Source organism: Humulus lupulus, chromosome 1 (assembly GCF_963169125.1).
Source record: "Humulus lupulus chromosome 1, drHumLupu1.1, whole genome shotgun sequence".
In the NCBI taxonomy this organism is placed as follows: Eukaryota; Viridiplantae; Streptophyta; class Magnoliopsida; order Rosales; family Cannabaceae; genus Humulus; species Humulus lupulus.
In genome coordinates this window covers 15028590-15100678 of record NC_084793.1, presented here as the reverse complement: position 1 = coordinate 15100678, position 72089 = coordinate 15028590, and the positions used below count along the sequence as shown (strand labels likewise).

The 72089-nt window shown below is 34.7% G+C and overlaps 4 protein-coding genes and 1 pseudogene across 8 annotated transcripts; 2 read left to right on the top strand and 3 right to left on the bottom strand.

Moving 5' to 3' along the window:
- Positions 1 to 33157: 33157 nt before the first annotated feature.
- On the bottom strand, positions 33158 to 36146 carry LOC133786249 (probably inactive leucine-rich repeat receptor-like protein kinase At5g48380). Its single transcript, XM_062225451.1, has 3 exons — positions 35808 to 36146; positions 34565 to 35554; positions 33158 to 34409 (listed from the first exon to the last, which is right to left on the bottom strand). Exons 2-3 carry the CDS (start codon positions 35417 to 35419, stop codon positions 33393 to 33395), a joined length of 1872 nt encoding a protein of 623 aa, XP_062081435.1. The 5' UTR covers positions 35420 to 35554; positions 35808 to 36146; the 3' UTR covers positions 33158 to 33392.
- Positions 36147 to 40492: 4346 nt separating this feature from the next.
- LOC133786259 (probably inactive leucine-rich repeat receptor-like protein kinase At5g48380) lies at positions 40493 to 41318 on the bottom strand. Its single transcript, XM_062225460.1, has one exon. It carries the CDS (start codon positions 41299 to 41301, stop codon positions 40546 to 40548), a length of 756 nt encoding a protein of 251 aa, XP_062081444.1. The 5' UTR covers positions 41302 to 41318; the 3' UTR covers positions 40493 to 40545.
- Positions 41319 to 44943: 3625 nt separating this feature from the next.
- LOC133785185 (probably inactive leucine-rich repeat receptor-like protein kinase At5g48380) lies at positions 44944 to 45822 on the bottom strand (annotated as a pseudogene).
- A 2894-nt stretch (positions 45823 to 48716) lies between these two features.
- LOC133786215 (FRIGIDA-like protein 3) lies at positions 48717 to 52968 on the top strand. Of its 5 annotated transcripts, XM_062225437.1 has the most exons (6): positions 48717 to 48894; positions 49189 to 49243; positions 49825 to 49928; positions 50470 to 51527; positions 52029 to 52201; positions 52331 to 52968. In XM_062225437.1, exons 4-6 carry the CDS (start codon positions 50480 to 50482, stop codon positions 52748 to 52750), a joined length of 1641 nt encoding a protein of 546 aa, XP_062081421.1. In that variant the 5' UTR covers positions 48717 to 48894; positions 49189 to 49243; positions 49825 to 49928; positions 50470 to 50479; the 3' UTR covers positions 52751 to 52968. The 5 variants fall into 5 exon arrangements, with proteins under 5 accessions (XP_062081421.1, XP_062081409.1, XP_062081426.1 ...); XM_062225425.1 differs by lacking the exon at positions 49825 to 49928 and having other exon boundaries at positions 50454 to 51527; XM_062225419.1 differs by lacking the exon at positions 49825 to 49928 and having other exon boundaries at positions 48718 to 48894.
- Positions 52969 to 54241: 1273 nt separating this feature from the next.
- LOC133786206 (S-adenosyl-L-methionine-dependent tRNA 4-demethylwyosine synthase-like) lies at positions 54242 to 56672 on the top strand. Its single transcript, XM_062225410.1, has one exon. The coding sequence runs from the start codon at positions 54449 to 54451 to the stop codon at positions 56393 to 56395; it is 1947 nt and encodes a 648-aa protein (XP_062081394.1). The 5' UTR covers positions 54242 to 54448; the 3' UTR covers positions 56396 to 56672.
- Positions 56673 to 72089: the final 15417 nt, after the last annotated feature.

Here is a 72089-nt window from a genome sequence, read left to right as displayed (position 1 = left end):
CGATCGTGGGCAGGGCAATACCCAGCTGGCACGTGTCCATATTCAAACGTGTGTGACGATGAAGTTCCCAAGAAAAGTAGTTCAAAATTTTCCTTCTCATAGGATTCGAACAAATACTTTTGAGGGGGCAAAATGTTATACCCAGATTTCGAGCCTTGAGAATTGTGATCTCGAAAGCTGGATTCGTCAGGTGTGAACTCGTAACGTCTGGAACACGTGTCCGCAACCTAGGCACCGAGCCTACAAGGAGGTGGCAACCTCGAAGATGGTAGCCTCGAAGTCCTCACAAGCTCAAAAGACAGACATCGGAGTACGTCTATTCTCGGGTGGCCTCGGATCAGGAGTTCCGAGCCTGACATAAGTATGAGCTCGAAACCACATGATCTCGGGGAAAATATTACAACTCGAAAGTCACTAAGAGACCTGAGTTGGCGCGGCACTGACGATGTAGATTGCTAACTTCAAACATCTTAATGAGTCACTTGGAGAGACGCAGTCTACATTTATTGTTGTAACTTCCCTATAATAAAGGGGTATTTATTATTCAGTTATACGCCCCCTGGTCTTCAGGGAACGTTTCCTTGTATATAGGAGTTACAGGCTTTTAAAGCCATTAAATTTATTGACATAAAGAATAACTTCCTAGAGACGTGTGGGAGAGTATTCTGAGACTTCCTCTATAAATAGAGAAGTCTTGTACCTTTGTAAAGGACCGAAATTTTGTAATCTTGTGAAAAACTCTGGAGAATTCATTCTTGAAGGATTTCCAGAAATCATCTTAAGTTCTAATAACAAAGACTCGTGGACTAGGTAGAGTTAACTGCTGAACCACGTAAAAAATCCTACTTGTTTTATTGTATTTTTCTGGCCATAACTATTTATTGTTTTCGTGCTCTATATTCACTGTTGGCGAAAAACGGCGTCAACATTAACCATATCTCTTCTATATAAAAAGTGTGTATTTAATGAGTTTTTTTGTTAATTTTTACGGATTATTACAAATACTTAATAGAATATAATTTTAAAATTAATTAAAAATAAATATTTATTAATTATATTAATATAAATTTATGTATTATAAAATATTATTATTATGATGATATTTAATAGAAGACTACATATTTAATAATTATATTAATATAAATTCAAATGTTATAAAATATCATTATTATAATAATACATAATTTTTATTTTTATTAAAAAATTTATCATTTATATTTAAAAAGAAAACATATTATTTTTTTATTACTTAATCTAATTTATATAAATATATATATTCATACTAAATTGAATAACCAAGTTATTATAAACATATTATTTTTTTTATTACTTAATCTAATTTATATAAATATATATATATATATTCATACTAAATTGAATAACCAAGTTATTATTCTACTTTCTAGAATAATTTTTTTGTTTCACTACTCTGAATGTTGATATGAGATGATTGATTAAGTATGATAATTTTCTAAGTTTTGATTAAATTTTGATATTAATTTAAAGTTCGAGATAAATTTAGACTTTATTAATTAGAATAAGAGTATATTATTTAAGACAATATAAGTATAAGTAGATATGTCACACATAATGGAAGAAATTATTTAGCATTTAAATTTGTTGGTTAAGATATTTGTGGAGGTGAGGATAATTAGATCATTAAATGTAATTTTCGTAACTCTAGGGTATTGTAACTTGGGATTCGGTTTCGACCTAGTTATGTTACGATTTTGGAAAAATAATATTTCTAATACATTGTAGATAATTGAATTAGCTTTCTAACGGTACCAAGAGTGTCCAAATTGGACTAATACATCTTTAGTAATGTTCATTTGACTACATATGGGTCTAAAATTACGAGATTTCTAAGAAGTGTAATTTTGAGAGATTTAAGCTAAGTTGGAACAACTTTGAATTGAATTCCTAGATTATAGCATGTAGAATTATGGAGGGAAGACTTGAATAGAATTTAAACAATTAAATTTGAGGAAGAATAGGCTAGGTGGCGTGTAGACTAGGAGCAAACAAACTAAGTGGAATTGACCTTTTTTCAAACATCAAAGCTTAGGCGCGTGGCATTAGAGGAGGAAAAGAGGGAATTTGTTACACAAATATAGGGTGGTTGAAGAATAGGGGAAGGAGAAGAGGCTTGGAGGAAGTTTCAAAATTTAAATAAATGTTGAGAAAAATGGGGAGAGAAACTAGGTGGGAGGTTATGCTTGGAAACTATAAATAGGTCCTTAAGTCTTTCATTTTACTCACCATCTTCGAACAAGCATGTGTGCATAAACACTCTCTTATTTCTTCATCTTCATTTCTTCTTTGGTTGAGATACACTACACCCCGAGCCCCTAACGTATTTTTGAAATCCTAGCTCACTATCCTATCCTCTCAAACCGGAAACACTACGCCTCTATAAACACATTTCTACATTGAAACCTTAGTTTCACAAAGCCGAAACCCTAAGGCCGTTGTCAGTCGAAACTTAGTTTGTGTTTAAGACTCCGGGAGCTAGCTTTATTCTTCAAGGTTCGTGGTTCATTCATAGTCTGGAATAGGGTATTGATTTACGAACTTGTGATTTATTAAGGTTTAGTGTTCATTTAAGGTATATGCTATTTAGACTCTAATGCTAGTTTATTTAAATTTTATGTTTTAAAATGGCACTTTAGGCGTGTGGTTCTAAGGATTTTAGCGCAATCATTCTCTTGTCTCTATTTTCAAGATAAGAAAATTAGGTAGATATTTATGTTAGAATATGTATCATATGTTTCTATGGCTAACGTTGCAGGCACATGAGGAATTTGTACGTGAGGTAGTGTAGCTCTAGTTTGCTTATTACGGTTATCTCTACCCTCATGAACAGCCTGTTTCGTTATTATGTATGTAAGAAAAATTGTTAGATATTTATGATAGAATATGTATGTATGATATGTTTGTATGTAATATGTATGACTAACGTTGCAGGGACAGAAGGGTTTTGTACGTGAGGTAATATGGCTCTCGTTTGCCTATTACGGTTATCTCTACCCTCATAAACTATCTATTTCATTATTATGTATGTAAGGATATCCTTGGTCTTTCTTAGGTTCACTTTGGATTAAGTTATGATATTAGTAAGGTTTATGTATGATTTTTTATGGCTATATTAAATAGGTATAGGTATGTGATATAAGACTTGTTAAGTAAAATTTTTGCTAGGTATTATGTGATTATTATGCTTATGTGTTTGTATGTATTTCTAGTTACTGTTTCTAGTGCGTAGCGAAAATTGCGGTAATGGTAGCTTGTATACAACAACAATTTTCATATAAACAACTTTATATGAGGATCCTTTAATATGCAATATGTTTAGCAACAAAATATGTATATGTAAAATTAATACGAAATGATTTACCTCTTGTAGCCTATCAAGAGTCCTTGAATCTTTTCGTATATAATTCGATCTTCCTATCCTCGCTAGAGTACTCACACCAAGATCTTCCAAGACGTTCTCTACACCTCAAGATGTGGGCGGACACATAGATAACAAGAGTCATATTTGTGAATCAAAAGTATTCTCAACGCATGAGACTCTTGATTATAGGCGAGAGAGAAATGTTTATCTTTTGTGAGAAAAATATGATAACTTTTTCCGATGCTTCAAAAAAATTATTTTCCTATTTTCTATCATATAGAATATATATGCATTATTATCATCATCATAATAATAATAATAATAATAATAATAATAATAAGATAACAGTCTTCATTTTAATAATAAAAAAATGATAATTAAAGATAAAGTCTTAGACTCAAATTTAATAACTTTTTCAAAATATTTTATTAATTAATTAAATAAAAGAAAAAACTAATAACTGATGGGCAGTCCAGGAAACCCTATGCGTGTAACACTTCCCTAAAATAAGGGATTTGATTTTCATACATATTTATTTTAATTAATTAATAATTATAAATTCAAATAATGTATCATCTTTTTAAGGAAAAGATAACAATTTAAATTTTAAAATTCAAATTTTGAATTTTCATTATCATTTTATTATTAATTAAATAAATATAATCATCAAAATCAATTTTGACTATCCATATTTATCATTTCCCACTTAAATAAAATAATTGATTAAAATCAATTTATTTTATTTCTATACAATTTTGAAAATTGCATTAATGCAATAATAAATTGTGCAACTTCAATTATCACGTAATTGTATATTTATCCCGAAGAATAAATATTCTCTCAAATAGTCCATTCACATTTTACCCTTGTATCAATTCTTACCTTGAATAGTGTTGATAGAGCCGCCCCGGGGACCTGTGGACCAATAATTTCAAGCTCCAATAAATAATAGATTATTAACCAAAATTCTTTAATTTTATAATCATATTTATTAATCTCATGATTACTCCACTATAAATATGAGACTACACTTGAGAATTAAAGACATATATTTACTGAGTACTTTATTGTAACCATAAAGTGTCCATTGATATAATCAATACATACAAATTAATCATCTATTGATGATTCATAATTAAGTGAGAATAAAATTACTGTTTTACCATTTTAATTATTTTTTATTCCTAGTGTACTATTGACTTTACTAGTGAATGTTAATTCATAATCTTATTATGAATTTTAGGTCAATAACCAACCCAATAGGGAACTATCATCCAATCTATAAGAAGGTATAGATTCCATATCTGTTAAGTTATGTCCACAACCATATACATCATTGAGTCCCCAAAACAATAGTTCTTAGCCTGATCATTTTGACAAACCGTAACGCATGAATCAAATGATCAAATGACATATATAGGAGTTCATAGTAACTTCAGGATTAAGATCAGTTTGTATTTGATCATCAATTGATGTGTTTTATAATACTACGAAACAGTATTTAAACAAGTATTATCAAATCACATCTGGTCCAGTTTTACATACTCTCAGTATGCAAAGCACCTCCACTAAAGTTTCCTAACACACTAGTAACCCAGATCTAGGTCACATGTATTCATAATACTAGTGGACCGTACTAGCAGTAATTAATCTAAAGATTCCACAACTTTATTTTATTGCGAACTATTTAAGTCCATTATCTCAATCTCGATCCTCTCATACCAATATGAGATTGAGACCACATAGATGAACTTGGGAATTTAATGATACTTAATTAATATTATTAACAATAATTCATTTCATTAAAACCATTGTTGACTACAATTGCTTTAATGACACTTTTCCCAACATGTATTTACTTATTGGGCTTAGAAGCTCACTTCTTATGTTTTTTATGTGCAAATAAAACTAGGTAGAATGTTAGACTGATGAGTGCAAGTTGACTACAATCAATAGTGTGTGTATCAGTGAGGATCGTATAGCTGATGGTGGTCAAAGGGAACGCACGATTTTTATTAGTTTTTATTTATTTTAAATAAGAGATTAAAAATATTGCTTTATTTTACATTATTTTATGCATTAAAGATTCTAAAGTATGTTTTCTTTTAACTGGGTATCCTATTGTATTGTTTATAATAAAAAAGGCAACATTTTTTTTCAACGCTTGAATTAATTATGTGATTTCATTGAGTAAATGCAGGCGTTACATTAAATAACAACAAATTATAAATGCATTATATAAAATTGTTGTGTGTGTACAAATAGTATGACTATGCAACTATATAAGAAATTAGAATATAATTTCTCTTCTATCTAGAATAAACAAGCTTATTTTTCAATTATTAATGTGTGTTTTGAATAATATCATGAATACATATATATATATATATTTATACTAGGTGCAAGCAACATGAAATGTACGTTTGCTTAGTTTTATTAAGTTTTTATGATTGTCATATAAATTTTAAATAAATAAACAATATTATATATAAAAGAATAACATAAACATATTAAAAGAAAAATTAACTAAAATATTGTTTATAATTAAAATAATATTAATATTAATACGATAACATTTTAGATCACAGACTACTCTACTTAAGGTACAAAACTGATAACTCTATAAAATAGAGTTATTTTACCAATTTTTATGTGCTAATTGTTGCTTAATTCTTGAGTTTTTAATCGATTTATTAAGTTTTTAAGTAATTTTGAATTTATTAGGTTTATTTTAATTTTATAGATTTTTGTGTATTTTTATTGTTATATTATTGTAAAATGTTATGGCTTAATTATTTAAAATTAATATTGTTAAGTTAGGAGTAAAAAGATGCAATTTTGAGCTTAAATGTTTAAGTAAATTAAATTTTAATTAATATTTTCATTGAACTTTTGTTATATATTTCATTATTGAAAATATTTAGTTTTAATTTAATTTATGTTTGTTTTATAGGGAATTTTTTGTATGTTATTTGCTCTTGAAAAGCAAGAAAAATGGTGAAAAAATGGCATTTCTGTAAAGGAAAAGCAAGGAAAGTGACATTTTCCTCCAGGCCCAAGTCAGGCCCAATGCCCCTGCCCCAACAGCTTCTCAGCCAACACGTGCTCCTGAAGCTCTCCTCCTCCTCAGCCAACGCCAGCTGTCCCAAGTATCTTCAATCTTCAGCCTTCATCAAGTCATCACGCCTCCCAGCTTCAGCATATAGCATCATAACCAGCTTGCCACCTCACGCCCAAATGAAGCTGCTCAAATCTTCATTCGGCCAGTTCTCCACCGAAGCCCAGTCCGCAAGGCCCAACAGGTCCCTGCCCAAGTTGCCAGCTTCGGCCCAGCCCCAATTCATCATTTAGCAGCTTCCCAATCCAGCTCACAGCTTCAGCATCTATAACAATCCCAGCTGCCCCATTTCGGCCCAATCAGGCCCACCACGCCTTGGCAGTTGAGCCAAGCTGCCAAATAGCCACCAAAATGCCAAAAATCATGTTTTTCATTCCTAATATTTTTCACTTAAATATCAATTCACTATTCCTTATTTTTCTTACCTAAATAAACATTCCTAATTCATTTTTTTACCCTAGCTTTTCACTAATATTTTACCCAACCAAACATTTCATCTTTCCAATATTCTTACACTTACTCTATTTATCCTACCACTTCCCAACACAATTAAATTAATCAATTTATTTATTTTAATTTGATTAATTTAATCTCCATATTTTTTCTATAAATAGAGTCTTGTAAGACCATTTTGGGAGCTCTTCTTCTTCATCTTTTTTTTTTCAACCTCTTCTACACTTCATATTTTTCTCTCTTCTTTTCACTATTTTCTCTACCATTTTCATCTTTTGAAGAGCATGTCAAGTATGTTATTTTGTAATTTTTATTTCAATCTAGTTATGAGCTTCTAATCTTTTTCAAAGGTTATTAAGATGATGATGAAGCAAAATGTAACTAGATAGTATTTTTTTTGTTGTATGTTGATTTCCCATTTGTACAACATTGTTTATGGATTTTTCTATCAAAGATATGCATTTTTCATCTATTATTGATTGTTAAAGAATATTACACTTAGTTCTTCATTATGCAAAAATATGATATTCTTTGATTAAATGTTTTTCATTAAATTGTTCACATCTAATTCTTAGAGCATAAGTATCATATTTTGCCTAAACATAATCTCTTTGATTTTTTGTAGTTTCATTAGGTTGTAACACAACTAATGCTTAGAAATTATATCTTATATAAGTGAAGAAAAATCCTACATTTTTTTAAAGTAACTTGTGCTTGAATAGAAAATATATTTTGAAAAAATATATAGTGTGATTTATTTCAACTATATCTCAACTTGGGAATCAATATACTTATAAATACTATTGAACTTGCATTTTGTGGATTCTAATATCTTAATAATCTTATTATACATATCTCATTTGAAAACCATTTTTCTATTTAATCTTAAATCTTTTTATTACTTGTCTTTTATTTTTCTAAAACAAAATATCATCAAATATTTGGAACTAGGTTAGAATATTCTTGCTTTGTTTGAAATAGTTTCTTTTGATGTTAGTCAACTCCCATGGGTTCGACCTCGTACTTACATGAACATTATATTCTGAAACGATTCGTGCACTTGCGAGTTTAAATATTTAAAACATACCCGTTTTGGGTCTAACAAAAACATTTATAATATTATTCAAATCACATATCAATAATCGGAGAAGAAGCTTATTTATTCTTAATAAAAGATAAATGTTATTATAATTTCTTATATAGTTACACAATCATACTACATGTACATACACAACACTTACATATAATGTATTTATAATGTTTGTTAATATATTTATATAAGTTAGATTAAGTGATAAAAAAAAATAACATCCTTTCTTTTAAAATAAAAATTAAGATTATATATTACATATTATTATAATAATGATATTTTATAATATTTGAATTTATATTAATATAATTGTTAAATATCTAGTTTTGTATTAAATATTATTATAATAATAATATTTTATAATAATTGAATTTATATTAATATAATTACTAAATATTTATTCTATTAAAAATTTATAAAAATTAGGATTATATATTATTATTATAATAATGATGTTTTATAATGTACGCCATAAATATCCACGGGCTATTAGCGAGCTGAGAAAGGGCATAATTATATTAGCCACGTGGATGCCATGTACTCGGAGCTGCTGTTACGAGGTCCTACCTCTTTAGCTCGAGGTAACCAAAGGCTTAATGAGATTACTAAGGAGTCGGGTCAGCAATATGGACACCATGAGCTGAGACTACATCAAGCTCGAGATACGAGCTTGAGTTGGCACCTCTGACCTCTTATAAAGTCAACCACGCAATGTAAACGTGCATATATCAGACATCATGTGTCTGATCCATCCCTGAATTCTCGAACACGCAGCATAAACGTGCGTGTTCAGGCACCCACGACTGGGTTGGCCCGTGCGACCCATTATCCCCCTTACCTATTGATTAGACCACACTTCATTGTCAGGTTTTAGGAATTAATCATGAATGTCACAGAAGTGACATGATGGGTAAGAAGGTCACGGGATGACCTCCCTTGCCAACCCCCAGGTGCCCTCTCCCTATAAATATGGAGACCCTGGGAGTTGCAAGGGGTTGGATTCTAATTTGTAAAGAAATACCCTGTAAAGAATATCAGAGAGATATCAATAATATTGGCTGGTGGACTAGAAGGATTTTAACCTTTGAACCACCTAAAAAAGTATTCGTGTTATCATTTTACTTTGAGATCATTCATCTATTACGGTTCATTATTTAGCACTAATCCCACTCTTTATTCTATTAATTATCTGTTGCCGAAGAATCGCGTCAACAGTTTGGTGCTTTCATTGAGAGCTGTTAGATTGGTGCTATCGCAAATACCCAACCATGGTAGTCACTCGCTCAAGACATGGTAACGAGGCGGACCAACGTGATGGGCAGGAGGCCCATCATGCCACCATGTCCGATGATCAGAACCTTGAGGTTCAGCAGCGGCCGGGCAAGCAGACAATAGGCCAAGACGACACTGGAAGTTCGGCTCCCCGACCGCCCAATCTGAACCCAGATTTCTACACGGCGGTAGAAATGGAAAATGCTCAGTTAAGGAGTCAGCTGGCGAAAGCTAACCAGCAGATTCAAGAGGTTTTGGCCCGACTACCCCCTCTTACAACTGACGCTAACGTCAGAAAGAGGCAAGGCGGTCCAGGCCCAGTCAGTCGGTCAGACCCCCAACATCAAATTCTATTCCCACATCGCACCACCGGGAAACCACTTTTGAGGAACTACCTAGGGCCGAGCAGCAGTACAGCCGATCGATCCGGACCTCAACTCCCAACTCACTTCTGCCTTTGAGCGCACCCAGGAGAGCTTGAGGAAGCTTGCAAAGGAGATCCGGGGAGAGCTCACAACGACATCCCACCCCGGCCAGCCATCCTGCACCCCGCTCAGACCGCCGAGCACAGAACGCTGAGGATGGTAGAGCAGAGCGGCCACGACCTAACTTGATTCGCCCTGACGGGACTAGGATCGCATCCCCGGTCAGGCATCCTCCTTCATCAATAAGATACTTGTCTCCTCCCCGGCCAGTCCGAGACATTCCGGCTCATGGGAGCAGTAGGATAAAACCTCCTTCCGTTGGACCTTCCCATCATAGCCAGGCGCCCAGAGAAGTCCCGGATCCTCATCCCCAGAGGCGAGCTCCAAGCTTCTCAAATGGGAGCTATTGGACCGGAAGCTGCTGAAGTGACCTCTCCGGCGGAGACCTGTGCCAATGCTTGAGCTTGGTGCAAAGTCCTCAGGCCGCCCCGAGGGGCGACCTCCGAGATCGTCTAAACTCTCAAAGGGGAGACCCGGTGGGAAACGACAGCTGTGCTCGCCAAAGGGAAGACCTGTCCGAAGCACGCGACAGCGGGAACGTCCCATATAACCTATCCCAGGATAGGAGGGACAATAACCCGCCAAATGCGTACAATGGATCCGGAGCTGTTGAACAGCCCCGGAACAACCAAGGAAGTCAGGACAAAACCCTTGAGCGTCTGGCTCAGATGGAGGAACTGATGAGGAAGCTCTTATCAGAAAAAGAAAAAGATGAGTATGATTCAGGGGATGAACTTGAGCTCTTCGCCCCCAGCATAGCAACAACGGCATATCCACCTGGTTTTCGTATGCCGCACTTGTCCAAATTCAATGGAGACGAGGATCCGTCAGATCATCTGGGTATGTTCAATACCTTGATGATGGCCCACAACATTGGTCCCGAGCTGAGGTGTTTAATATTTCCGTCCACCTTGACTAGGTCGGCCAGACAATGGTTCAAATAGAGTAAGAAGCAATCAATCAGCTCGTGGAAAACTTTCTCTGCTGACTTCAAGAGAGCATTCCGAGCTTCCCAGGCTGCCCGCGTCAAGGCCGATACTCTGGCAAACGTAAGGCAGCAACCCGACGATCCTCTGAAGGCTTACCTGAGCAGATTCGCGAACGTCGCTGCTCGGGCTAGAGACGCAGATGACAGCTCCAAGCTCATGGCTTTGAGGACTAGGATCCTCGTCGAAGGAGGACTCTAGGAAGAGATACAGAGGAAGGGAGTCAGCACCGTAAATGAATTCCTAAATAGGGCCCTGGGATGAATAAACCTGGAGGAGGCGCGAGCATCAGCCGCGGGAACCAACCAGGCCCCCGAGCAGCCCGCTGGAGTGGGAACGGACGTCGTGGTAGTGACCTAAACCGTTACACAGAATAACCAGTTTGGTGGAGGCAAGAGAAAGGGGAGCAGCGAGGGCAACCAGCATGGCCCAAAGAAGAACAAGTCCGTAGAAAAATTTAAGCCGGTCTACGCGACTTATACCGAGCTCACTCACTCTAGGTAGAACATCTTCCTAGCAAATTCTGCTTGCCTCCCATGGAAGAAGCCGGAACCGTTGAAGCACCAGATGGGTAAGCGAGACCCTTCCAAGTTTTTTCGGTTCCACAACGACATTGACCACAATACTGATGATTGCAGGCACCTGAAGGATGAGATCGAGACTCTCATCAGAGCCAGACCCTTGGCTCAGTATGCGCGGAATAGAGTTCCCGCTGGTCATCCAGCTCCGGAAGTCCCGATAAGTCAGCCTGGGTCTCGAGTAGATCAGGACGTCCCTCCTCCTGTGATAGGAGGAGAGATCTCCACAATCTCTGGAGGTCCCCATCTGGCTGGCACGAGCAGAGGTGCCCAAAAGAGATACGTCAACGAACTTAAGGCTCATAATGGGGTGGAATTCGTCCCTGAGCAGCATCTACCAAAGCAGCAATGATTGGAGAGGCAACCAATCATATTTACTGAAGAAGATGTCAGCCACATCCAGTTCCCTCATAACAACCCTCTGGTCATAGTCGTTCAGCTCGCTAATCGGAGGGTTAGGAGAGTGCTGGTCGATAATGGGAGCTCGGTAAACCTACTGTTCCGGTCTACGCTGGAGAAGATGGGTTTGTCTGTCACCGAGCTGAAAGCCACCTCCATGATGCTATACGGATTCTCTAGAGAAGGATCGAAGGCAATAGGAATGATCGAGCTGGTGATCACCTTGGGAGAGGGACCTCGGACAGTCTCGAAACTCCTCGAGTTTGTGGTCATCGATTATCCCACTGCGTACAATGTCATTTTGGGTCGACCTACACTAATAGCGTTTGAAGCCATTATCTCCATCCGCCACCTCGCGTTAAAATTCCCCTCTTCCACGGGGATATGCACGGTCCGTGGCGATCAACTTGCAGCCAGGGAATGCTACAACATTTCTATGAAGGGAAAATTAAAACCCAGGCAGTTAACGATGATCGTCTAGGGCGGAAATGAGGAATCTCAGGAACTTGTGCCTAATCCTGAGATTGAAAAACCTCAGAATGCCGAAGGGGAAAATATCATCTTAAGTGATGATATCGACCCCATAATAGGCGAGGATAAATCCGAGCTCCAAGCTATCGAAGAGCTTGAGGAGGTAAATATCGATCCACAAAATCCCTCGCAGATGGTAAAGCTCGAGAAGAATCTATGTGACGAAAGGAAGGCAGAGCTGATTAACTTCCTGTAGGAGAACCTAGACGTGTTCGCATGGTCTCACGAGGACATGGTGGGGATCAGTCTGAGCGTAATCATGCAAACCCTCCACTTGGATAAAAGTGTGCCTGCGAAATCCCAAAAATAGAGGCGCCTAGGAACAACCCGAGCTAAAGCCCTAGAAGAGGAAGTAGCCTGGCTCTTAAAGTGCGGCTTTATCCGCAAAGCCAAGTTCCCGGTCTGGGTCGCCAATCCTGTGTTAGTCCTGAAGCCCAACAAAAAATGGCAAACTTGCATCAACTTCTCCGATCTGAACAAAGCCTGCCCCAAAGATTGCTTCCCCTTGTCGAGGATCGACCAATTGGTAGACGCCACGGCGGGGCACGAGCTCATGTCGGGCTATAATCAGATCGCTATGAACCCAACATACCAGGAACACACTAGCTTCATGACCCCAACTAATGTTTATTGTTACAAGGTCATGCCCTTCGGGCTGAAGAACGCTGGAGCTACATACCAGAGGTTGGTAAATAGGATGTTTGCCAACCAGAGGTTGGTAAATAGGATGTTTGCCAACCAGAGGTTGGTAAATAGGATGTTTGCCAACCAGATCGGGAAGAACATGGAAGTGTACGTTGACGACATGCTGGTCAAGCCAAAAACTGTCGATAACCATGTTTCTGACCTGGAGGAATGCTTTAAGATACTAAGAGAGTACGACATGAGGCTTAGCCTGCAGAAGTGCACTTTCGGGGTCGCATCAGGGAAATTCCTAGGTTTCACTGTCAATACCAGAGGGAACGAGGCAAACCCCGATAAGATCAGGTCGCTGCTCGAGATGCCCTCACCTCAGTCGCGAAAGGACGTTCAAGGTCTGACAGGAAGGTTGGCGGCCCTTAATCGGTTTATTTCTAAATCTACAGACAAGTCTCTGCCATTCTACAACCTGCTCCAGGGGAATAAGAAGTTCGAATGGACCGAGGAGTGCAAACGTGCCTTCCTCGACCTGAAAGCACATTTAGCCGAGCCGCCCGTATTGTCCAAACCAACGGCAGGAGACCCTCTTTTCCTTTACCTAGCAGTCACGGAAGATGCATCTACTGCCGTATTTGTCCGAGAAGAAGACCGGTCTCAGAAGCCAGTCTATTACATCAGCAAGAGGCTTCTCGGAGCTGAGTCCCGATATCCGTTGATGGAAAAGATGGCTTTCTGTCTCATTACGGCCTCCCGAAAGCTCAGGTCGTATTTCTAGTCCCACTCAGTACATGTCATAACCAATCAACCTTTAAGGCAGGTTTTGCAAAAATCTGAAGCATCGGGACGTCTGTTGAAGTGGGCTATTGAGCTCAGCCAGTTCGAGATTTTGTACATACCGCAAACTGCAATAAAAAGCCAGGTCCTGGCTGATTTTGTGGCAAAATGCACAGGATTCCGAGAAGATCCTGTGGAAGATTCAACCCAGACCGCCATAGCCCAGGCCTCCTTAGTCCAGACCTCATGGAAGGTCTTCGTAGATGGCTCGTCTAACGAGAACGGCTCCAGGGTTGGAATCATCTTGATATCCCTAGAAGGATATCGATTCCACTCGGTGTTGAGATTCGAATTCAAAGTGTCCAACAACGAGGCTGAATACGAAGCTTTACTGGCCGGGCTAGGGGTGGCCCAGGAGCTGAAGGCCAGCTCCGTTCAGTGTTACAGCGATTCCTAGCTCGTGGTAAACCAAGTGCTAGGTGAATACCAAGCACGAGGAACCAAGATGGCTGCTTACCTGGCCAAGGTAAAGAGTGAGCTGTCTGCATTCGAGTGTGGCTCAATTGAGCAGATACCTCGGGAGCAGAATGCCAACGCGGACGCCCTGGCAAAGCTCGCTACCTCTAGAGAGTTTGGGGTTAGTGCCGGTAGAATTCTTGGAAAAACCAAGTATAGAGGAATTCGGGGCGGAAGTCGAGATGATCAACGTCAGACCGACCTGAATGACCCCCATCCTCGAATATCTCACAGCAGGAAAGTTACCTGAAGAGTGAAATGACACAAGGCGGGTACTTTACCAAGCTCCAAGGTACACAGTGGTAGATGGGATATTATACCGGCGTGGACACTCTCTACCTCTCCTACGGTGTGTTCTGCCAGGCGAAGTGAAGACCATTTTGCAGGAAGTGCACAAGGGTTTTTGCGGAGATCACACTGGGGGGCAAAGCTTGGCCCTGAAGATCTTAAGGCAAGGATATTACTGGCCCACTCTGTCAAAGGACTCGATCTCCTACGTCAAAAAATGTGACAAGTGCCAGCGATTCGCCACAGTTGCTCGAGCTCCCCCAGTCGAGCTGAAGATGATCTCGTCCCCGTGGCCATTCGCGGTCTGGAGGATTGACCTGGTTGGTGCCCTCCCTACTGGAAAGGGAGGAGTTCGTTACACGGTGGTAGCAATCGACTACTTCACCAAGTGGGCAGAAGCAGAGCCCCTGGCGACAATCACTTCAAAAGAGTCCTCGACTTCGTGGTCAAAAGCATTATCTGCCGATTCAGGCTACCAAAGAAGATCGTATCGGATAATGGAACGTAGTTCGACAGCGACCTCTTCACCGAATTCTGTGAGAGGCACGGCATTGTAAAAAGCTTCTCCTCCGTGGCCTATCCCCAGGCGAATGGGCAGGTCGAGGCCGTCAATAAGACGCTAAAGGCAAGCCTTAAGAAAATACTGGATGAAGCCAAGGGAGTCTAGCCAGAACAGCTCCCCCAGGTTCTGTGGGCATACCAGACCTCACATCGAATGCCGATGGGTCATACTCCTTTCTCCCTGGCTTTCGGGAGTGAAGCAGTCCTTCCTGTCGAAGTAAAGGTAGCCTCGCATAGAGTCTAGACATTTGACCAGGACCGCAATCACGAGTTGCTCTGCCCATCCCTCGACCTGATTGATGAAAGACGAAAAGATTCACAGCTACAGCTCGTGCATTATCAACAAAAGATCACTCGTTATTTCAACTCAAAAGTAAGAAAATGCGCCTTTAGCGTTGGCAACCTGGTCCTCAGAAGAGTCTTCTTAGCCAGTAAGGATCCCAAAGATGGAGTATTGGGACCGAAATGGGAAGGGCCCTACCAAATAACGGAGGTCATAAAAGAGGGAACCTACAAGTTAGCTCGACTTAATGGAGAAGCAGTCCCACGAACTTGGAACGCTATCCATTTGAAGAAATATTATCAATGATACCTTTTGTAAGGCTTAATCAGAATAGTCGTCTTTTGTATATAAAGTAATGAGAATTAAATCTTTTTACATTATTGTGTATATTTGTGGATGTAAATTCAAGTAACCACGAAAGACCCTTCCCTAGTTACTTGGGGGGCATATGCCCTGGATATAACCAGGTCGTCCAAAAAACTTAGAAGTTAATTCAAATCGATTGATCGATGTTTTTCTTAAAAAGCACGAGATATCAATAAAGGATTAACGCAAACTAAGTTGTATCCTGGATATAACCAGGTCGTCCTAAAAACTTAGAAGTTAATTCAAATTGATTGATCGATGTTTTTCTTAAAAAGCACGAGATATTGATAAAGGATTGACGCGAACTAAGTTTTCAAATTAACGTCCTGGATATAACCAGGTCCTAAAACTTAGAAGTTAGTTCAAATTGATTGATCGATGTTTTTCTTAAAAAGCACGAGATATTGATAAAGGATTGATGCGAACTAAGTTTTCAAATTAACGTCTTGGATATAACCAGGTCCTAAAACTTAGAAGTTAGTTCAAATCGATTGATCGATGTTTTTCTTAAAAAGCACGAGATATTGATAAAGGATTGACGCGAACTAAGTTTTCAAATTAATGTCTTGGATACAATCATGACTTAACTCTTAGAAGTTGGTTCAAGTTGGTTAACAGATGTTTTTCTTAGAAAAGCATAAGATGTCAATCACAACACCAACAGAGACTAAGATTATTACCAAATGCATAGAAGAGAAATAAGATAGTGGTAAAAATATGTAAATCAATTAAAATAAAGTTGAAGAAATCAATTGTCTCGAGGTTAAAAAACCTCATAACATAAAGTTACAAAAAAAATAATAAACGACAAAAGAGAAGGAGAAAAATCCTAAGCCCCGCCAGGCCGCTCTGTTGAAGTCACCCCCTCGTCGTCCTGCTCGGTTGCAGTCGGAGTCTCCTCGGTCTCAGAAGGCGCCTCTTGTTGGAGGAGAGCTTTGAACTTCCCCAGGAAGGACTCCCACGCTTCTGTCCCCAAGAAGGAAAAGTCACCATCCGGGTTGAAGGCCCAGCAATGGTACTCCATGGTCTCCATGGAGGCATTGGAGGTCACCTTCTCCGCCACAAGGGCAGCCTTAGTTTCTTCAAGTTCCACCTTCGCGGTGTCCAGGGCAACCTTGGTGGACTCGGCCTCCAGCAGCTTAGGTCGAGATGCATCCAGCTCAGCCTACATGATCGCCAGGGCGCCTTTGGCGTCCTGCTCCTGTTTCCGGGCAGACGCAAGGGTGGCCAGGGCAGTCTGATGCTCGTTCCTCATCTCCTCGAGCCTGGCCCTGGATCGAGATATGCTCCGGTGAAGAGCCAAAACTGCCTGCAAGAAAGAAAAAATGTGTAAGGCAGGTGACTTAGAAATAAAGCAAATGAAAAGAAACAAATGGTAGAGCTTACTTACCGTGAGGGTCATTCCCATTGAAGACTCCATCACGTTCTCAGGACTCCTCGTCTCGATCTCCCGCAGGTCCCTTGGGGTGGCATTGTAATAATGGTCCACTGTGTAGCTCGTAGATTCGTAGACCGTCCCCCGAAATACATCGGGGATTTTCTCCAAGGCTCGAGGGTTGACCGGGACGCGCACCTCGGGGGTCGTAGTTGACAAGGTCCCAGTGGGCGCCTCCTTTTCCCGAGCAGAAACGGGAGGTCGCGTGGGAGGTGGAGCCATCTTCTCTGCAGCAGGAGGGGGTGGAGGCACCTTTTCAATGGCAGAGGGGCATAGGTTTTTCCCCTTAGCCAGGGACTCGGAGGATGTCCCAACATCCTTCTTCGTCATCCGCAGCCTCTTCACCAAGGGCCCAGAGGGAGGATTTCCCCCCTGGAACATGGACCGCAAGTTGTCATCCCCGGCCTGCGACATCTCCTCGGCTAAAACAAAGACAGCAAAGTATTAATATACATGTAAAAATACTTTGATAAAAAAAAAAGCTAGTACATAGAAAAAGGTCCTACCCTCCGAACTAGAAGAGGAATCTATTGTCACGACCTCTGGCCCCGGAGCTTCTACGGGAGAGTCTAAGGTAATGACCTCATGGGTGAGAAGAGGTTCTGGATCAGGATTTGCCTCAGGGCTAGACTCCTCTACGTACTGCCTAAGACCCGGAGCCACTACACCCTCCAGAAAGGAGGGCCACGACCTAAGATTGGTCCCATACTCCTCAAAGAAGGCCGACCTAAAGGCTAGGGTGTTGTCTATTACTACAGTTCCCCTAGGGCGGCCCATGTCATTACGCAACACGAGCTGGTCAACACACTACAGTAAAGTGATGTTGCGGTCTGGGTCCGTTCGGTGGCGGTGAACAAGTTGGCTGGGGTTAAACCTAGCAAGCCTTAAGTCTGCGGTGGCCCTGTCTAAGTCCCTAAATAAGTAAGGGTTACCTTGACCAGAGGGGCCGGCTGCTTCCCCGGACTAGATCCTCGCCGCATTGACTTCCTGGGCGACCTCCAGAGCCCGCTTCTGGCGTACAAGGGGCACCTCGTCCTCGTCCTCATCCACGGCCTCCTCCTCGGGGATGGGCGGCATCTCGTGAGCGGCGGGGATGACCTGCAGCCTCCTCAAGGCCAGAGTCTGGCCAGGGGAGATTAACTTACACACTAGCATCGTCTCGTCAGACACGAGCTGGCGGTAATGTTTTTCACTTGGGGGAAGCCCCGCCAAGGTTTCGTACTGACCCCCAAGGGTCACCGACTTAGACGTCCTCGCGAAAATCGCTGCACGATAGTTTTCAGGTCAGCAATGAATGAAAAGAGACGAATCAGCAACCAGATTACGAGCTAAAAGTTAGAAGAAACTTACGAGGACGGTTGAAGTAGTGGAATTCACAGTTGTGAAACCCCTTTGACATGAAGAACTGATCCTTGAAGTCATTGGGGTAGCTGGGCAGCTCGATGACCGCAACCGAATTTGGAAAGCGGGTCAGATAGTAGAACCCGTCGCCTCGCCCCCGCTGCTCCGGGCTGGCTTTGAGGCAAAAGAAATAAAGGATGTCCGTCGGCGTGGGGACCTCCCATTCCTGCTTCAGGAATAGATACTTCAACCCCGCTAACAGGCGATATGAGTTAGGGGGGAGCTGGAAGGGAGCCAACTTCACATAATTTAAAAAATCCACGAAGTACTGGTCCAGTGGGAGGAAGGCCCCAGCCTTGAGATGCTCGTCGCTCCAGGTGGCGTATTCCTCGTCGAGCGGCGAATAGCTCAAACAAACCCACATTATAATGTGGTCTCAACAATTTATCACCGACATGCATACAAATATACAATTATACCCTCAATGGGCCAAATTACCATCACACCCCTGTAACTAAAATGTGAACCCACATGCACGCATATAACATCATATTATAATATAATTCACATATACATGCATTTATCAAAGCCTTCCAGGTGCTAGTGAGACTATAGATATGACCTAGCACCAAGCCTTTTCATTCTTTCTTCAAGCATTAATCAGAGCCTTCCAGGTGCTAGTGAGACTATAGAGTGATAAACACTTAGGTTGGGGTTATAAGCTTAATAAATACTTGGGAAGTAAGGTTATAGTGTATTTCGGTTTCGAGGTATAGTTCGGTCATAGAAGCATTCAAGGTATTCCTTATTCTTGTTCCTTTCTGTATTGTTCTTATAGTTTTTCTACTCAAATCCTAACTCGTATTCTCTATTCTTGGTTAGGCATCTAAGATCTTGAACGTAAGATTCTTATTGGTAAGTATCTTTTCGATGGTATAGTTCATTCTTTTCTTTAGTATACTCACCTCTCTATTATGGTTTTTAGGAGTGTTCCTGTGATGCCCCAAATTTCCTAATAAGGTTTATGACCTTGATTAGGAGGCCGGGAGGGCCATAATTGATTTATTATGCTATTTAATGATAATATGCATGTTTAGGTGTATTAAATATGCATGTGAACCCATTTGTGATTAATTGGGTGATTTTCATATTTTGGCCATTTCGGGTATTTTTGGTATATATGTGAAATGAGTGTGGTGCTTTGTTATTATCTGGTTATGCCAGGGTTACCCAACACAAGATGATCCTAGGAGGTAAGCTAGTGCGAAAGTCACAACGGGATTTAAGCTTGACTCGGAGTAAGTCAAGGGGTATTTAGAGCATTACCGGGTTATTGGGTAATGGGAATTAATATTTGGTGATAAATTTTGAGTTAGTAAGATCAGGGGGAAATTATGGAAGTTTTGACTATAATGTCCCCGGGGGTGTTTTCGAGACCCCGAGCATTAAGTTTTTATTAGAAGCTACTTAAGCTTGAAGTAACCTTTTAAGAAAATAAAAAGAACGTTCTGTACGTTCTCTCTCCCTAAAGTTCCCTTTTCGTTCCCGATCGCATTTTCGAAGGTATCTTGAGTTCTAGGACTCGGAATCAAGCGAGGATCGAGGCATAGCAATCCTAAGGAGAATTAGAAGCTTATTAGCCGGAGGATTTAGTTGGAAACAACTCAATCGGAGGTAATTCAAGTTTAAGTTTTAAGTTTTTGAAAGTTTTTAAGCTTGAATTGGACTTTGTGAATCGTTGAGATTTTAGTTTGTTTGAACCTCGGGTTTTGGTGGTTTTGGACCATTGGGGGTTTGGGAACTTTGATTTGATGATTTGGGAATGTTTAGACATGTTTTTGGGAGGTTTTAAAAGGTTAAAATGAAGGAAAAATGGCTGCCCCGAAGTTGGGCCGCGGCCCTTGCTCGATGAAGCAGGTGCCTTCTCTGTCTTGCTGGGCGCCGCGGCCCTTGGGTTGGGCGCCGCGGCGCTTGCTTCTGGTGGTGCTGGGGGCCGCGGCTCAGGGTGCCAGGGATGCGGCTCAGGCAGGCTTTTGAGCCCGTTTGGGTGTTTTGACCCCGGGAACATGGTTTTAGGCCTCGGGATCATTCCTACTACCCGGATTAGTGAGGATTGATGTCTTGGAGGCTAAGTTTTAGTTCAAGGGTTGGTTTTAGAACTTGAACTCATTGGATCATCATTTGTGGTTGTGACTAGGTTAACACTAGAGGCTTGGATCAAGATCGTGCTTGTGGCTCATTTGTTGGTAACCTGTGCTTGGACCAAAGGTAAGAAAACTGCACCCCATATGTGACATGCATGGCTATGATTGATGCATGTTGGATGTTGAATGTGAACATTGATAGCATGATGAATGCTTGGCAATCTTGCCCATTTGCATATGATTGTTATTGAGGCATGTTGGATGATTAAGTGTGATGCATGTGATGCACGAGAAACATGTGATTAGGGCATGCCATGAATGATGAATATGAGATTGGTCAGAGCTTGAGTCTCTGTGTTTGTGCATGATTATAATTATGCTAGCAACTGTTTAGTAAGCATGCTGAATGCCCTATTCTTGGATAATTGGTATATGATACACATTGGTAGCATTGCTTACTCATGCATGGCACTGACTAATTAGTCAGGTTTGGCAAAGGTGTTAGCATCAACTGTGAAGCCGTGACTCACTAGTCAGGTTCGGCAGTGGTGCTGGGCACTGGTCACGCACTGACTAATTAGTCAGGTTTGGCAAAGGTGTTAGCATCAACTGTGAAGCCGTGACTCACTAGTTAGGTTCGGCAGTGGTGCTGGGCACTGGTCACATTGCGCTAACTCACTAGTCATGACAACCCTAATGTGTAGTGCAAGCTTTGTCGATTGGACCTAATCGACCCTCTGCATCGAATGACTCAAAGAGCATTAATGCAGGACCGACCTCAAGTTCGATGAATATAAACAAGCATTTATCTAGCCAAGGGCTAGCCATGTAGAGCCATTGCGGGAAATGGGCACTGGGCCCCTAGTGACTTGGTTGTCAGTCACTCAGTATGGTTTACTAGAACCTCAAGTGATATGCACTCATCTGATCAGAGCTATGAGCTCTGCATGATCATTTTGATCATCATATGCATGGCTTGGGCACTGAGGCCCCAGTGACTTGCTTGTTGGTCACTCAGTATGGTTTATCGGAACCTATAGTGTTACGACACTTATCTGATTAGGATTGACTTGATAGTCCTCCAATCAGAAGGCCAGGACTTCTTGTCCTGGATACCCCAGCATCTGTTTGAATACATTTGCATGCTGAGTAGAGCTATGAATGCTAGGCATGCCAGATATGACTTGAAATCATGATATGACTGTTTATGAGCATATGAGTTTTCTTGCTGGGCTTCGGCTCACGGGTGCTGTGTGGTGCAGGTAAAGGCAAAAGAAAGCTGGACCATCCTTGAGTTGGAGAGCTTAGGTGATGACGTGTACATATGCAGCTGCTCGACCAATACCTGGGCAAGGTTTGAAAGTGGAACTAGGGCTGAACCCTGTTTTGCCGCTTAAAACGGCCTGTTGTAAACACTTTCTAAAATTATATTCTTGGGATCCCAATGTATACAGTAAAAGTTCTAGTGAAACGTTATATCTTAACCAAAGTTTTTAACCCCTAAACCGCTAATCACACTTAGTTACACGTTTATGGCCAAACAACTCGATTAGCGAGTTTAGCACTGTTTGCAATGTGCACTGTAGCGGTCCCTGGAGTTGGGGCGTTACAGTTCCAAAATCCCGACTTTGTTCTCATCATCCCGGTATTTTGGTAAGGAAAATAGGATAGTTTTATATGCTTATATGTTATGTTGATATGTTATGATAAGTTATGCTATAGTATGTTATGTTATGTTTTCTTATGTTTCATGGTTATGATTAACCCTACCTCAGATATTAGACAGGGGACGTAGATGGGTTATCATAAATCTACCATGTGATCTAACCTACCTTAGATATTAGAAAGGGAACGTAGATGGTTTATCACATGTTTTAATGGCCATTAATAGTATAGTCTTATATGATGTACGTCTTTATAGATATATGTTATATGTTTATAGCTTATAGTTATGTGTATGATTATGTTTCATGCTTGTAGTAGATTTTTCTTGCTAGGCATTAGACTCATTCCTTTATGTTTATATGTGTAGGAAAATAGTTATGGCGACGGAAAGATTTTTGGTAGCTTAGGGATGTGTATTGAGGCAGGATGGAATCGGTGGATTGCGCGTTCGATTCGAGGATGAAGTTTTTAAGTCTTTTAGTTATGATTTCTATGTATTATTTTTTTTCCGCACTTAATTTTGTAACCAATTCATTTAAGTTGTGTTTTGCTTTATTTTCAAAACAATGGGATCCCATATCCTAAGTGAAATATTTATGTATTTAAACTTTTTCTTTACATAATAAAGTTATGGTGTTTTCATATGTACGTTTTCTTAAGATTAGTATAGTAGTTATTAATGGTCCAAGATCTAGAATAGTTGGGTCGTTACAGTTGGTATCAGAGAAACGGTCCATTCGCATGAAGTTTTCCTCGATACACACACTCAAAGCTCCGAATCTAACCACCAATGCAAGTGTTTATATTTTAGTTGTTTTGATTATGTGTTTAGTTAACGTTTTAACCCTTATGTTTTCAGTTAAGAATATTTGTAAATTCGTTTATTTTTCGTTATTTATTTTATTTATTATCTTTGAATTTATGATTGTACATAGTGAAAACTTTTTTTCCAAATAAATATCATTGTTATTTTTGAATGACATGTATGAGTTTGATTTTTTTTACAATCATAATAAATAATAAATTTAATAAATAATGACCAAGTTCGGTGAGGGTGGATACAAATCAATGGACCGGGTTCTATATTGAGAGTTTAGGGGGCCATAGTAGTGGGAACGATTTTACTGATCCCAGCCCTCCCTCAATATGGCTAACTTTGGAACAACGATGAGTTTCGAGCCTGAGAATTAAGTCATATAGGATGATTAGAAACAGACTTAGTAAATTATAAAGATGGCTTATTTTTATAAGTTTAGAAACACACCCTAATTATAAAGAAGGCTCACATATTTTTTTCATAAGAAGTCATAATTAATAGGTCCGAGTTATGTTTGCTTAGATTAAGTTTTGCCTTAGAGCCTATTAGGGTAAACTCTAACATGTTCTCAACTGTTAAAACTTTTGGTAAAGATGTCGCTCAGAAGATCTGCTCGCAACAACGCCAATGCCTTAAGCGTCGCTCCTGAAACTTATGAAGCCCCTCCAGTTCGCAGAAGGGAAAAGTGTGCAACCAATGCTGCTGCTAAAGAAAGAGCGCCACCGCCGCCGGTTGACAACAATGCAGAAATTGCAAGACTACGACAACAAGTGGATGAATTACTACAGCAACAGCAACAACAAACTCAGCCTCCACCTCAGCCGCAACCACATCCTCAGCAGATGGCTCAAGTACCCCATCAAGTAGGTCTTTATGGGGCATGGCCAATGGCGAACTATGCGCCATACCCAGCTCAGCACATGGAGCCAATCTACGAGCGGTTTTGTAAGCAACACGCTCCAAACTTTGAAGGGACAACAGACCCCTTTGAAGCAGAAGAATGGCTCAGAAATGTAGAGTCAATCCTAGCGCATATGAATCTCGGCAACGTGGACCACATATCCTACGTTTCGTCTATGCTTAAGAAGGATGATAGAATATGGTGGGACTTAGTTTAGCGGACTAACGATGTCGCCACCATGATATGGACAAGATTTGTGGAGCTGTTCCACAAGAAGTATTACAACTCTGCAGTCATCGCTACAAGGGTCGAGGAGTTCGCTAGTTTGAAGCAGGGCAACTTAACGGTAGTAGAATATGCTCAGTAGTTCAACAGATTAGCCAAGTTTGCACCAGAGTTGGTTCCAACTGACTTTATGAGGGTGACCAAGTTTGTTAGAGGACTTAGACCAAAGATTGAATTAGGGGTTAAGCTAGCAAACCCAGGAAATACTACCTATGCCAATGTTCTAGAAACGGCAATAGAAGTAGAAAGGCTTCAGGCGAATGTTAGTAAGGAGAAGGCTAGTAGGCCTGAGCCTAAACAGCAGGATCAACCTCAAAATGGTCGGAACAACCACAACAACAGCTGTCAGCATAGAAATAGTAATAGTCATGGTCAGAAGAGAAGGCATCCAGATGATAAGCAGCCCAATGGTGATAAAAGAGCACAAACAAACAATGGAGGCAATAAGTCGGGTTATGTAGAATACCCCCAATGCTCTAAGGGCCAAAAGAAGCATCTTGGAGAATGTCATGCAAACATCAAGGGATGCTTCAACTGTGGTTAGGAAAGTCATCAAAAGAAGGAATGTCCACAACTCAAGCAGAAGGAGGTCAACATGAGGCAACGCAGGTGGTTAGAGCTAGTGAAGGATTACGACTGCAAAATCATATACCACCCGGGGAAGGCAAATGTAGTTGCCGATGTGCTAAGTAGGAAGAGTTATGGAAGTTTAGCAGCACTAGCCAGATTGGGAAAGCCGCTACAGCAGGAGCTGATTAGAGCCCAGAATAGAAATAGTTGTCGGTAAGTTGGCTAATTTGTCTATCCAGTCAAATCTGCTAGAAGATATCCGGATTGGGCAAGGGCATGACGACACACTAGCGACACATATGGATGCAGTCAGAGAAGGCAAGGCCACAGATTTCTCAATATCAAGTCAAGGATTATTGAGATATAAGGATCGGGTATGCGTGCCAAATGATCAAAGGATTAAGATGGCGATTCTAGAAGAAGCGTACAGTGTTAGGAAAATATGTATTTTGCCTCAATGGAAATAATAATAAATTACAACTCTATGCAATATATTACAAATAAATAATGATTGATTAAAAAGAGTTACAACTCTATAACTGAAAATACAAATAAACTAAAGAACAAGAAGAAGAGAAGAATAATAGAATAGTGAAAATACAACTCATAGCAAAATATTACAAATAAAGTAAAAGTGTTTGAAATAAAGAAAAGAAGATTACAACTCAAAACAAGAAATACACATGAACGAAAGAGAAGAATATGAAGATGAAGAGAAATAGAGTAGAAAGAAAGAACAAACAAACTAAATAGAAACAACTCTCACTCACACTACCAAAGTGAAGAGTGTTGGGGATCACCAACTTGAACAAGGTTTGAAACCTTTGTCCAAAAGCTTATTTCCCCCTAACTCAAGCACTAAGGGATCTCTCACAGATTATAGGAAATGCTTTTGGGAATTATCAAGCCTCAAGGTGTTTCTAGCCAAGTGCTCTAATGGATAGAAATGTTGTGTCTTACAAGTGAACTATAGGCTCCTATTTATAGAGTTTAGAGACACCCTTTGAGTTTCAAATTACACCAATCATCATGGTTGTTACCAATGTTTAATTGGATTAATATGGAATTAAAAATGAGATTTTGGAGTTATTTGAGTTTTTTGAGTCGTTCAACAAATATTGAAAAAACTGAAAAAATGGTCAGTTTTTAGCCTATGGCCGCGGCCAGAGACATTAGTGGCCGCAGCCCTCTAGCCTCTGTCCCACAGGCCGCGGCCACCGACCATTTTCAGCACTAAAAATTGTGATATTTTTCCAAACGGTTCCAAACCCTCCCAAATGATTTTGTAACTCCCAAAACACATTATTGGGGTTAAAATCATATCTCTAACAGCCATATCACATATGGCTTTATGAAATTCATCTCAATATTGTGTAACAACAAATTTACACAATAAAAGGTAATATTTGGAAGTTACAAATTTGTAACACCAAATATGTTACATTATTTGGATATATCTCATATATCTGAATATTGTAACTCTCTATTATATGTTACAATGTGTGACACTCTTTGTCACATTTATTTAATCTAAAACATTATATTATAATATAATATAATATTACATTATATTATAAAATAATATAACACACAGTACCCCGTACTCAGTTCACCCAGAGTCGACCAAGATGACTCATGACATCAAGGCAATCTATTGGTGGCCAGGGATGAAGAAGGACATAGCGGAGTTTGTGTCTAAGTGTCTAGTATGCCAGCAAGTGAAAGCAGAGCATCAGCGGCCTGCAGGCTTATTGCAACCACTTAGCATTCCAAAATGGAAATGTGAAGATATAGCCATAGATTTCGTGATGGGTTTGCCACGAACAAGTAAGCATCATGATTCGGCTTGGATAGTAATAGATAGATTAACCAAGTCAGCTCATTTCCTTCCTATTAAGACTTCATACACAGCAGATCAATACAAAAACGTTTAAGTCCAAGAAATAGTACGACTGCATAGAATCTCTAAGACAATAATATTTGATGGAGGATCGGTGTTTACATCGAGATCTTGGAGTGAGTATTTGCCGCTGATAGAATTCTTCTACAACAATAGCTACCAGTCAACAATCAAGATGGCACCCTACAAGCTACTTTATGGAAGAAGGGTCGATCTCTGTTGCATTAGGACAAGGTAGGAGAAAGGCAACTACTTGGAACTAAAGCTGTTAGAGGAGCTCAGGATGTAGTAGCGCTGATTAGAAAGCGTATGCTCGCTGCTCAAAGCCGTTAGAAAAGTTATGCGGATGCCAAGCGGAGTGATGTGGAATTCAAAGTCGGAGATCAAGTTTTCTTAAGAATATCTCCTATGAAAGGTGTGAAGCAGTTCGGGAAGAAAGGCAAACTTAGTCCCCAATTTATAGGTCCTTTTGAGATATTGGACAAAGTGGGAGCAGTTGCGTAGAGACTAGCCCTACCGCCAGCCCTAGAAGATAGCCACAGCGTGTTCCACATTTCGATGCTATGCAAGTATGTGTCAGACCCATCTCACGTCCCCAAATACGATACGATAGTACTCCAGAAAGACTTGAGTTATGAGGAACGACCGGTTAGCATCCTAGATAGTGGGATGAAGCAGTTACGGTCCAAGAGTATTCCTATAGTCAAAGTCCTATGGAGTAATAGTTATGAACATGAGGCAACGTGGGAGTTGGAGGAGGGCATGCAAGGCCGGTATCCAAAATTATTTGGTAAGTAAATTTCGAGGACGGAATTCTTTTTAGTAGGGGAGAATTGTAGAGTCCAAGAACTTTACTTAGCTAGTTAGATAGTAGTAGTAATAGTAATAGCTAGTAGTAGTTGTAGTATGTTTATGACTGTGGATTTTGGATAAAGCCGGGACTTAGTTGGAAACTCCTAGAAATAGTTATGGATTTTATAAGTTTAACCGATAGTTTAAGAATATTAATTATAACATAAGATTTGATTAATATAGCTGGTTATTAATATGATAATTATTATAACCTAAGGTTTAGATAGAGCTAATAAGAATATGACACTTGTCATGAGCATGGTTATTCCTAAGGTTTAGATAGAGCCAATAGGAATATGACACTTGTCATATGTATGATTATTAAGGAATTACTATTTTAATGATAAAATAAGGGAAATATAAGACTTAGTCTTCACCAGAATTTGTTAGGAGCATCATTTGTCACAATTTTATTTATTTGTGGATTAGGTTGTTATTTAGATAATTAAATAGATTTTTCGTAACTTTAGGGTACTGTAACTTCTGGCCTATTTTTAACCCAGTTATGCTATGAATTTCGAAAAATAGTATTTCTAGAAAGTTGTAGCTAATTGAATTATCTTTCTAACGATATAAAGAGAGTCTAAATCGGAGTCCTACAACTCTAGATATGTTGATTTTACTGCAGGTGAGTTTAGAGTTACGAGATTTAGGGAGTTAGAAGTTAGGATTCTATTTGTTTTTATTATTTTTGTTTTAAAAATCAAGCTTTGACTCCTTGAACCTCTCTCTCTCTAAACAATTTGACCAAGTCCTAAGCCTTTGGCTAAAGGATATTCAAATATTTTCAATTAAATTCATTATTTTTATTCAAAGCCAAAAATAAGATTTTTATTCCTAAAACTCTATAAATATGACCTAGCACCAAGCCTTTTCATTCATTCTTCAAGCATTAATCAGAGCCTTCCAGATTCTAGTGAGACTATAGAGTGATAAACACTTGGGTTGGGGTTATAAGCTTAATAAACACTTGGGAAGTAAGGTTATAATGTATTTCGGTTTCGAGGTATAGTTCGGTCATAGAAGCATTCAAGGTATTCCTTATTCTAGTTCCTTTTTGTATTGTTCTTATAGTTTTTCTACTCAAATCCTAACTCGTATTCTCTATTCTTGGTTAGGCATCTAAGATCTTGAACGTAAGATTCTTATTGGTAAGTATCTTTTCGATGGTGTAGTTCATTCTTTTCATCCATTTTCTTTAGTATACTCACCTCTCTATTATGGTTTTTAGGAGTGTTCCAAAATCCCGACTTTGTTCTCATTATCCCGGTATTTTGGTAAGGAAAATAGGATAGTTTTATATGCTTATATGTTATGTTGATATGTTATGATAAGTTATGCTATAGTATGTTATGTTATGTTTTCTTATGTTTCATGGTTATGATTTACCCTACCTCAGATATTAGACAGGGGACGTAGATGAGTTATCATAAACCTACCATGTGATCTAACCTACCTCAGATATTAGAAAGGGGACGTAGATGGTTTATCACATGTTTTAATGGCCATTAATAGTATAGTCTTATATGATGTACGTCTTTATAGATATATGTTATATGTTTATAGCTTATACTTATGTGTATGATTATGTTTCATGCTTGTAGTAAATTTTCCTTGTTGGGCATTAGGCTCATTCCTTTATGTTTATATGTGCAGGAAAATAGTTATGGCGGCGGAAAGATTCTTGGTAGCTTGGGGATGTGTATTGAGGCAGGATGGAATCGGTGGATTGCGCGTTCAATTCGAGGATGAAGTTTTTAAGTCTTTTAGTTATGATTTCTATGTATTATTTTTTTTTCCGCACTTAATTTTGTAACCAATTCATTTAAATTATGTTTTGCTTTATTTTCAAAACAATGGGATCCCATATCCTAAGTGAAATATTTATGTATTTAAACATTTTCTTTACATAATAAAGTTATGGTGTTTTCATATGTACGTTTTCTTAAGATTAGTATAGTAGTTATTAATGGTCCAAGGTCTAGAATAGTTGGGTCGTTACATCTTCTAAACCGCACCAAACCAAACCGTGTACTCCCATGGAATTAAGATTGAATTGAAATATGGCCAACGTTGTGATATGATTAGATTAGATAATAACGATACTTATCTTATCAATAATCAATATCGTTCTAGTCCATTGTAACAAAATACATTTGATCTTATCTACTTGGTCAAATGCCTTGGATAAGACATCACACCCCAAATGTGTAAGTAGATCATATTGTAGATTACCAATTTAGTGAAAATCCAATGCACTGATTTAATCTTAGGACTCGTTCTTTTAAACATATAATTATAATTATAATCCACTGTGACCTAGTCACTATAATTGTAACTATTTATATATTCAGGATTTTATAAATGTTTGTATTATTCAAATAATCATATAATAAAACAAGCAAGCAACACAGTTGTCAAACTAAATAATTTTTACTTCTTTTATTGACAATATAAAATCATGTTACATGTTCGTCATTGTTTTATAAGGGCATAAAGCCAACAGTGGAAAGTTGATGAAATTAAATGCCCTATCTTTAATCCATTGAATTATTATTTAATAAATTTGTTCTTGAGTTTTTCTAGGTTCTTGAGTTTTTCTAGCTTCTTGAAGTTAATTGCATTTTAGTTTAGTTAATTACTTTCTGCAACTTGATTTTCATTAGACCAATTAGAAATAATAGTTAATTTTTGGTACTTAGTAAACACTCATTGTGTGTTCGACACTCTATTTTCATTATATTACTTGTTTAACAATTGCGTATTGGATTTTTCACAACAATCATTTTGGTCAAAGCTGAGATTACTTTAATAATGTCTGATTAATTCTGGTTGATTTTCTAAAATTAAGATCCCAAATTTTGTAGGATATTTGGGCATTAATGCACTTGATTTCACACATATTTTCAACCATTCATAAAGCCTATAAAAGGAGGTAGGCTTCTACTCTCATTCTAAAAGCACTCATAGTAGGAGCTACTATTTTAAAATTTTGAAGAAACATGATTAAATTCCCCTCCATCACCTCATTTAAATACATTCTTCATTTTGGAGCTCTTTTTTTTTACCTTTTATACTCTATTATCTAAAATACATCACTAAAACTCTACTTTCTCTATTTTACATCAAAATTTTACAGTACACTATATATCAATTTCTCTAGATATTTCTTTATATTATTTAAATATTATATCCTAAAATACTTTTATTAATTAAAATAATAAAATGAATAAAAAACTAATAGATTTGGAGAGAAAAAGAAAGAAAAGGGAATAAAAAAATAGGAAAAATATTAAAAGGAGCTTTACAAATTCTATAAGTGTAGAGAAGAAAACAAAAAAATTAGAGGAGCTCCAAAATGAAGAATATGTTTAAAGGGACTGATGGAGGTGAATTTAATCAAGTTTCTTCAATTTTTTTAAAGTAGTAGCTCATCACACACAAAAGTCTTAGTCTTTTTCTTTCTTCACTCTTTGTAGTTTTTCAGTAATAGAGTGAAGTTTTTGTTTCGAGTTCGCCAGAGTAGATGTTGCGGTGCCTTCATTTTGCTCAATAATCGTTGTATCCTGAAGAGTGGTTGCTCATGTATCTTGTGGAGTGGTTGCTCACGTATCCTCTAGCACCATTCAGGTAGAGGGAGCAAATCTACTTTAAGGAAAATATATTTTGTGTGCCTCGACTTTGTTCTATTCAATTTATTATAATTTGTAATTTCATATTTATGTTCTTCAATTAAATGTATTTTGTTTATCATTTTTTCGTTCTTTTCCAGACTATTATTTCTAACATGCTTTATAATGTTTTTATAAAAATAAATTAGATATCAATAAATAAATAGTTTAATATATATTTTTTATCATATAAATGAAATATATCCCATAGAAAATGGTATAAAACTTATATCGAGAAAATTTTAAATAACAAATTTTATGAAAAATATTAACAACTAATAAAATAAATATATGCGAAATAAAAAACCATTTCAAAAAATAAATAATTATATAAAATATATATGGATGAAATGAATTCATAATTTTATTTCATCACCAATTAAATAATTGTATAAAATATATATGGATAAAAAAATTAAAAAATAACATATTTTTAAAAATGAATAAATAAGAAACAAAATACAAAAAACTAAATAATAGAAAATCAACCAGAGTATATATAATAAGGGAAACAGAGCATTGTTGCAAGGGTTACTTGATACTCTAGCATATGGCTTATGGTTGTTGATGCAATTTAATAATGAGTTTATATATTTTAATTTCAATTAAAATATATAACATTTAATATTTATTTACATCAATATTGTTACAGGTTGGTATACACCCTGTTTTAGCTTTTTTTTTTTTTGCTGTTTTGTTTCTAATAACATATTCATTATATTGTTTAGTTTGTCCTAACACTCCCCAAAGCCTATTATTTTACCCTTGTCATATTTATACCATAATGAGTAATTTAATGAATAATGAGAGATTCTGTGAAGCAATTTCCTTTCGTCCCTAACCCACCAGATATAAAAAGGAGTAATTATTACTAAAAAGTCAATTTAAGGGACTCCAAGTTCCCAGTGAATTCCTCTTTTTTCTTTAAATATGACTGCATAACTATGTCTTTTTAAAAGCAAACCATTAAAAAAAATACAATTTATCAAATACCCAGATTGAATTCAATTTAATTAAATTTGGGTATTTGAATTGTTGGTGCATTAAAATCCATGAGGAATGAATCCAAGTAAATTGTTGGTGCAGCTAGATTTCATTACTTCTCCAATAATAAAGCATTTCTACCATTTCTATAGTGTAAATGACAGCAGCACCTAAAATTCTGTAACCATATGCAGCTAGCTTTAAATTCTATATTTATTATTATTATTATTTGATTTTTGTTTTGTTTTGTTTAAATCCATGAGTTTAAGTTTTTTTTTTAATATATATATGTATGTATGTATATATTTATAACAAGTACACCAACGGTTGCAACTAAATGTAGACATAATGCACTATGACACTTAAAAAGAGTTGAGTTAGTACATAAATGTAATCATTAATAACAATTTAGTATTATAACCATAAATATCCATATGTATGTAAGAGAGAATTTGATGATTATCTACCACATTCAATTTATCATATAAGACATTATGTTCTAGACAGAGAGGACAAATGAAAACAAAAACACAGGACAACAAACAATGACTCAACATAAAGCTTAGCTGCCTTGCACAAACTTAAAGGTGAACCTTTTCCTTTTCTTACTTTAAGGACAAGCTTCAACTTTGTGCTAAAGAGATTGCTTTGCTTTCTTTCATCAAAAAATCTAATAAGCTTGAACATTGTCATCCAGTAGTCTCACATGCATAATAGATACAATAAAAGAATGCTTAATGCATATGCTTATGGTTTGGAGTTTATACAATTCTTAAGAGGCAGTAACACAAAGCTATTATAATCTCTAAACCGAGGGAATTCAAACTCAATGGAGGGAGAGACATAGGCGATGATATGACAAAAGAAGAAAGATTGAATTATTTTAGAGGGTCATCACATGATGGAGACATATATAACTTTCATAGTTTTGTAAAATAATACTAGACTTTTACATCAAACAGACACTAGTACAAAGTAACAGTACCTAAAGAAGCCAAGATATGATATAGTAACCACTAACAATACTGCAGCCAAAATAATTACATGAGTACTTGTGATGCTCATTACTCTACATCTTTTTCATACCTTTTTCAATTACCATTCAGATCTTCTCGAGCAACAATGAGTTCCTCTAGTACACCAGCATCACTGTTTTCGGTTTGTATTAATATATCATTCTCAGCAGTGAAATGATAATTCTCTCCTATGGCTCTTAGAAGCTGGTATACTTCAAACATAGTAGGTCTCTCCTTTGCAGTTTCCACTACACAGCTACACGCAACTTTAAGGAACTGAAAAAGCTCGCCATCTACGCCTTTCCCAAGTAAGGATTCATCTATAGCACTGTGCAGTTCGGAGTTTCCAGACAGCTGTGTTGTCCATTCCACTAAATTTCCCTTGAAGGTTTCTGGAGCTTTAGCAACATGGGTCGGTCTCTCACCTGTCACCAACTCCAGAAGAACAACTCCAAAGCTGTACACATCTCCTTTTGGGGTGGCCACTAGAGTTCTTGCATACTCAGGAGCAACATAGCCTAGATCTCCAAATTCTCCATTCACGAAAGTACTCAAATGTGTATCAATCGGGTTCATGAGTCTAGCAAGACCAAAATCAGATATTTTTGGCTCAAACTCTCCGTCCAACAGTATGCATTTGGAGCTTATGTTTCGATGAATAATACGGGGATTGCAGTTATGATGGAGCCATGCCAATCCTCTGGCTGCCCCTATTCCAATTTTGAGCCTTGTTGGCCACTCCAAAGGCTTATCGCCTTCTGCCAAGAAATGTAGCCTATCATGGAGGGTGCCATTCACCATTAGCTTGTAGACCAGAAGCCTCTCCTTCTTTGCCATGCAAAAGCCTAAAAGTGGGACTAAGTTACGGTTTCTTACACTCCCTAGAGTGGCCATCTCAGATAAAAACTCTTTTTCAGAGTGCAGAGATTCCTGCAACCTCTTGACCATTAATGAACTGCCGTCCTCAAGCTCTGCTTTAAACATCGTTCCAGTTCTTCCAGATCCTATAACATTGTCCTTGCTGAAATTGTTTGTAGACTTCATGAGATCACTCAGTCTCATTTTTGAAACTGACTTCTCAAACATGGAAACCTGAATATAAGTAAGAAAGACCAATCAATGAAACTCTACTCTTACTAATTAAAACTCAGAAATATGAAATATGCACACACACACACACATATATATTATATGATACGCAATTATGCATAACTATTTCAGTGGATAGATGGAGTGGATTAGCTTGCCTTGATGGCTTTAGTTCCCTTTAAGCTCCTTGCCCATTTGTTTCCTTCAGGGTCCTCTTCCTTCTTCCTCACAGCCACTCTACGGAAGAAGAAGGCTAAACCAACCCCAACAGCCAGTGCTGCAAAAGTCACACCACCAACAGCTGATGCCACGATAATTACAGTCCGAGACTTCTTTGGACTTGCTTCACAAGGATCCAAAAGTTCCCCACAGAGTCCCGGATTGTTTGCATAGCTCTGTGCTGTAATTAATTTGCTTTGAAAAGTGGGCACTTGCCCAGTGAGAAGATTGTTGGTAGCACTAAATTCTTTAAGCCGAGAGAGCTGGCCAAGTTCTAAAGGAATCTGACCGGTGAGCCGATTATGATCAAGTTTGAGAACATTCAAATAAGTACAATTAGAGAGCAGTTGGGGTATAGGCCCTGAGAAATTGTTGGATGAGAGATCAAGAGTTGTCACAAACCCAATGAGTTTGGAGATATCAGTGGGAATAGGACCATAAAGCTTGTTATTTGAAAGATCTAAGCCTGTTAAGCTCTTGCAATTTTCAATTCCTCTAGGAAACGGACCCTTGAGTCCCATGTCCGAAAGCCGGATATTTAGAACTTTACTCTCATCAGGGTGCCAGCACTCTACTCCGGTAAACTTACAGATGAAGCCTTCAGTACGATTGTTAAAATTCCATGTGGAGTTCAAATAACCAAACGGGTCTTCTAGTGAATCCTTTATAATCTTCAAGCAATTAATATCATTCTGATCACCATGGCAGAAGCTAGAGCGAAGCACCAACCATAAAAGAATAAAAGCAAAACTGCCAAGAACTCTACTACTCAGCAGCATATTCTTGGGATACATAGCCACCACAATCCCCAAACAGATTTAGCTTAGTTCCAACTTAATGCAAGAGCTCAAGAAAATTACACAAAGAAGAAAAATCAAGGCTGGAAAAAACCCAATTCGAGGCTAGCCAATGATCTCACGAAACAAGGACTGCAACAAATTAAAAAGCAATAAGGAGAAATAACATAATAGATTATTAAGGACATATAAAGCACATCAAACAACAATTGATTGTTTTATCTCTAAAACCTGGAAATTTACACTATGCACTACACAACCTGGTATAAACACGGCGAAATTCTTAAAAAAAAAATAGTTGACTCAAGTAAGAACAAAGATAAAGGTGTAAATATTCACAAAATCCAGCTACAAATGACAGAAGTGAAAGAATTCAAAGATCCACCTGAAAATCCACAATCCAGACTCATAAACCTGACTGAAAAAACCCTCTAAAGGGTTCTTGAATCACAGCTGGGAGTTGGGTTCTTTGCAGAAGAAAATGAAACTCCATCGGTTCAGAGAAAAGCAAGTCCGCGTCTAAGTCTACACCTTAAAGTCATGACCAAATTCGCAAACTTTCTCCCCAAAAAACAATAGAAAATAGCAAGAATGTGAATGGGAAAATCACTTTGGTGGAAAAATCTTAGATTGGTCTGAAGGAGAGATGGTAAGAGATGATTATGATGGTGATATTAGAGAGGCTTTAACGGGTCAAACAAGCCGGCCATTTTTGTCAAGCTCAGAGACGACTTAAACTGATGAAACACAAGACTTTCTTTATTTTATATTATTTTATTTTTATTTTTCAAAATCTTTGTATACTCTCATTAGAGTGCCTGGCTTGTTTTTTTTTTTTTTCATTAATTGTAATTTAAAAAAAAAAAAAATATGAAAATTTTCGTTATTCGTTTGTTATTGCTATAGCTTTTAATTTTAAATTTTCAATATGATTACTTTGTTTTAAGGTTTTTTTATATATAAATATATATTATGTATATAATATATATGATATATCACATCTTGTTCCATAAAAGAAAAAACGCGTTTTGACCTTTTCTAATTTTCTATTGATTTTTTGAGGCTTACGCTGTTAAACTATTTTTATCTTTGTGTGATTAGTGAATAATAAGATATTTGAAACATTATTTTAATTTATTAAGCCGAAAATAAGGTTCTAATTTTTTCCCTATATTGGTACGACATTATCCCGATATTTTACTGAAAATCTGTGTTCAGCACACAAAATTATTTTCATTTTTTAAATAACTTGCAACAAATTTATTATAACTATAATAAATCTCGTAAAAAAACTACATTCATAATATATTCACTTATAACATTAACATATTGTTGAACTTTTTCGTTTTTTTTTTCAAGAAAAAAAGAAATATCAACATAAATTGACAAACTTTCATATGAATTAGCTTCATAAGAAAAAAAAAACAAGGTAAATTACAAATAGAGATGGCTTCTTTTGTTATTGGGAAATGGGGATGTTTCGTTTTTCATATCATATTCTTTATTTTATTTAGTTTGTTCTGAAAGCCTATTATTTTACCCTTATAACACTTACATTATAAAGGAAACTTCACTAAATGATCCTACTACTTTCATGATTACTAACCATAAACCTAAATTATTGTTTCTCACAAATATGACCCAGAACTCACCTAAAATGACCCAAATACCGTTGAGGACTTAACACATTAGAAATGAATATTTCGAATTTGCTTTCTTTCTCTTCCATTATTATTATTATTTATAAGTTACGGGGGTGCTATATAAAAATTTATATGTGTTTTTCAAACTATTATAGGTTTAAAAACTATTAGAAAAATGATTTTTTTTTTATTGAAATGACGAACTAAAATGTAGACTCTACGATTTAGGTTTTTTTATTTTTCAAACCTTTTTTTAATCATTTTCTAACATTTTTTTAACTTATTTATAACATTTTTCTAACCCGGCTCTAACATTTTTCTAACTTATTTCTAATCTTAATCTAACATTTTTCTAATTTGGTTATGACATTTTTCTAACCTGATTGTAACTTTTTCTAACTCATTTTAATCTTTCTCTAACCTGGTTCTAACAATTTTCTAATTCTAACCATTTTCTAACACTAATTTTCTACTACGGTTAGCAAAATGTTAGAAGATAGTTATATAGCTATATATTAGAAATGAATTAGAAATAAGTTCGAAAAAAGTTAGAACTGGATTATAAAATAGTTATAAATGGGTTAGAAAAATGTTAAAAATGGGTTTGAAAAAGTTCATCATTTTAGTCCAAAATTAATTTTCTTTTCGTAAGTTTTTCAGCCCAGAACACTCTAGTAATTTATAAATAACAATAGCACTTACTCACATTATCAATTGTGTCACAATCGATTAAAGGTTTTGTTACAAGGTGTATTTTTGTCAAAAAAAGGTTATATTTGAGAGAAACAAAAAAATGGTACATGCTTAGTAAAAGCATATTTAATGAAGTGCTAAAAATTATGTAATAAATGTTACATTTCTTATTTCCCTCTTTGTCACTAATTAATATATTTTATATTAGTTGAAAGTTTTTTATTTTTTTATTCATTTTTTTAATTATTTTTTTATATATATTTTCAATAAAAATAAATGATTTTGTTAAATTTTTGAGTTAATTTGTACTTTATGCATTGGAACATAATTATAAAAACTGAGATAAATATAACATTTACTCTTTTTTTTAGCCAAATTTGGTACAAAATTTACACCATCTAGTAGAGATGGTCTAATATGAGTATCAATAAAAGATCAACTCCAATAGAAAATGTAAATATTGTACTATGTTTGACACACAAAATCAATAAGTGACATATTTGACACAACTTTCATTTAATATTTATTTAGAATATGAAGAAATAAAAATTCTTTTATATTTTATCATTATCAACTAAAGAAATAAAAGAAAGTAAAAAATCTATATTTACATTTAATGCTAACACTAAAAATAATAATAAATGACATAAAAATAAATACAAAAGTAATTAATTATCTTGTGTGTCAAATTTGACACAACTTTTAATAAGTGTCAAATTTGACACGGCTTTTGACACATCATTGCAACAACTTTTTTAAGTGAGCTATTTTAGCACTTATCATTAATTTGGTAAGATGTTTTCTCACACAATGAGAGAGAGAGAAGCCTTTTGTGAAGTAATTTCCTTTCATATTTAATAACATCTAATAACATCACAATCATAAAATAAGAAAACACCTCCACACTAGCAATTCTTTTGATTAATGTCATATTGGATGACCAATTGGTTTCATTATTTATGTATTTATTTTATCAAACATAGTTACATATCTTATTTTTTTTATTTATTTTGTAATACACTTTCTTTATAATATTTAACTAAAACTCATAAAAATATTTTCCATCAGCTCCTTTATACATATATTTATAATAGGTATGCACAAACTCTAATTAATTTATATTTACATTTACATAACATTTACATATCATTTATATAATATTTTAATGTTATTATTTTTCTTTATAAGCTTTCTCTCTCCATTTAGTATATATTTATTATTTTTCAATTATTTTATTTTACTTTAAGTAATAAAATATGTTTAAAGATATAATATTTAAATGATGTAGGGAAATATATAAAAAAGCTGATGTATAGTATAATGTAAAATTTAGAGATAAAATATAAAAATGTGTATTTTAATGAATTATTTTAAAAAATGGAGTGGAACACTAATTGGAAGTGCTCTTAGTAATTGATGACTTTCATTAGTATTGGAAAATACCTTAACGCAAGAGATATAAAATGGAGTAATTATTACTTAAAAGACGATTTGAGGGACTCCAAGTTCCCATTGATTTCCTTTTCTTTAACTTATTTAGATAATATTCTTTTTTCTTTTCTCTTTTTTTTTTCTTTGGCAAGAAGCATCATGAGTTTTTACAAAATACAATATATTTTTTTTAAATGAAAACAATTGATCAAATACCCAGAATGAATTCAATTTAATTAAATTTGGGTATTTGAATTGTTGGTGCATTGAAATTGGTATTTCTAATGCAACATCCATAAGAAATGAATCCATAGTAATAAATTGTTGGTGCAGCTAGATTCCATTAATTCTACTCCAATAATGAAGCATTTCTCCCAGTCAATAATGAAAATGACAGCAGCGCCTAAAATTTTGTAACCATAAGCAGCTCATTTTCAACTCTTTTTTATATAGGGTCATTACACTACGGGTGCACACGGATTAAGTGTATCGGGTTTTGCGGGTTTTGAGTAGGGAAATAGGTTACTGAACCAGATCTTAATTTTTCGTTGTGGGTAATTTTGGGTTTAAGGTCTAGTGGGGTCAGGTTTTAGGTGAAATTGCGCCGAAAATGGCATCGGTAAAAAAATTTCAAAAATACCAATTTTTTTTACACTTTCTTAATTTATTTTTTACTTTTCACATTTATATTTCTTAACTTTGTTGTTAGTTTGGTTAAATTAATTTTTTACCAATTGGGCCTTGATAAATTTTTTTGAAAGGATAGGGGGTTATGGTTTTTTTGTCATCAAATTTGAATTAAAATTAAAATATTTTTTTATTTACCAAACTCGAATCCGACTCAAACATTCTCAACTTCTTGTTTAATCTGACCCGAAATTAACGGAATTTGTCAAAAAAACAGATTTTCAGGTTGTGGATCAAGCGAATTTTGTGAATTTTGTGGATTAAATGTTCACCCCTGCATTTCAGGGGCGAGAAATGTATAACTTTCATAGTTTTGTAAATTAATACTAGAATTCTACATCAAACCGACACTAGTAGACAGTAACAATACCTAATATGTAATAGTAACCACCAACAAAACAATACAGCAGCCAAAATAATTACATAATGAGTAATTGTGATGCTCATTATTCCATCTTTTTTCATACCATTCAGTTCTTCTCGAGCAACAAGTTCGTCTAGTACACCAGCATCACCGTTTTGGGTTTGCTTTAAAAGATGGCATTTCTCTCCTATGGCTCTATGTCATCATCCAGTTCAGACAGATACAATAAAGCTTGATCAACTAACTATCTAGCCTCCAAAATCCCCATTCACCAAAGTACTAAAATGTTGATCAATCAATCGGATTCATGAGTCTTGCAAGACCAATAAAACAACCAGTGCTGCAAAAGTCACACCACCAACAGCTGATGCCACGATAATTACAGTCCGAGACTTCTTTGGACTTGCTTCACAAGGTTCCAAAACAACCCCACAGAGTCCCGGATTGTTTGCATAGCTCTGTGCTGTAATTAATTTGCTTTGAAAAATGGGCACTGGCCCAGTGAGAAGATTGTTGGTAGCACTAAATTCTTTAAGCCGAGAGAGCTGGCCAAGTTCTAAAGGAATCTGACCGGTGAGCCGATTATGATCAAGTTTGAGAACATTCAAATAAGTACAATTAGAGAGCTGTTGGGGTATAGGCCCTGAGAAATTGTTGGATGAGAGATCAAGAGTTGTCACAAACCCAATGAGTTTGGAGATATCAGTGGGAATAGGACCATAAAGCTTGTTATTTGAAAGATCTAAGCCTGTTAAGCTCTTGCAATTTTCAATTCCTCTAGGAAACGGACCCTTGAGTCCCATGTCCGAAAGCCGAATATTTTGAACTTTACTCTCATCAGGGTGCCAGCACTCTACCCCGGTAAACTGACAGATAAAGCCTTCAGCATAATTGTTGAAATTCCATGAGTTCAAATAACCAAACGGGTCTTCTAGTGAATCCTCCTTTATACTCTTCAAGCAATTAATATCATTCTGATCACCATGGCAGGAGCTAGAACGAAGCATCAACCATAAAAGAATAAATGCAAAACCGTCAAGAGCTCTACTACTCAGCAGCATATTCTTGGGATACAGAGTCACCACAATCCCAAAACAGATACAGCTTAGTTCCAACTTAATGCAAGAGCTTGACTTGTCAAACTAACCGGCCAATTTTGTCAAGCTCGGAGACGACTTGGACTGATGAATGGAGCACGAGACTTACTTTGGAAAATAAGGTATTGGGGCAAGGTATTGGGGCATGGAGCAAAACCATCCTTAATATTATGTGAAAGTGAATGACGCTTGATTATGTGAAAGTAAATAAATGTACATGTTTTTAATTTGGTAGCATCTATTTAATATCACATATTACTAAATATACTCTTTAACAAATTAATATTTTATTCCAAATATTTTAATATTATGGTATATGTATATTAGTTTTGTTTAATTAGTTTTTATTTTAAAGTTATTTTGATTTTTTTTCGTTTTTTATGAGTTGTTGAATGATATACCATACCACAAAATATATATACTGAGTTGAAAAATAATATACCATCAAAACTTATAAAATTATTACTCATAAATATATATACTATGCTAACAAAAGCATATACTATCATTAAAATGTATATACCATGATATAAAATTATATACTATAACTATGTATAATAAAATAAAAATTAAATATCACAAAAAAAAATTATATATCATACCACAAAAAATATATACACTAATTGAAAAATAATATATCAACAACCTATAAAAAACTTAAAAAATCAATATAACTTTAAAATAAAAACTAATTAAACAAAATTAATATACATATATCACTATATTAAAGTCATATAGTCCTAAATAAATAAATAAATTATAAAAAAAAGAATAATTTAGGTAATCAACAATGTAAAATGATCATTTATCTATAATTTTAAAAATGAGGGCATTAGCTTCTTGATGACTTTATTTTGGGCAATTTCTTATAATTTCTCTAACGTGTATTCGCACGGAGAGTCCCTTCAGTGCCCAGCCCAAAACCGTAAGCCACTAAATGGGCTCAAAATAGATCTAGGCCCATGCCTGCCTCTCTGGGCCTAACCAACAAATAATATTTGATTTAGAAAGAGATTAAATCAAATCAAATCAATAATATTATACTTTATCAATTAGTCACGAGTGTATATAAAAAAAATAGTAACTAGAAAGATGATAACATATTATATATATAAAAAGGTAAAGCAAAAATTATAACAAAAATATTTGAGTGGTATGAAAGTATATATATTTTAGGGGAATTTTTCAGTGCACCCTAATATTTTTTAGCTAGAAAATTATTTTCGACCATTCTTTTTATTTATTTAGAATATTTTATAGATTTTTAAAAAATTCTGCCGTGTCGAAAACTAGTTTCAAAACATGTTGTACATTATATTTGAATAATGTAGGAATTTGCTCTGATTTTTAGGAATTATTCGACCACAGACTCATCTGGCACACGCCCAGATCAAACTGACGATGACGTAAATCAGCAAACAGATTAGTAAGAAACCAGCAATAATCAAAGAAAAATAAAAAGAAATGAGGCAAGAGAATTTATCCTGGTTCTGGTCCTAAGATCAATTCGATCTTAGGCCGTACATCCAGCTGAGCATCATCATCTCCAATCCACTATATCAATCTTGAGTTTGTACACTTTACAATGGTAGAAAAGAGCCTAGGAAAAACACAGCAGCCCCTCAAGAACAATCTCAGTTCTTCCTGCAGAGAACCCAAGTTCTTAGTCTCAAAGAACTTATCACTATCTCTCTGTTTCACTGCTTCTCACTCTAGGATTCACTCTTTTCTTATTGTAATTCTCTCTCTCCAAACTCTCTCTTCCGTATACTGTTTTTCCTTCTATATCAAACAGAAAAAAAATAAGCTATTTATAAACATAGCTTTTACAAGAAAGTAAATCTTGACTCTAGTTCCAGCCAAGATTAGTTTGGTGCAGTTAAACTTTAGGAGGATTAACCCACAAATTCCACCTTCATCCTCTAAAGATTAAACAGACCCTCTCCAAGATTGATCTCAGAAGATGATGATATACTCCTCATATTTCAGCAACTTCCAATGTTCAGTAAGAACCTTAGTTCCCATATCTGCTGGATTCTCACTTGTGTGAACTTTCTCCAACTCAAGTACCCTTTCTTCAATCTTCTCTCTTATCCAATAAAGCCGAATATCAATGTGTTTACTCTTCTCATGGTAAACTGGATTTTTGCATAAATGAATTGATGACTGGCTGTCCGAGTAGATTGTTCCTTTTCCTTTCAAAAGTTTTAACTCTTGGAGAATACCTTGAATCCAGATTGCTTCTTTAAACGCCTCTGTAGTAGCCATAAACTCTGACTCAGTTGTAGACAAAGCTACCACTTGTTGTTGTTGTGACTTCCAGCTTATACAACTTTTGTTCAGGACAAATACATAAGCTGTTGTAGACCTCCTGTTGTCCTTATTAGATGCATAATCAGCATCTACATAACCATTCAGAACAACTTTTCCTGGATCTCTTTGATATATTAGGCCATACTTAGATGTTCCCTTCAACTACCTCATAAGCCATTTTAAAGCATTCCAATGCTCCGGACCTGGGTTGGACATATACCTGCTCAAAACACTTAAAGAATGTGCAATATCAGGTCTTGTGCTTACCATAATGTACATCAAACATCCTACAGCCACTGCATAAGGAACTTTTTCCATTTCCCTTCTTTCAAACTCAGTTTTAGGACATTGCTCATTTGACAACTTGAAGTGTCCAGCCAATGGTATTGCAGTAGCTTTAGAATTTTCCAAACTGAATTTCTTCATCACTTTTTCGATGTAGCTTCTTTGAGTGAGAACCAACTTTCCTTCCTTTTTGTTTCTAAGTACTTCAATGCCTAAAATCTTCTTCACGGGTCCAAGGTCTTTCATTTCAAACTCACTCTTGAGTTTATCCTTGATGAACTTGATCTTGGTCTTATCTCTGCCTATGATCATCATATCATCAACGTACAGCAACAAGAATACCGTACCTGTTGTTTCCAAATCCTTGTAATACAAACAAGAATCAAATTTTGATCTCACAAAGCCAATTTCTTGAGCAAACAAGTTGAACCTCTTATTCCACTGCCTTGGTGACTGCTTTAAACCATACAATGATCTCTTGAGCAAACACACCAGTTCTGTTTTACTGTTTTCCACCTGAAAACCAGGTGGTTGCTCCATGTAGATTTCTTCATCTAAGACGCCATTTAAGAACGCTGTCTTGACATCTAACTGTTCCACTTCAAGATCTTCATGTGCTGCAACTGCCAGCATCATTCTAATGGTTTTGTACTTCACCACAGGTGAGAATATGTCTGTGTAGTCTATCCCCTCAACTTGTGTAAACCCTTTTGCTACTAATCTCGCTTTGTATCTTGGTGGTTCCCCTTCTACCATGCCTTCCTTGATTCTGAAAATCCACTTGCATGATACTACCTTCTGCCCTTGAGGTCTTGGAACCACTATCCACGTACTGTTCTTCCTCAATGAGTCCATCTCCAAATTCATAGCATCCAACCATTTCTTCCCATATTTGCTCGATACAGCTTCGTCATAGGTAGTTGGATCTGGTATCTCTTCAGGTGAAACTGACGCTAGTGCATACGCTATAAGATCAGCTTCAGCGTATCTTCTGGGTGGCTTTATCTCTCATCTTGTTCTATCCCGTGCCAACTGATAGTCTTCCAGTTCTGTCTGGTCCACCTGACGACCACCAACAGCTGATGCCGCGATAATTACAGTCCAAGACTTCTTTGGACTTGCTTCACAAGGTTCCAAAACAACCCCACAGAGTCCCGGATTGTTTGCATAGCTCTGTGCTGTAATTAATTTGCTTTGAAAAATGGGCACTGGCCCAGTGAGAAGATTGTTGGTAGCACTAAATTCTTTAAGCCGAGAGAGCTGGCCAAGTTCTAAAGGAATCTGACCGGTGAGCCGATTATGATCAAGTTTGAGAACATTCAAATAAGTACAATTAGAGAGCAGTTGGGGTATAGGCCCTGAGAAATTGTTGGATGAGAGATCAAGAGTTGTCACAAACCCAATGAGTTTGGAGATATCAGTGGGAATAGGACCATAAAGCTTGTTATTTGAAAGATCTAAGCCTGTTAAGCTCTTGCAATTTTCAATTCCTCTAGGAAACGGACCCTTGAGTCCCATGCCGAAAGCCGAATATTTAGAACTTTACTCTCATCAGGGTGCCAGCACTCTACCCCGGTAAACTGACAGATAAAGCCTTCAGCATAATTGTTGAAATTCCATGAGTTCAAATAACCAAACGGGTCTTCTAGTGAATCCTCCTTTATACTCTTCAAGCAATTAATATCATTCTGATCACCATGGCAGGAGCTAGAACGAAGCATCAACCATAAAAGAATAAATGCAAAACCGTCAAGAGCTCTACTACTCAGCAGCATATTCTTGGGATACAGAGCCACCACAATCCCAAAACAGATACAGCTTAGTTCCAACTTAATGCAAGAGCTTGACTTGTCAAACAAACCGGCCATTTTTGTCAAGCTCGGAGACGACTTGGACTGATGAATGGAGCACGAGACTTACTTTGGAAAATAACGTATTCGCACGGAGGGAGTCCCCTTCAGTGCCCAACCCAAAACCGTAAGCCACTAAATGGGCTCAAAATGGATCTAGGCCCATGCCTGCCTCTCTGGGCCTAACCAACAAATAATATTTGATTTAGAAAGAGATTAAATCAAATCAAATCAATAATATTATACTTTATCAATTAGTCACGAGTGTATATAAAAAAAATAGCAACTAGAGTGATGATAAGATATTATATATATAAAAAGGTAAAGCAAAAATTATAACAAAAATATTTGAGTGGTATGAAAGTATATATATTTTAGGGGAATTTTTCAGTAAAACCTGATATTTTTAGCTCGAAAATTATTTTCGACGATTTTTTATTTATTTATTTTGAATATCCTATAGATTTTTAAAAAATTCTAAATAATTTATCGTGTCGAAAACTAGTTTCAAAACATGTTGTACATTATATTTGAATAATTTATGTGACTAATTTTTTTATTCAAGCGTGGAAGGTAATATGTTTGAATCTTATTTTCGGCAATGTAAATTATTTAGAATTTTCTGAAAATTTGCAAGATGCTCTAAATAACTACAATATTGTGTAATGATGTGTAATGATGTGCTCTTTTAGGGGGTGCAAGAGAGAATTTGTCTATATTCTATTTCCGAATTCATCATTTCCATCTCTTCTTCATATTGGCTTACCAGCTCAGCATATCTACATGTTATTTGAAAATAAATGACAATATAATTAAGAAAAATATATTACAATCTTTATAATAAGGGAATTACCATAATATCTCTTCTATATAATAAGTGTGTAGATAACGAATTTTTTTTGTTTTAACAGTTTTTTATTTTTTTTAATGTTAACTTTAACGAAATATTCTTATATTTAACAGAATATTTTTATATTTAATCGTAGTTTGTAAACACTTAAACTTAAATAAATAATTAATTAAAAAAATTAAAATAAGACATTTTTGAGATATTTTACAATAATAATTATTTAAAAATAATAAATAATTAAAAAAATTAAAATATAATATTTTTTAGATATTTTACAATGATAATTATTTTTAAATAATAAATAATTAAATAAATTAAAATAGGATATTTTTGAAATATTTTACTATGATAATTATTTAAAAATAATAATATCATACATTTCATAACTTAAATAAAATTTAATTAAACTTAAACACACTTATTAGAATAATATTATATCAAACATATAATATAATCTACTGTCAATTAGCAACAAAATGTTTTTTTTAAGAAAACTAGCAATAAACTTAAATTTAAAATCTATGTATAATATTTAATATTACATTAAACATATAATATATAATCTCTTGTTGTCACTCCCAAATTAAAAAACTAGAACAAACATAAACTTAAACAAAAATAAATAAATGATTTAATTAAAATAAGATATTTATATGACATTAATATAAATTTAGTAAAAATAAGTAATAAATTCTATAAATAAAACTAAGCAAACGCGCATCTAGTATAATATATCTCTTCTATATAATAAGTGTGTAGATAACGGAAATTATTGATTTTAACGGTTTTTTTAAGGTTAACTTTAACGGAATATTCTTATATTTAATAGTAGTTTCTAAACACTTAAACTTAAATAAATAAAATTAAAAATTAAAAAAATTAAAATAAGATATTTTTGAGATATTTTAGAATGATACTTAATTAAAAATAATTAATAATTAAACAAATTAAAAATAAGATATTTTTTAGATATTTTACAATGATAATTATTTTTAAATAATTAAACAAATTAAAATAAGATATTTTTGAGATGTTTTACAATGATAATTATTTAAAAATAATAAAAACATATGTTTTATAACTTAAATAAACATTTAATTAAACTTAAACTCACTTATTAGAATAATGTCATATTAAACATATAATATAATCTACTTTGAATTAGCAACAAATAATTTTTTTTAAAAATTAGTAAGAAACTTAAATTTAAAATTCACGTATAATATTTAATGTTACATTAAACATATAATATATAATCTTTTAGTGTTACTCCAAAACTCATAAACTAGAACAAACATAAAATTAAACAAAAATAAATAAATTATTTAATTAAAATATAATATTTATTTCAAAATTTATATGATATTAATATAAATTTAATAAAAATAATTAATAAATTCTATATATTAAACTAAGTAAATATGTATATTACATCTAGTATATATATAAACACACCCTAATTCAAATATTTATAGCATCATTCGTACTAATTGCCAACATAGTTATTTACAAATTGAGCTATTAGTACGACTTTGCAGAGATTACGTTACCTTGTTTAACTGACAATTGTTATATCCATACAAGTCGGGAGTTTATCCATTCCATTTTTTAACACATAATAATAATAATTTATAATATAAATACAGTCATTTATTCCTATATTTATATTACAATCAAACAGATTTCAGACTACAAAGATTCTTTTCAACTTTTTGTTTAATCAAATACGTTAAGAACAACCAAAAAAAAAATAATACCTTTCACGAATGGATCATTATTTGCTGAGCTGAGCTAACGTTTTATTTGTTTAAATTTAAAATAATAATTTTTTTAAAAATTTTATTTTTCAAATTAAACTCCCGATAATTTAATTAAAAATGAAAAAGACAAGTCGTCAGTGTGAGCTCATTATAGAGAGCCAGGTGGAAAGCTTAGGAGCACTCCAATTATGGATGAGAGCACTCGCCCACTAGCCAAAAGCAAATAAACAGTGTTAAGCGCCCGACACTTGGGGTGGGGAAGTAGCAAAAAAGAGAGTGGCCGAAAAAAGTAAAAAAGGAAAGAAGGCTGCCATGCGATAAAAACATCCTCTCTCGCTTGTCTCAACTTTCCTCTTTTCTCTCTTTGTCTTTGTGCGTCTATGTAGGGATTTGCAGAGTAGCAGCCACTCATCTCAAGTTTCGACCTAATGGATTGATTGATTCATCGTTTCTACCCCAAAATTATCTATCCTTACACCTACCTGAATCATCTAATCAGGTAAAAATTCTCTCTTTTCTCTTTATGATGCACTGTTCTGATTTCTAATCTGTTAGTTTTAGCTTTTTTAACCAGATCGGCGCTGTTTGTTTACGAAGAAAATGTCGTCATTTTCGTAGAAAATTTTGGTTACTTCGGAGATTTTTCTCATTTGGAGTAGCTAATTTTGAGAAATTTCTGTCCGGACGTACTTGCTTGTTTTTCAGCCGCTTCGTTTTTGTTTATTTCAATTTTACTATTTTTCTTGGTTAGGGTTTTAATTATTATTGATATTTTTTTTTAATTTAACATCAGGCGATCTCATAGTTGGATATCTTATTCGTTGAATTTGAGCTTGTTATTATCACTGGTGAGTTTTTTTTTTCTTTTATTTTTTTGTCGTTTTTAGCGAGTTGTTTGTTTTATCTGTTCGATTCAGCTTCCCACGATGAGTTTTTTTTACTTCTTAATGGTGAATTTTAGTCGTCAAGTGGAGTCTTAAGTAATAATAAATGCATTTTTCGAGTTGATCATCGGAGAAGTGAAAAGGGTTGTAGAAACTGGCGAGGCTGGGTAGTGAAGTTTCTATCATTTTACCGTCTAGTTTGTTCATATATAATGATTAATTTTAAGGAGTCTTGAGAATAATGTTTGTGTGTATTAGACTCGTAGTTTTGGATAAATGGAATTCTTTGTTTGGTTGGGAAGATTTGTTGCAGGTACTGTCTCAGGGATGCTTTGACGTAAGAGACCATATGGGTTACTTTCCAGTGTTTGTGATTTTCAAGATGTGTTTCCGGCATGACATTGTAGTAGTCTAACACTCTAACTATCAGCTTTTATAATATTAAAAAAGGTTCACTTCGCTTGTATGTTATGTATGAAAATTTTGTGTCCCAAGAGACTTTGAAATGCTGATTAGAGACTTCTTTATGATATGTGTTAATTAAGATGGAAGATGATCAACAAAAATTACATGTGGGAAGTATTGCAAGAATATATGTAGAGTGAAGTAAGAACGCAAACCAAAATTTATGAAAACATCATCCCTGGCGGTTAGTGCTGTTAATTCCTCCTACTTTTGGACATGAGATGTTTCATTATGATCTTTCTGTCTGGATTTGTAATTTTACATGGATCAGATGTTTATTATTAAGTTATTTTTGGAGTATTATCTTATTCAGAATTTTATATACATAGAATTTTCGTTATGCCTTTGGAGTTTGGATGGTACATATTCTATTGTTGCATCTGTTGTAAATGATTCATTAGTTCTTTTCTATAATGAAAGGCTAGTTACTCACCTTTTTTTTTGTGGGGTGTGTGTGTGTGTGCGTGTGAAGTTCAGTGCCTTTGCTTTGTCAAAAGTTGTTATTTTGGAATAGGCATCATGGTATCAATAAGAGGCCTTTTCTTTTGTTAGCATGCATTTGGTTAGCCTGGTGTAATATCAAATTGCATTGCATGGTATTGAAATTGTAATTAGTTGAGTTTGTTCTGGTGGATTGTGGTCCAATTTTATTTCTGCAACCTATTTTTATTGGTTGCATTTAAATACTTATATCCTTCTTTTCTTATAGCTTGTATTGCCTGCAGATTCTCTGTCATGGATAATACTCACTCAGTTGCTACGCTGATAGACTCTACGACCTCGAAGATACAACAGCTTCAGAAAGCATTTGCTGAACTTGAAAGCCACAGGGCTGTAACCCTTAATTTAAAATGGAAAGAACTTGAAGAACATTTTCACGGGCTTGAAAAGTCTTTAAAGAGGCGTTTTCATGAGTTGGAAGACCAAGAAAAGGAGTTTGAGAACAAAACAATGAAAGCCCGAGATTTGCTGGTGAAGAAGGAAGGAGATATAGTGGCCAAGGAACAAGCTTCATTGGACAAGCTTCAAGAGAAGAGGGATGCTGCTGTATTTGCTATTGCTAATGTTCGAGATAAGCACAGGAAGGTTTCATCTGATGATCCAGCTGTTGTGACTACTGAGGGTCAAAAAGCACAGCCAAGCATGGACGAGACACCACAAGATGTTACAATTTCTGATGGTAGCTTGGAGGGAATGAAAAGTCTTGAAAATGAGCATGCAGGTGTGAAGTCTTATCCCCAGTTAGTGAAACTATGTAAAGAGATGGACTCAGAAGGGCTTCACAAATTTATATCAGACAACAGAAAAAATCTTGCTGCCATAAGGGAGGAAATTCCATTTGCATTAAGAGCTGCAATCAATCCTGCATCTTTTGTGTTAGAGTCTTTGGAAGACTTTTATCGTGTGGAAGCTCCCAATATGGATGGAAAGAAGGATTCAAATCTCTTGGGTCTTCGCCGCACATGTATCATGTTGATGGAATGTCTGAGCACTTTGTTAACAAGCCTAGATTTGGTCTCTGCTTCTGAGGTAATCACAGAAGAGGTTAAGGAGCAAGCAAAAGAAATTGCTGAAGAATGGAAGCCAAAGTTGGATGATCTTGATCTGGATGCTAGCAATGGGAACTCGTTAGAAGCTCATGCATTTCTGCAACTTCTGGCAACTTTTAATATTGCCTCTGATTTTGATGAGGAAGAATTGTCCAGGCTAGTACCAATGGTTTCTCGTCGTCGACAAACAGCTGATCTGTGTCGTTCCCTTGGACTGTCCGAGAAAATGCCAGGTTTGTAAATTATTGTGCATATGAATTTGAGCATGTCATAGATCGCCTGTTGATATTTTTTACTGCTAAAGTGATATTAGAACTAATAACCTCAGCTTGTCAAAATTAGATGTATTTCTTTCCCTTTGAAAAACTTTGATGATGGCTTGGTGCTGCTATATTTGGTCTCTTCCTCTTTCTTTTAATCTTTTTTACTTTTTTTTTCCTTCTATACATATATATATACCTCATTATTTCTTAAGGATTGCTATATATGTTTAATCCTGGGTGATTGTAAAGTAGTGTGTACATGTGGATCTTGCACTTGCACCTTTGTGAAATCCAGCTAATCAAGTGAAGCTCACTTTGCATTTGCTGGCAATTCTGACGAGGCTCCCATTGCTCGGTGGGGATGGATAGATAGATGGCAATTCTAGCTTCTGACGGAAATACATTAAAAAAGAGGAAGTTCTGTTACAATTCAAATTTCCAATCACTTTTTGTTTTCATTGGATTCTACAGGTGTAATTGAAGTACTGGTTAATAGTGGAAGACAAATTGATGCTGTCAACTTGGCTTTTGCTTTTGAACTGACAGAGCAGTTCTCTCCTGTGGCTTTACTGAAATCTTACTTGAAGGAGGCAAGAAAAGCTGTTTCACCATCCAAACCAGGGAATACATCTCCCACTGTTCAGGTGCATGGACTTTTAGTACAAATTTGAATAACTTACATGCATCTCATATTTTGTAATATGGGTCAACACCGATACAAGCGTGTTGGTAAAATCAAGCAAGTTTGCCTAACCACTGTATTGTTGTCTCAGAATGAGGTGAATGAGCGAGAGTTGACTGCTCTTAAGGCTGTGGTGAAGTGCATTGAAGAGCATAAACTCGAGGAGCAGTACCCTGTGGATCCACTGCAGAAAAGGGTTATCCAGCTGGAGAAGGCCAAGGCAGACAAGAAAAGGGTGACTGAAGCAGCAAAGCCTCAACCAAAGAGACCTCGGGCTAACGGCGTTGGGGTTGGGCCTCGTGTTACTAACATTCCTGCTGAAAAGACTTTCTATCCTAGAGTTGCCGAAAACAGGTATCCGCAGTACATGTATGAACGACCCTATGTCTACCCCGGACCAAATGACAACCATTGTCCTTCTCTGCTCGGTTCTGCAACTTACAGTCTCTCCCCAGGACATGGCAACTACTTTGCAAATGGCTACCAGTACCAGACCGCATATCTTCACTAGTTAGAAAAAATGGCCAAAAGGTGACTGATCCTCATGTTAACGGTTAGTCTTAACCCTGCAGAACGTTGATGTTCCAATGTACGAATGAACTTAGTACCTAAAAAAAATGACCCAGAAAAACGAGAAAAAAAAAAAAAAAAACTTGTTAATTTGTTAGTTGATGTACCAGATGATATTTTGATCCTCTAATATATGCACTATTGTTTTTCTTTTTTGTATATACACTTGTTCCATCTTATCGTATGTTTCTTAACCATGAGATGCATGCACAAACTATTTTGCTTTTATTGGTTTTAGTGTCTTACTCAATATTTTATGTATTATTGTCAACAACTCCCATTTTAATATAGCTCTAAGGATTTCTTTTCTATTTATGGATATCTGAATTCCTAAATTAAGGTCTTCATGGATATGGAATTACGAAATGATTTTAAAATTAAAAAAAAAAATTGAATATGTAGGACTTTCAAAATATTTATTGATTTTGTTTTAAAAATGCTAAATTCTTTTTTGTTTGGAAAAAAGATTTATTGAAACTAAAAATTTGTTTTTAATTCTTTATTTTATTTTATAAAAAGAAAAGAAAAAAACCAACAAACCTACTATTGACTACTAGATGCAAGCGACGTTTGTATATATGCAAGTTTGCTTAGTCTTATTTATAGAATTTATTAATTATTTTATTAAATTTTTATTAATGTAATATAAATTTTAAAATAAATATTTTATTTTAATTAAATAATTTATTTATTTTTGTTTAAGTTTATGTTTGTTTTAATTTATTTATTTTGTTTAAGATTATATATTATAAATTTAATGTAATATTAAATATTATACGTGGATTTTAAATTATGTTTATTGTTAGTTTTTTTTTTTAAATGTTGCTAATTCATAATAGATTATATTATATGTTTAATATGATATTATTATAATAAGTGAGTTTAAGTTTAATTAAATTTTAATTAAGTTATAAAATGTATCATTTTATTATTTTTAAATAATTATCATTGTAAACTATCTCAAAAATATTATATTTTAATTTGTTTAATTATTTATTATTTAAAAATAATTATCATTGTAAAATATTTGAAAAATATCATATTTTAATTTATTTAATTATTTATTATTTTTAAATGATTATTATTGTAAAATATCTTATTTTAATTATTATTATAAAATATTTCAAAAATATCATATTTTAACTTTTTTTTTTAATTATTTATTTTATTTAAATCTTAAATTATCTATAAATATAAAAATATTATGATATAAAAATATTTAGCTAAAGTTAACATTAAAAAATAGAAAACCCGTAAAACCAAAAAAATTTCTTTTCTACACATTTAATATATATCTAAATGAGAGTGCAATCACTTCCAAATGAAATAAAATAACGGTTAAATACGATAATTTTTTATTATTATTTACTTTAGAAGCCTTTGGTCTCATTATTATTAAAATTTTCAAATTTGCGATAGATAAATCAACCATCCCCATAAATGGTTGAACAAATATTCTCAAATATTTTCATAGCAAGCTAAAACCTCCATCGCCAATCGCCAGCCATAGCCGTCGCCGTCTAGCTTGGTTCTCACTCACTCTTTCACGTTCATAAACTAACTTCGTTTTCTCCTCTCCACTCCATGAAGCTCAGAACACTCTCTCACTAAATTAAGACTACATATATTACTTCCCCCAATGACCCTCTCTTCCGTTCCGGCGCGTCTAACTCTACTCGCCCTCCTCTCTGCCACCACTTTCTACTGCTTCTACAAATCTCGCCGCCTCAAAAGCCTGAGATTCTCCTTAACCCCTAACCCTAGAACTTCATCTTCTTCCACTCGCAAAGCCAAGATCCTCTTTATCTCCCAAACAGGTACCTCCAAAGCCCTTGCCCGTCGTTTACTCAATCTTCTAGCTTCTAATAATTTCGAGTTTGATCTCGTCGACGCCAAGGACTACGAGCCAGAGGACCTCCCTAAGGAAACCCTAGTTTTGATCATCGCTTCGACATGGGATGATGGGAAAGCGCCTCCGGACGCAAGGTTTTTCACCAATTGGCTAGCGGAGAGTGCCGAAGATTTTAGGGTGGGGTCGCTGTTGCTTTCGCAATGCGAGTTTGCAGTGTTCGGAGTCGGGAGTCGAGCCTATGGCTCCACGTTCAATGCAGTGGCCAAGGACTTGTCAAGGCGGATGAGAGGATTGGGCGGCGCCGAGATATTGCCGGTTTGGGAAGGAGATGTGGATGAGGGCGATGTCGATGAAGTTTTCGACGCTTGGAGCGGGAGGCTGCTTAAATTTTTAAAGGGTGAGATGCTTGAAAATGGTGGCGTGGTTGCTAATGGTGTAAGTGCCGAGAGTGATGCAGAAAGTGAGGAAGAGTCGGATGATGAGTATAGCGCAGAGCCGGACATTGTTGATCTTGAGGATATTGCTGGTAAAGGACCTTCCAGGAGATCAGCAGCAGTAGCCCAAACTAATGGGGTTTCAAATGGGAAGAAAGATATGGTTACTCCAGTAATCAGGGCGAGTCTGGAGAAACAGGGGTACAAAATTATTGGTTCACATAGTGGTGTCAAAATCTGTAGATGGACAAAGTCGCAACTCAGAGGCCGAGGAGGTTGCTACAAGCATTCATTTTATGGTATAGAAAGTCATAGGTGCATGGAAGCGACACCTAGCTTAGCGTGTGCAAATAAATGTGTGTTTTGCTGGAGACACCACACAAACCCAGTTGGAAAAAGTTGGCAGTGGAAGATGGATGATCCTCTACAAATTGTGAACTCTGCTATTGACATGCACTCAAAGATGATCAAGCAAATGAAAGGAGTTCCTGGTGTTACACTAGAACGGCTAACTGAAGGTCTGTCTCCTAGGCATTGTGCCTTATCACTTGTTGGTGAGCCTATAATGTATCCTGAAATTAATGCACTTGTCGATGAGCTGCACCGGCGGCGGATTTCAACTTTCTTGGTAACAAATGCTCAGTTCCCTGAAAAGATTAAAGCTTTGAAGCCTATTACCCAGTTATATGTAAGTGTCGATGCTGCCACAAAGGATAGTTTGAAGGCAATTGATAGACCCCTTTTTGGAGATTTTTGGGAGAGATTTATTGATTCTTTGAAAGCATTGAGAGACAAACATCAGCGAACAGTTTATCGCTTGACTCTTGTGAAAGGGTGGAATACAGAGGATATAGATGCATATTTTAACCTCTTTAGCATCGGTAAACCGGATTTTATCGAAATCAAAGGCGTTACATATTGTGGAACATCTGCTACTTCAAAGTTGACGATGGAGAATGTGCCTTGGCATGCTGATGTTAAAGCTTTTTCAGAGGCGTTGGCATTGAAAAGTGAAGGAGATTATGAGGTTGCATGTGAGCATGTCCACTCATGTTGTGTCCTTCTTGCTAAAACGGACAAGTTTAAGATTGATGGCCAATGGTTCACGTGGATAGACTATGAAAAGTTCCATGACCTGGTGGCATCTGGAAGACCTTTTGACAGTAAGGATTACATGGCTGTCACACCATCGTGGGCTGTCTATGGAGCAGAAGAAGGTGGGTTTGATCCGATTCAGTTGAGGTACAAGAAGGAGCGACATCACAAGAAATCAAGCCAATCCACTGCCAGACCAGGTTAGAGATCATTGGCACTGGGCCGTGAGGATTTCTTATCTTTTTTGTTATTTATATAGTTTTTTGGTTACCTCTGTGCAAGAATCTTCTAAATCCTGATCGACTGGGTAGCGACATTCGTTTTTTTTATTTTTGCTTGTTAAGAATTATGGAGATACATCTAAAAATCAGAAAACTAGTGATTATTGGAGTGACCTATGAGGTTTAATACTCTCAATATGTTTCATGTGAGACAACACCATGATACTTTGGATATTGACAATGGAAACATCTCTTTGTGTAGCGATTGAGTTACAAATTCGGGAGGTGCACTTTGGTTCCTCCTTAAAACTTTATGTTACAAATTTAGCTAACAATTATATTTAACAAATAATTCTTGAAACAAACTTTATATGTAGTGGAATTAAGTTTGATACGTTACCTCAATCTCTTCTAGAATTAAGTGTGCAGTCCATGGTACATAGAAGCCTTAAAGCGCCTTGCACTTTACAATATTATATGTGACTGAAATAACGGTTCTATAATCATTCTACGTGAGTATATGTTATTATTAAGTGGTAAGTTTTAGGGGTGTTGAATAAATTTTGCAACCTGTTCACTCTAAACCCGATAACTCAAGCACTTTTCTAACTGGCCCAATTTTTACATTGGGCAGGGTGGAATTTGATGCCAATCCGTCCATTATAATCAAATTCGTCCAATTAATTTTTATTTTTTAAAACATATTTATAAATTAGTTGGTAGGACTTGAGAGACTATTATCATTGGATTTTTTTAGTGTCATGTTTAAAATTTTAATTCAATGAATGTTATAGGAAAATTGCTCTAATATATAAATACATAAATAAATTAAATTGTCTTTATAATATTGTTTCTGTATAATTTATATAAAAATAATCTATTTTTAAAAAAAAAAAATATTTCCATATTTTTTAATTATTCTTTAATATGTTATTTAAATATTAAAATACTTTAATTAGAAATTAAGACTAGTAAAAAAAATTAGGCTGCTTAACCTGCTCAAATATATTGATTGGGTTGGATACTAGGTTTTGGTTAATTGGACGGGTTACACGTGTGGGCAAGTGTTTTGTCCTCATAAATACAGACATTTTGTTGACCATAGATGTAGATGACTTCCAGAGGTATAGGTTAAGTATTATGTAATTGCATGTACTAAATTAAATAAGGTGTTGATAGAGAATTAAATTTAATTCTGGCATAAATATAAAAAGCTTTTCTCCACTTACAAAGCATAGAAACAAAATAAGTTGAACAATTCTACTCTGAATCCGCCATTTAACCTCATGTAACCTTATTTATTTATTTATTTTGAAGTAGTAAACTTTCATTCAATCAAGTAACAAGTAGTTTACAAAGACTATTACTGTCTTATAGGGTAAGGCAAAAATTCAAGCAACCCAAAGATGGCAAACCAAGCAATTTATCTTGATAAAACAAAGTACCTAGGAACTAAGCCCCTTCATTCCTAACACCTCAGGGCATATAGCCATACGAAAATAAAAATTTGGGTTATAAACCCTCAGTTCCACACAGGGGAAACAAAAAGAAAGTCCCACGTAGGGGAAACCATCAAGCATACATTGCAAACAACAACTCAAAGAAATAACTAATAAAAACAAAGTATTAAAAATATAGGACATGGGAGGTCCAAATCTGAGGAAACAGAGCAAAGACCCAAGAAGTCCCTTTGCCTTTCGTCGTGGACGATGCCGGAGAAAACCCCAAGGGAAGAGAGGTAGCCAAAGGTTCTTCCTCTAGATCTCACGCATCAATGTCGAAGGTGCCGACAAAGGTTCTTCCTCTAGATCTCACGCATCAATGTCGAAGGTGCCGACATCTCCGTACTATAGTCTTACCCTATAATAATAATAATAATAATTTGAAAATTGAAGAGCATCGCCATTATATTGTTGAGGTTGGAGAAGCAAATGAACACACTCAGGTTGAGGGTGAGGAAATTGAGCAGCATACCCAGGCTGAGATTGAGATTGAGATTGTTGGCCTATCATCATCTTCAATTAAGCTTCTAAAGTATATATGTGTTGTTTCCAAGTATTCTGTTGTCGTGGTTCTTATTTTTCTTGCCTCTGAAATATGAGTTGACCCTCTTATAAATGTTAAACACTATGTTGAAGCTTTTTGAATATCTCTTGTCGACACACAACCAAAACTTTACACGAATACAACCGCGATGCTCAGAACTACCCAAAGCTTTGTTAAGATGTCTGGCCAATTTTCAAGAGTTCACCCCATTCATTCTTCTCAAATAATTCATCCTAAAAAACACGTTAATTAGTTTATAAAAATAAAGCTTAAAGTATATGAAGTATTAAAGTCAACGGAGATGATCACTTTTGTATTGTGTTGGGATCATACTATTATCAGCGAATGCTTTACATATATCCGATTTATTTATAAATAAGTTAACATGACCTCTGTAAACTCATTAAAAAAAAATGGTGTTTTGTTTATGTCAATGTCAACCCATTAAGTTTATTGTCCGTGTTTTCTGCCTACGACAATGTGGCCTAAGTCATGTCGTTTAGTCCTCTTCAGAAGCTAGAACTTAATCTGGGTGTCGTTTATATCACTATTAGAAAACATGTCCGACTGGTCATCAATAAGAGTCACTCCTCAAGAATTTAGTCATGAAGTGGCCTTTTAGAGTTCCTCGAGTCATAATCCCCAAAATCAACTTATCAAAATCCCCAAAACCCTTTCTCTGGGGAATGAGAACATTCTTGCTAAGTGTCAACCAGAGAGATACTCGGGGCCACAAACTCTTGGTTGACATCTAGTGGCTGTAGAGATTGTGATGTCGGCCCAATACAAGCGACAAAAGGGATGTCTCACGACGTCGCTTGACTTGGGGAAATGTGCAATTAGCACTCTGACAAATATCATAAACACATTTACCAATAAAGTAATGGGCTTAACATTCTTGTATTCCAAATATCTAATGGGACCCACATACCTATTTTATAGGAAATAAATCTTTATTTATGTATATCTAATCTCATTATGTGAACATATTATTGTAATAAGCTCTCGTTAATGAGCTTAATCTCATCAACAGTCTATAAATAAAACTAGGATATCACTTGTAAACAAATCTGAAAGAACTTTCATGCAAAGACACTACATGAACTCTAAGAGAATTTGAGTTTTGCAAGTTTTTCATCCTTAATACAACTGACTCGTAGACTATGACTAATTAATAGCTTGAACCGCGTAAAACTTGGTGTATAGTCTAATTTTCTTTAAGTTTTGCATTTTATTAGTAGTTGACGGAAAAACATGTCAACAAAGTTATTTATGACATATTTAATAGACTTTATATTTTTTTGGATCTTGTGTTGTCTTATTACTTATATTGACCTTGAGTTTCAACAAATTATTTTATAAAATATGTATTTTGTAAAATAGTTCAAACAGACTCTTAAACCCAATTTTAGTCAAAGTTTTTTAAACTAAAATTACAAATAATTCACCAAATTAATAATTCAACACAATTATTCACCAAATTAATAATTCAGCACAATTATTCTGCCTCACCTCATAACTGTGTTGTTGTACTTATTCACCAAAATTGTGTTCTCAGACTCCTATTTATGACTCATTTTAACTTTAACATACTTTAATGTGATATGTTTATGACTAATTTAACACTAATATGATATGTTTATGATCTATTTAATTACTCTATTTAATAAGCGAAGTAGCTCATTAAAGGGCACTATTACTTTTCTCACCGAAAAAAGATGTTAATCACTAGGGAATATTTATATTTTTAATCCCATATCATATTTAAAAAAAAAACTGGGCTGGTTAAGGTTTTGTAAAAAAGAAGCATTCATTATTAAAAAAACTGGGCTGGTTAAGGTTTTGTAAAAAAGAAGCATTCATTAACAGTTTTCTATATATTTCATAATTATCTTTTAATAGTAATAATATATAAAAAATTTTATTATTAAAAACTTTCAATTGTAGGATGATTTATTACGTTGAAAAATTATAACAATTTAATTTAAGTACTGACACTAAAAAAAAAATTATTACATGCTCACAAATTCAAAAATGTGGTATGTAAAAACTCAATAAAAAAAAAAAAAGTGGTATGTAACACCTTTAAGCACTTCTAATGGTTGTTCTATTATTATTTAAAATACCTCTTCAAAACTTTTTTTTTTAATTTACTTTTAACTTTTATATTATAACATACATCAACTTCTCTATTTTTTTTTTCTATATCATTTAAATACTATATTTTTAAATATGTTCTATTCATTTTAAATATTTTCTTTAACTATCAATAATATATTTATATCTTTTAATATGTATAATGTCTATCACATAATTATATTATAATACTCTGATACAAGCAACGTACAATGCATGTTTGCTTAATTTTATTTATAGAATTTATTAATTATTTTATTAAATTTGTATCATTGTCATATAAATTTTAAATAAATAAAAGAATATTATATATAAAAGAATGACATAAACATATTAAATCAAAATATTGTTTATAATTTTTTTAAATATATATAATATGATAATTTTTTTAAACATAAATGATAATTTCTTAATGAAAATTTAAATTATGTATTATATATTGCTATAATGATATTTTATAATATTTAAATTTATATTAATATAAGTATTAAATATTTAGTCTTGTATTATATATTATTATAATAATGATATCTTATAACATTTGAATTTGAATTTATATTAATATAATTATTATCTATGTAATCTTATAGTAAATATTATTATAATAATGATATTTATAATATTTCAATTTATATCAATATAATTAATAAATATCTATTTCTAGTTAGTTTTAAAAGTATATTTTACTAAATATTTAGAACATTTCATTATAGTTACAAACTGTTAAAACAAAAAAAAATTATTATCTACACACTTTTTATATGAAAGAGATATAAATATAATGTATATGTAATACTCTGCTGAAATAAATTAAAAATAAAAAATAACAATAAAAATTTATTAAAGAATGAAATATAATAATATTATAAAATATAGGGAATTTACCCATTTGGTACCCTATGTTTTTGCAAAGTATCACTTTGGTACCTTCTGTTTTCAATAATACTCATATGGCACCCTGTATTTTAAAATTATACATATTTGATACCCTAGACTCAGATTTGATAGATAAAATTTTGTCAATATGATCAAACTGTAATCAGTTATATGTAATTAAGTAATTAAATTTAAATTTGGAACTTACATAATTGACAACAGTTTGATTAAATTGGTAAAATTTTATTAATTAAATTTGAGTTTAGGGTACCAAATATGTAGGATTTTAAAATACAGGTACCATATGAGCATTATTGAAAACAGAGGGTACAAAAATGATATTTTGCAAAGACACAGGGTACCAAATAGTTACCTACACTAAAATATAAATAAAATTCATTTACTAGTTATGTAACTATGTATATAAATATATAAAAAGAGAAAGAAAAGGAGAGAAGAGCATATATATATATATATATGTCCTATTAGGGATGTACGTTGGTTTAATTGGTCGAGTTATAGCATATTTTAAGTAATCCAATGTAAATATTGGATTGCAAACATCCAATTGTAACCCACTCAAATAATAAAATACAAAAATTAACCCGCCCAATGATTTTGGTGGTTTGGTCGGGTTGAACCGTTCTTCAACGTTTTTTTTTAGTTTTCAAATAATCAACTTCAATAAAACTAAAAGTATAGTTTTGTCAAAAAAAAAGTATAGTATACATATTTTAAGCTTAAAAATATTATATTCTAAATTCATTGTTAAAAATATAGAATTTCATTATCTTTATTTTTTAAAAGATAATTTATGTAATATTATATAATATATATTTATATATATGTATAAAAAAAATTCTTATTTAGTTTATTTGGTTTATTTGGGTTATTTGGGTGAGTTGAAATATTTTCTAACCCGCCAAATTATCAGATTGGGTGGTTTAAAATTTTGTTGGGTTATCTGAGTTGCATTTTTTACTGGTTTAATCAGTTTAGTTTGGGTGGTCTGCCAATTTTTTTGAACAACCCTGTAAATAAATATATATATATATATATTTGTGTGTTTGCTTTTATGTGTTTGTGAATAATAAAAGATAGAATATGAAAAATTAATATTATATGTTTACATAGATGAATAGTGTGATATAAATATAGCTATGAGATAAGCATTGTCTTTATTGATACTTTTATTTATTGATAATTTAGGTGTTAATTTTTTTTTGTCCTAATAACTTTATTCTCTTCTAAAGTATTGTTTAAAATTTGAACAAATTAATGTTTTCAATATATTGTTTAAAATTGGAAGAAATTAATGTTTATATAATTTTAATATGATATATTTTTAACTTTTTTAAATTTTTTAGGGAATTTTTTATAATTTTATACTCATTTAAAAGTTCATCTTTATAAAATTGAGAAATACTATCAGACAATTTTACAGACATACGTTTACAACTTGACACGTGATTTTATTTTTTACTCAACTAAAAAATTATTATTATTTAACTTAATTTACCAGAAATAAAAAGTGCTAAGTACATATACTCATTCTTTAGTAAATGATGCTGGCTCGAAGTACATGTATATAGTTTTTTTTTCTTGCTATTTTTCTTTTTCTAATGATATATATACTCATAGTTAACTAGTGACTTGCTTATCTTTTTTTTTTTTTTAAAAAAAAAAAAAGAGGACTTAGTTATAATTGATATAAATATGTGCATGCACATATGAATGTGATTCAAAAAATTAAATACAAACATAATTATTCATACATATTTTTTTATGTTTATACTTCTATAATTATTTCAATTATAGCTAAATACTTTTTTAAGAAATATGACTAAGTGACTATGTAACTATGAGTTATATCATGAGGGGTAATTTGAGTATTAGATATATTATAGGGTTATCGGGTTATGAAAATAAATATTTAGAGATATATTTGAGGATAGAAAGTCTAGGAGGGGATATTGGAGAAATTTACTATTTTGCCCTCGGGGACGTTTTGATACCCCGAGCCTTGAGGTAACCACATAGATTAAGTTAAATAAAACAAAGTAGCGGAATAGTTAGGAAACTTAGAGAAACCGACCTTAGACTCTACCATATTCTCTCTTTACTCTTCAAGCTGCACTAAGGGGAAAACTCTTGAGGAAAAGCCAGGGAAATTCAAAGTTACAAGCTGGGAAAATTGGAGAATTGTAGCTTGGAATCTAGGGGATTGGCTCATAAGTTTTATCCAGCAAAGGTAAGTTTTTATCATGTTGAATTGTATCAATTTATTTGCTGGTTTAAGGTTGAATATCTGAGTTTGCATGTTGGCTGAGGTTGTAGTTTGTTCTTGTTGGTTTGGCTGAATTTGGAGCTAGTCTCTGTTGGGTTTTGAAGCTGATTCTGTGCTAGAAATTATTAGGGTGATAAGCTGGGATTGTTAGTTTGGTTTTGGGAAGGATTGGCTTGAAGAAAACGCAGGAAAAATGGTGAGAAATCTGGGTTTGGAGGTGAGGGTCGCGGCCCGTATGCGCGCGCGGCCATGGGAGGCCGAGAAGTTCATGCGCGCCGCGGTGCTTGGTGTGTGCGCCGCGGCTCGTGTGGGTGTCAGTGAAGTGCTAGCCTCTGTTTTGAGGCTAGCCGCGACACTTGAGGGTGGGGCCGCGACTCTTAGAGCTATTTTGTGTGTTTTAAGGGTGTTTAAGTTTGGGAACTCAATGGTTAAGGCTCGGGATGGATTCTATCACCCGGATTGATAGAATTCAAGGTCTCGGAGGTTAGGGGTATGGTTTAAAGTTATTTAATGAATTAGAGCTTGATGGATGGATATTGTTAATGTGTTGTGACTAGGGTTTCGGCGATGCTCAAGTTAGAGGACTGTGCTCGGGACATCGATGCTCGGAAAGCTCGGGACTCAGGTAAGAAAACCCTTGTTCCCATAGAGCTAGTATGCAGGGCTGAGCCCAATGTGTTTGAACTGCAGGGCGTAGCCCTTTGACTGAATTTGCTAGAATTCTGTACTTGCTTATTATGCTATGAATGTTATTATGTGAATGATCGGCAAGAGCCGGGAACGATGTAGGCCAAGGTCGGCAAGGGGCCGGGAACGACGTTAGGCACGTTGAGTGCAAGGCCGAGTACGGCAAGGGGCCGGGAGCAGCGTTGAGCACGTGGAGTGCGAGTTGCCAGGACGAGTCCCTAAAAGGATACTTGGGATATCCTCACGGTGTGGACCGCTGTAGAGTCCAAGAAATTTACTTAGCTAAGTAGATAATAGTATAATAGTAATAATAGTATTATCTTTATGACTGTGGATTTTTGGTTCAGACCGGGATTTAGTTGGACACTCGTAGTAGTACTTGTAGATTTTCTAAGTTTAACCTATAGTGTAGGAATATTAATTTTAACCTAAGGTTTGATTAATATGACTGACATTGAGGATAATATTTATTATACTATAAGGTTTAGATAAGAACCAATAGGATTATAGCACATGTTATGTATGGGTTATTAATGATTAAGTATTTTTAGGATTAAATTTATTAAGGGTAAAATTTGAATGCTCTAAGGTCAGTCGGCAGCCTTGAAAACGTTAGAGGGCTTAGTCAAGACTGTTTACTCCATTCAAATTAAGCTAAAAATGTGTAATTTCGTGTTTAAATAATCAGCGTATGCCGATATATCGCAGCTATAGGGGGCGATATATCGCAGCACGAAGATACGAAAAATACGAAACGATGCACGACTGCCTCGGGCATACTGGCCCAGGCGATATATCGCCCCTCTCAGCCTATTTTGAATGTTTTTGAAATCATTTTCCATTCAACCCTTTAACCTCTTGATAAGTCCAGCACCTTTCTGAACGAGTCTTCAGCCTCTGCTGAACAATAATTCAAATTATTTTCACTTAAAAAGCCATTATTTTTATTCAAGTTAAATGAATATCTCTTCATTCCTAAACTCTATAAATAGGACCCAGTACCCAACCATTTATTCATCTTTTACTTTAAGTTCAGAGGCTGCAAGTTGCTAGGTGAGTGTGAGAGTGTAAACACTTGGGTTGGGAATCATAAGCTTGATCATTATAAGCTTATCAAACACTTGGGAAGTAAGATTTTATAGCATTTCAGTTCAAGGTTTAAATCGGTCTTATAAGTCTTCAAGGTAACCCAAACTCTAGTTCGTTTCTGTACTTTTTCTTTAAAAGTTCTCATAGCCTTCTACTCATTCTAACATTATTCTTATTTTGGTTAGGAAATCTAAGTTCTTGAGCAAAAGGTTTTGGTAAGTATATTTTAAAAGTATAGTTCCTTCATCTCTTCCATCTCTTTCATCTCTTCTTTTTTTTTCAATAGACTCACTCTTTCATAAATGGTTTTTAGGAGTGTTCCAAAGTCTCAACTCTGTCCTCATATTCCGGTATTTTGGTAAGGAAAATAGGATAGAATTCATATGTTATATGTTTTATATGTTATCTTATGTTTTTATGTTATGTATGTTTGTAGGCTTGGGCATATGACCCATATGACTAACAAGCCCCAAATGGATTATGGGCATATGACCTGCTTAGCTAAAAGGACCTCACTAATCTAATGGGCATATGACTTGTTTAGTCTATGGGACCCCAAGTAATAATGGCCATTATAGTATGTGTATGATATAAGTGTTATGTTATGTTTTTATGTTTCTTATGAAATTTATGTATATGATCTATGTGTTAGAATTTTCCTTGTTGGGCATTAGGCTCACTCCTTTTTGTTTATATGTGCAGGAAAATAGTCTTAGTGGCGGGAAAGGTTCTTGGAAGCTTGGAGAATGTGTATTGAGGCGGAATGGATTCAAGAGCCGAGCGTTACGATTCGAGGATGTAGTTTTGTTTTTATGGTTTTTACATGTATTTTTCCGCACTTATTATGTAATCCCTTTTTATTTTAAATTATGTTATGTTTTGTTTTCTTTAAAATAATGGGATCCCATATCCTACTTGAGATTTTATGTAAGTTTAACTCTTATTTTTACAAGTTTCTTAATAAAGTTATGGTATTTTCACTTGTAAGTTTTATTAAAGATTAGTATGTATAGTTTTCGTTAATGGTCCAAGAGTCTAGAGTAGTTGGGTCATTACAACCGCGAACCCAGGGCTTGGTAAACACCTGGGACGGCTAGGCCGTATGTGTTTAGCCCATTGGTGGCCTGTTTATATGCTTGATATATGTGTTGCATATGTTATCTGTTTGTGGGTTTTATTGCTGGGCTTCGGCTCACAGATGCTCTGTGGTGCAGGTAAGGGTAAAGAGAAAGTCAACCGACCATGAGTGTAGCAGGCGTGAGGCGGCGTGTGCATGTTGGGCCAGCCTGGCTGCCACAACCAGAGGATTTTGGGAGATGGTTGTAAATAAACTTAGATTTTTTCGTTTAGTGGACTTGGTTCGATTTATATGATGTAAATGTTTCTAAACTGTATTTTGGGATCCCAGGTGTCAAACTTTTATGATTTTCAATGAAATTGAATTATTTCTAAAGTTTCTCCTCTGTTTATGGCTTAATTACACTATTTATTCTAAAACCTCAATTAGCGAGTTGAATGCACGTTTTTGAACTCACTTAGTAACGACTCTAAGGAAGTAGGGCGTTACAGTATATTTAATTAGGTATCAAATAAAATAATATACATTAATCCACTAAAATTCAATACAATAGAATTTTGAAATGAAAATATTTTCAAATTCCATTTTTAAATGGAAATCGTGAAATAAAAAAAATAAAGGCTTTTCCCACCAAAACAATTTATTAAAAAATTGAAAGAGTTTTATTCCTAAACTTAATTAGTAGTATTTCTAGAGTCCAATTCTTCCCCATACTACCAGTGAAATGGAAAATGTATAAGTAATTTATGAAGTATATTTAATTGGGTATCAAATAAAATAATAGTAAAAAATATATTATCTATAAATTATTTATACTTTATAAACTATTTATACTTTTGTAATATTAATAGTTAAAGAAAATATATATTTAAGTATTATAATACTTAATTTATAAAAAAAAATAGTGTTATTTACTTTATTTATATATCTCTTCTATATAAAAAGTGTGTAGATAACGGAAATTCTTGGTTTTAACGGTTTTTAATTTTTTTTCTGTTTACTTTAACGAAATATTCTTATATTTAACAGAATATTCTTATATTTAACAGTAGATTGTAAACATGACTTAAACTTAAATAAAAATAAATAAATAATTAATTAAATAAATTAATATAAGATATATTATTTAAAAATAATAAAACTATACATTTTATAATTTAAAAAAAATTAACTAAACTTAATATTATATAAACATATAATATATAATCTTTTGTTGTTACTGTCAAATTCAAAAAGTAGAACAAACAAAAAACTTACAACAAAAATTAATTAATTAATTAAAATATGATATTTTTAAAATATTTTAAATAATTAAATCATATTTATTTAATAATAATAAAAGCATATATATCATTTTTTTATCTTATAAATTTGTGTAATAGTTTGTTTTTTATCAAGTGATTGAAGTTCTTTTTCTTCAGCAAATTCACCAAATGACATTGCGAGATATATTAGAAACTAAAAATAATTTATGCATATATACTACTATCTATGCTATGACTTATTCTATTCTTATTTTATTTATATTATTAATTTTTTTTAAAACATTATTGTATTTTATATATTTGTCATGTAGCCATGTTAATATATATCTATGTCAACGTTATGTTTAGATATCATATATGTAGAAATTATTGATATAAATATTTATATACACTATAAAACTATAATTCATTCTATTATATATATATATATTAAAAAAAATAAACAGTGAACTAGTTTTTATTAAAATTATAGACAATGTTTATAACTTTAAAATTAAGCAAACGTGCATTGCACGTCGCTTCTACCTAGTATATATATTTATACTCAGTCATATTATTTTAAAAATGAATTAACTATAATTGAAATAATTATAGAAGTATGAACACGAAAAAATTATGCATGAATAATTATGTTTGTATTAAATTTTTTGAATCTCATTCATATGTGCATGCACATATTTGTATCAATTATAGCTAAGTCTTTTTTAAAAAAAATAATAATAACTAAGAGCACTCTCAATGGATGCTTTACTCCATCATTTAAAATACTTCCCCAAAACACACATTTTTCTATTTTATCTCTAAGTTTTACATTATATCATACATCAGCTTCTCTATATATTTCTCTACATCATTTAAATATTATATCTTTAAACATATTTTATTAATTAAAGTAATATAAAATAATTGAAAAAAGAAATAATAAATATATATATTAAATGGATGAGAGAAAGCTTATAAAGAAAAATAATAATATTAAAATATTATATAAATAATATGTAAATGTTATGTAAATGTAGATATGGATTAATTGGAGTTTGTGCATAGCTGTTATAAATATATGTATAAAGGAGCTGATGGAAGATGTTTTTGTGAGTTTTAGCTAAATATTATAGAGAAAGTGTATTACAAAATACACCACCAAAACATAATTTTTTATTATTTACCTCAAATTTTTACATTATATCATACATCAGTTTCTCTATTTTTTATCAACATCATTTAAATATTGTATTTTTTAAAAATATTTTATTCATTTTAAGAAATAAAATAATTAAATGTAATAGTATTGCACTCATATATATACAAAAGTTTATAAAAAATAATAAAATATTTATAGCTTGCTAAATAGTATTTCACTACATATAGAGAAATACTATTCATTTAGGTAAAAAAATATAATTTTACATCACCCATTGGAAGACTATTTAATAATTTTTTCTCTATATTATAAAGAATTAGACATTTTAACTCCTCCACTAAAAGTGCTCTAAGTTAGTAACTATGAGTATATATCATTAGAAAAAAAAAATTAGCATATGTACTTGGAGCCAGCGTTATCTACTAAAGTAGAGTGTATGTAACACTTTTTACATGGGAAATTTTACCCTTTATGCATCATAACATATTTAATTTTTTTAAAATGTCAACTTAAAAATTCTCCCCATAATATGCCCCCTCTTATGTTTTGGACAAAAATACCCTCCTCACTCAAATTTAACACTTCACACATTTTTTCTCTCTATCTCTTTCTCTCATCTCTCATTTACAGCCATTTTTTCACAGCTCGGAAGTGGAACGGATTGGAAGTTTCTTGGCGTTTTTAAGAGAAAAAATCATGGGTAAGTATCATTTCTTTAATTTACTTATGAATATGAAATGCCATGGTTAGATATTAGATTCAAACTGTTCCGCAGTTGAGTTTGTATTTTTTTCTGCAATTTTTGAATTGTTCTTCGGATCTGGGATTTCCAAAATCGATGGTACATCGATGCTCCATCGATTCCATGTCGATGCTAATGCGAACATCTAAATTAGATGATATTTTTGATGTAATATCGATAGTGTATCGATGTCATATATGTTGATTTGGTTCAGCGTCGATATGACATCAATGTGGCATCGATATTACATCGAAATTGAATCGCATACATAGGGCAACCATTAGCATCGATGCCACATTGAGTCCATATCGATACTGAGGCGAATTTCGACGTTAGTATCGATGTAATATCGATGGTGTATCGAAATTCCATCGATGCCATATATGTTTATTTGGTTCAGCGTCGATGTGGCATCGATGTGGCATTGACGCTGAACTAAATAAACATATATGGCATTGATGGCATTTCGATACACCATTGATGTCATTTCGATACTGAGGCAAATATCTAATTTCGATGTTGGTATCGATGATGTATCGATGTTGAATCGATGCCATATATGTTTATTTGGTTCAACGTCAATAAGGCATCGATGTGGCATCGAAATGGTATCGCATCGAAATGGCAACCATCAGCATCGATGATGCATCGAAATGTCATCGATGTGGCATCGATTTTGAACTACAATACAGATTTTCATAGGCATCGATACATCATCGATTTACCATCGATTCTTCATAGATTACACTTTATTTTTATAATTTTCTTATGTTTTTTTTTTGTAAATTTGCAGGTTCCAGAGTTAATATAATTGTTTCTTACAACGGTGTTTGGGAACAGAAAGGAGAAAAATGGGATTTCAAAGCTGGTTCGAACACTATAATACATGTACCAATTGATGTTGGTTACATAGAATTATTGGAGAAGTTGTATTCAAAGTTGAAAGTGGATAAATCATTGTTTGACTTAAAGTTGGAAGTGTCGTTTACATGCAATGATTTTAGCGTAGATCCCATTAAAATCACAGATGATGAAGGAGTTAGTGCTCTTATTCTTGAAAATTCAAAGTCCTTAAAACATCGGGTTCCTTTATGCGTTAGTTCGATTGCAAAGAACATTTCTCTTATTGATCCATCTTCTAGAGCGAGTGTTAATATGGAAAATCATAATCAATCATGCACGGCTATTCCACAAACAGCTCATGGGCCAAGTGTATGCATGGGAGGTCCTAGTCATAATGAAACTTTTTTCCCCCCAACAAATCTCCCGCATGATGATGGGTATGAGTATGAGCCTTATGTCAATGACGATCCAGTTTCCCTTTTTGGTGATGATGATGAAAGAGTTGAGGGGTGCAGTAGTTCTGATGATAAATCAGAGGATCAGTTGTCGATGCTACATGTGGTTCAAGTAGATAATTTAAATGTAAGACCATTGCCAAGTCGTCAAGAAAGCCAAGGACGGAGGACTGCTGGATCAGAGAGCAGTCGTCCAACTACACAAGATGATGGAAATAGATGGAGTTCTCCAGCGTATACTGCTGAAGATATCCCATGCCCCTCTTATGTTATCCCCACGTTATCTGGGGTGAGTTGTGGAGTAATAGAAGTTGGGAAAGTTTTTGAGAACAAGTTAGAGTTGAAGACGAAGGCACACTTGTATGCAATGAAGCATAACTTCGAGTTTGTGGTGAAGAAGTCAGGTACTGAAGTTTGGCATATCACTTGCAAGGATCCTGATTGTGGGTGGAGATTGAGGGGGAAGAGAATTCCTAAATCTGATATGTTCGAGATAACTCATTTCACCAACAAACACACTTGCTCACTTGACCTCCGACATAAAGGCCATCGACAAGTTGCACCTTGGGTTATTGGTCATTGCATAAAGAAAAAATATCAGACTGGATCGAATGCGTACATGGCAAACAACATAAGAGAGAACATTAAGAATGATTATGGCATTGAGTTGTCATATGGAAAAGCTTGGAGATGCCGAGAGAAGGCTCTTTCTTATGTCAGAGGGACACTGGAAGCATCCTACCAGAAGTTACCATCGTACCTGTTCATGCTTCAACAGAGAAATCCCGGGATTTTGACAGATTTTGTCACTGAGGAAGATCGATTCAAATATTGCTTTTTCTCACTCGGAGTTAGTAGAAGAGGGTTTTGTACATGTTGTCCTGTGTTATGTGTGGACGGTACCTTTTTAAAGACAAAATACGGTGGACAGATGTTATGTGCAGTCGCGCTGGATGCAAATAACCATCTATATCCAGTTGCATTTGGTATTGTGGATAGTGAGAATCATGATTCTTGGAAGTATTTCATGTCA

Bases quoted from the DNA above. Each gene is read 5' to 3' on its own strand.
- LOC133786249 (XM_062225451.1), bottom strand. From the start codon at position 35,419: ATGTATCCCAAGAATATGCTGCTGAGTAGTAGAGTTCTTGGCAGTTTT. The intron at 34,410-34,564 runs GCAAGCTAATCC...ACTTATATTCAG, and splicing joins AGGGAACTAAAGCCATCAAG to GTTTCCATGTTTGAGAAGTC.
- LOC133786259 (XM_062225460.1), bottom strand. From the start codon at position 41,301: ATGCTGCTGAGTAGTAGAGCTCTTGACGGTTTTGCATTTATTCTTTTA.
- LOC133786215 (XM_062225442.1), top strand. From the start codon at position 50,480: ATGGATAATACTCACTCAGTTGCTACGCTGATAGACTCTACGACCTCG. The intron at 51,528-52,028 runs GTTTGTAAATTA...TGGATTCTACAG, and splicing joins ACTGTCCGAGAAAATGCCAG to GTGTAATTGAAGTACTGGTT. The intron at 52,202-52,330 runs GTGCATGGACTT...TTGTTGTCTCAG, and splicing joins ATACATCTCCCACTGTTCAG to AATGAGGTGAATGAGCGAGA.
- LOC133786206 (XM_062225410.1), top strand. From the start codon at position 54,449: ATGACCCTCTCTTCCGTTCCGGCGCGTCTAACTCTACTCGCCCTCCTC.